The sequence below is a fragment of the Parus major genome, chromosome 1 (assembly GCF_001522545.3).
Source record: "Parus major isolate Abel chromosome 1, Parus_major1.1, whole genome shotgun sequence".
Lineage (NCBI taxonomy): Eukaryota > Metazoa > Chordata > Aves > Passeriformes > Paridae > Parus > Parus major.
In genome coordinates this window covers 91831724-91894006 of record NC_031768.1, presented here as the reverse complement: position 1 = coordinate 91894006, position 62283 = coordinate 91831724, and the positions used below count along the sequence as shown (strand labels likewise).

General features: G+C 45.1%; 1 protein-coding gene across 1 annotated transcript; it reads left to right on the top strand.

Moving 5' to 3' along the window:
* The first annotated feature begins 1622 nt into the window (after positions 1-1622).
* GAP43 (growth associated protein 43) lies at positions 1623-56417 on the top strand. Its single transcript, XM_015643789.1, has 3 exons — positions 1623-1837; positions 28775-29508; positions 50458-56417. Exons 1-3 carry the CDS (start codon positions 1623-1625, stop codon positions 50544-50546), a joined length of 1038 nt encoding a protein of 345 aa, XP_015499275.1. The 3' UTR covers positions 50547-56417.
* The last annotated feature ends 5866 nt before the right edge of the window (positions 56418-62283 follow it).

The following is a 62283-nucleotide window of genomic DNA, read 5'->3' as shown; positions in this document are numbered from 1 at the left end:
CTTGGAGATAAAGGAAGCAATTCTTCATCCTATGCCAAAAAAGAACGGATGCCCAGTGAGCCTTGATCCCTGGTCAGAACACTCTCAATTGCTCCTGTTTCTGATGAATGGGAGATGCTTTATGTGCCTGTGCTGTGAGGTGGCGCGGAGGACAGGTGTATTCATTTTTTTGTGTTACAACAATCTGAGCAAGAATTAACTCAAAGGAATTTTTATTTTTTTATAACCTATGCTATAATGAAAAATCCAATTAAATAATAACAAAAGCATTAGCCTACGGAGGGGGAGAGTCACCCTCTTTGCAATATCCTTCATAGTACAACCAGTTAGACAACTGTGCACCAGCTGGTAAAGAGACAGAGGACCACGCCTCTGTCAGCTCTGAACTCGGGTGGGATAAGAGAAGCTCGTGGTGTGAACCTGTTGGAAACCCTCTCATTTTCTTTCCTGGTGCTGCCTGGCTTTTGCTACAAGGGAATTGAGATGATGAGAAGGTTTGGGTGGGGGCTAGTTTTCAGTGTCAAAATTTTTGTGTTCAAAATGATAATGAAATTAGAAAAAAAAAAAAAAAAAAAGCGCTGCTTAGATCATTTCCCCCTCACCCTTCCCCCTTTTATTTTGTGTGAAAGCTCAAACCTGCTCTTGATTAAGAGAGCCTTTTTGGCTGAGCCTCTTGGATTTCCTTGAGAGGATGCTGGATTTATGCAGTTGGAACTTTGAGGCAGGAACTGACCCTAGATATCTTTGCAAGGCATTTTAGAAACTTACAAGAATTACGAATTTGTGAGTAGTGACAAAGAGCTTTGGTCCTCGTTCTGAGCACAAAACTCAACTCAGGCACAGCACCACACTGGTTACTTTCTTTATATATAAGAAGCGTAAAATTCAGTGTCTCTTACAGTGTAGCACTGCAGTATTCTGTTCACACGCTGATGTGAGTAACCACAGTTCCTGTGAACAGCACAGTGTTGAAAGAAGATTCAGGTTAAAGTGTGTTTCTGAATGGAGATGCGTGTGCTAGCAAACGAAGGAGAAATTTGTAGAATAATGGGGAGGGGCAAGTGATTGGGATAGAAAGAGACCCTGCGTCATCCTGTGTTTTTCCTCACGCAGGTTTCTCAAATGCTTTGCAATTAATGATATGCTCACTAAAATCTGGAAGGAGGGGGTGAAGGCTGATGGGTAGGGGGGAGCATGTTGCAGTCAGCCAGCAGAGCACGTTCTGATGGCAAATACGGGATGAAAAGAGCAGAGGAGGAGAAGGAAGGCAGACAGGGAGGCAAAGTGACAGAGCAGTGGGCGGAGGTGCACGGCAAATTTTAAAATAAAGTAGCAGGAAGGCAGGAAGGCAGACAGGGAGGCAAAGTGACAGAGCAGTGGGCGGAGGTGCACGGCAAATTTTAAAATAAAGTAGGAGCTCTGGGGCTCTTTGGAGTCAGAAAAGAGCTACAGGGGAATAGGGATCATTCTGCCCATACCATGGCAGCTCGGGCACTAAAGCTCCCGGAACGACACTGTCGCACCTGTTCCTTACACCTCCCCGGGCTCAGCCCTGCCTTTGGGTGTTTCCGTGGCATTTCTGGGCGCGCAGGTGCCGCGCTCGCCCCGCACGAAGGCGCCGCATGGCGCCCGCCCCTTTGCGCGTACCCGGGCAGCGCTCGGCCCCGCTCTGCCAGCGCTCGCCCCTCTACTACGGCACGGGCACACTCGCCACATGCTCCTCTGCTGAGCCTCACACAGCCACGCCGCACGGCTGTGGCCGCCTGAGCGTGCTGGTGGATGGCGGCGGGCTCCGAGCCCAGCTGCCGCTCCTCCACCTGAGTGCACACCGCGAAATGTGGCAGCTCGCTCGGGAAAGCTGATGGTAAAGCCAGGGAAAGCTCTGGCTGGGAGGAGAAAAAGACCTCGGTTTTCTCAGCGTGTGCTCTTCCTCTGTCCCCACCCAGACCTTTCACTGAGAGAAAAAGATGGAATGGGTTCCTCAGCACGGGCAGGAGTTTCCTTCCCAAAATAAAGATAGCTCTCCTCAAATTATTTTTCAGGGGAAGTCCCTGGTGTCCCGCCTTTTTGGCAGCTAAAGAGCAAAACGTTGAAATTACAGGCTTGGGCGTGGAAGAAATCTCTTCACATTTGTGTCTAGGTGTGCCTGTGTGTGTCTGTCCTCCCACCCCTCAGAGACAAATATGTTCACACGCTCATACCTTGCAGATTATTCTTTCTTGTGGGTGCGATGCCAGTGTGAAGAGTGAAGTATTTGACTGACTGACTGACTGACTGTGCCCGCCCATGAGAGATGTAGATAGCTAAGTGTTGTCATTTCTGCCTACAGTTGACTGCAGCTCTGAATCTGAGCCCACAAAATATTCAGCTGAGAGGTAGCATAGCTGAAAGGCTGGGTCGAGCTATAGCTGAAAACCTGAACTCAACCTTTCCTGCCAGCGAGAGATGCAGTCAGTAACACGCAGGGCTGGGCAGTGAGATAGCTGGCTAGAAATGCAAGTGTTGCATGCACTGCATGCTAGAACAGATGGACATTATGGGGGTATGTGCTCAGTATTGGATTGCATGAGTGATTAAACAATAACCCGCAAGCAGGTTTCCCACTTGTGGGTGAGATGAGTCTCATTCATCACCAGCCATAGACGACGGCTTCCCTCCCGTTCCATCCTCTCCTCCTCACCCCAGCGCCAGAGAGCCAGCGGCTGCAAAGGTTTAAACCTGCCACACCCATCAAATCAAAGGAGGGAGAGGGGAGAAGAGGCAGTCTGCGTTTCTTCCCCCCTCCACACGAGCAGCATGAATAAACAGGGCTGTACCTCTAAAGATGCAGTTTAATGCAATTGGAGAAGGCAAAAGCATTAGGGAACAGTTCCAGCAATTACAGCCAGCCGGTGAGGTGGCTTGTCATTCCAGGAACTGCAGAGGTGTACAAGAAGGAGGAAATGGAGAAAGAGAGCGAGGAAGATGCCCGCAGAGTTGAGGTTTCCTTGCCTCAGGATATGAAAATGTCTCAGGCTTCATTTAGGATAACTTAATTATACTGCACGATCCAGATGCTTAAAAACTTGCAAGGCGTGGTCTTACCTTTAAACACCACTGTGGACAGAGGAAAAGGGGTATTTTAAAGGAAAGATATCTATCCACACCCCTCCTCCCACCATTTGCCAGCATGGTGTAAATCACCACAGACTGCTGACTTCAGGGCAGAGGCACTTCATCTGCACCTTGGGAAGAGTCTAGCCACTGCCTCTGCCTTTCTGAGAGACACTGAGCAGCTTTTGTGCTTCTTCCAGTAAACAATTGTTCCATGGAAGTTTAATTATGCCAGGTCCTTGCCATTTCTCTTCCTGGGGCAATACCTCTGGGAATTCTTCTGAGAAAGGTGTCTCCAGAGAAACAGCCCTCCCATCACCCTCTCCTCCACTGCCTTTGCTGACTATTAAAGACATTGATTTCTCCTAGATCATGTAATGTAACTGTTCTTAATGGCACAGACAAGCCCCCTCCTAGGGAACTAATTGCAGGCAGAGATTCCAGTGGGAGAAGGACAGTGGTAGTGCTTAGTGGGAAAGAAACCAATCTGCAGATCCAAATTGTCTTTGGCCACTTGCTCCTGAATCGGAGTCCCAGCAAAAGCCAGTCAGGCAGTACCCACTGGTATGCAGAGGCATCCCTGCCTAGAGGGCTGCACTGAACCTTCTGTGTGACCGTGCCAGGCTGGGGACATGTCTTCAGCCCAAGGAACCATTGTGTATTATCTGAGGACTTGTCCTGGCCTAATGCTGGGGTTGCCTGAGTAATCTCAGAGCTGCTCCTGCCTCAGTATAAGAAAATGAGCTGTAGCTCCAGGCTCTGTCCATGCCATGCTGAGAGGGTGGGCAACACTTGGATGTGAGGATGAGAGGGACCCCTCCTTCAGTCATGTGGCTTTGACTGACTAGAAGGAGAAAGTGCAAAGAATGTTCACCTCAAATCCACTCTCACTTCAGGCCAGCTGTGCTGGACCCTGAGATTAGCTCAGTTGGTTAGAGCACGGCGCTGTTAACAAGGCTGTGGGATCAACCCCTGGGTGGGCCATTCACTTAATGCTGGACTTGACGATCCTTGTGGATCCCTTTGAACTCAGAATATGATCTGATTTGGATTCTGTGATGCCATCCCAGGATCATCCTGAATAGATATTATATTTCCCTCTCCCCATTTCCCAGAGAGCAGGAATTTCTCACTACTGGCAGCTGCCAAGTTGCAACACCTTCTTGTGCTAGTGGGAAGGTGAACGAGGCCCATTGGCCCTTGCAAGATGAAGGCAGGCTGATAGTCTTGAGTGATGCAAATAAAGGATGTGTATTCCTGCTTGGATTTGCAGTGCTTGTGCTGTGAGGCATGCGCTCCCCGTAGTGACTCTTGTGCTCCATGCGCTGTCCATGGTAGAGGACATGGGGCAGAATTAGGTTCTGCCTAGTCTCTACCAAGCAGGCAGGTATCTGCTGAGGGATTGGTGTATTGACAAGTAAAACAGCAGCTCTGGCATGAAGGTTGCTTCTGCTTTTGGCTGAGATAATTTGAAGCAAGAGCGCCAGAATCACAGAATATTCTGAATTGGATGGGACCCACAAAGATCACTGAGTTCAGCTTTTAAGGGGAGTCCATATGGGACGAAACCCACAGCCTTGGTGTTATTAGCACCATGCTGTAAAAGCTGAGGCCTCTGCATGCTTGTGGAAGGCTGGTGATGCCTTGCTGACTGTAATTTGCTCAGTGCATGCACTGCTGGCCCATGCATCCTTCCTTTTGTACAACCCTCCCGTTGTCCTCTTCCTGAACATAAATGACTTGTGATTGCTTAGCTTTGGGCTTCCTCCTTACACAAGGAGGGCCATTTCTTGATTTGAGAATGAACAATATCTCTGATGATAGTGCTCTAAAGACACCTGAGAATGAGAAACCTTTTGATGGCTGCTCTCTGTTTAGATGCCCTTTGGAAGACACTGCGTGAATCCCCTGTTTGCTGTGAGTCTGACAGGTACCAGGGGAAGGTTTGGCAGCTGTCCTTACCTGTCTGCATCTAAGTTTTGAAATCCCAGTGTTCAGTGTTGTAAAGAAACAACCGCAGCCCAGTAGCTCTACACAGAGGAATGCTGGGCTGATAAGAAGAGGTTGGTCATCCAGAAAGGCATGGTGGAAGGTGCAAATGCTTGCTGGTAGAGTATCTTGCTGTGGGAGTACCAGAGCAGGTACCCAGATGAAACACCTTTCAACATCTGAAGTCCAAAATCAAAGTCAGGAATCCATCCACGTTCATCAATTCCAAGATCCTCCTGAGCACACCAGGAGGTGACATGTAACCTCAAAGTTCTGATGGCCTCATGTGGAGAAGGTGTTTATATTTCCTTAGGGCTCTTTCTATCACCTGCTGAGTGTGTGTGTAAAACTCAATGGCTTTTCATGGTTGTGAGCACCACAGGCCAGTATAGAGGAATTGGTTTAGGGAGAGCTGGTTTCTCTTTCTGGCGGTGCTATTAACCTGCTTTCTTGATCTAAGCATACATTCTCTGACTGTTATGGCCATCTCTGCAAGATGCTTCTTTAATTTGGAAACTAAACAATTAGAGTGGGAAAAAAAAAAAAGGGATTCAGAAGCCCTCAAGTGAGAGATATTTTAGACAGGCAAAGCTATGCTTTATCCATCCTCAGTCACTCCTGCAGTGCTAGGATGCTTATTTAGTCCCTTGAGTTCCTTTAACACAAACTATTGATTTTCTTCTCAGACCCAGGCTTTATTACAATGGACCAGAGCCTGAGAGTAGGGCTAGAACTTAGTTTTCTCCTTGCTATTCACCAGAGTGGTAGCTTCTCCCTGACCACAAGTGATCCAGCCTACAATATGTGTATGGGGTGAAGGAATAGTGTAATGAAAATAGTGATTTGTTTTTAATACAGCAAAAGGAATTTGTGCTTTTGGAGTTACACTGCTCCTGCTGTCTCCGCCTGTTACTCATTCTGTCTCCTCTCTCCATCTGTTCTGCTCCTTGCCTTCTCCCTGCTCCCTTGACCATGCAGTCCTCCTGCTGCTCCTTCTCTCCCCTAGCTGGGTCCCAGCCCTGCATAAAGCTGTGCTTCTTGGGAGCTCCTGCTGGCAGCATCAGCCACTACTGCCAGGGTCTGGCTCCCTTCACCTTTCCTGGGACCGGCATCCAAAGGAAAACTGGGTTCCTTCTTCGTGCTCCAGCTGCTTTTGTATCTGCCCCGGTTCTCCACTTGGGCAGAGTTGCAGCTGACACAAATGAGCATCCCTAGACAGAGACAGAAAAGTGGTGCATGTTCAGTTCTCACCTTGCTGTTGGCTTAGATACAAGGTTGCCCAGCCACAGCAGTGGCTGGGAAAGGGATGGCTGCAAGAGGGGCAATGCATGCAGTACAAACTAATGCCAGCTTTCCTAATGGTTCCTGCTCCTTCCAGGCTTGTCCCTTGGCTTCTAATGCTGCTGTTGGGTGGCAGGCTGTGCTACAGCCCTCTTGTTGGCCCAAGACAGGATGTCCTGAACCTGCCAACCAGGGATGGTTGCCATTTATGTCCCAAAAGGGAAGCCAGGATGTACTTACAGTCTCTTAAATTATGACCAATAAGCGTCAGTCCCCTTCATTACTCATCTTGCATCTGAAATTTCTTGAATTAATTCCAGCCATAATCACAGTATGTCTCTATTTATAGAAAGCTGGGACATCTCACAGTATTTAGGCATTCTCTCTGGAGAATACACCTTTCTGTAAGAGCTGGTCATTAGTAAAGCTAAAAGGCTCCAAGAGAATCTCATTTACTTGGTTTGAATGCCCCTAAAATTCAGGGGGTCAGGGGAGTGTGGTTGGATCTGAACCCCACTCAGCAGGTAGTTTTATTCCACCCTTCCCATAATTGCCTGGAAGTCCTACTATGCTTTCAGGAACTTCAGGGTATTTTATGAATTGGGATGATTTATAATAATTGGTAATAAACAAAATAATTTACAGTTCTGATTATTCTTATAACTTAAGATATCAATTAGCATTCAGTTCATCAGTCTGTTGAGTGGAGTCTAATCCATTTATTTTATTAACAGCATCCAATGACCTTATAAATCTGCAATGTTAAGTACTCCAGGGCGTGCAGGTTGGGCACCATGGTACTATGCTATGCTCTTTTGCAGAAGAGGCCAGTCATTTATATTAATTCAGATTGAAACCAGCAGGATGTAAATCACAATGGTTTTGAGCTGACCATTGTTCTCCTTGTATCATTCCACCTTCTGTCTGCTTACAGCTGTAAGAGTAAAGCATTCAGTGGTGGATTTATAAATAATTTAACAAAAAATCATCTAGGTTTGAAAGGGTAGACATAAAGAAACAGGTGTCAGTTGCTGATTTGCTGACAGTAAAATTGCAGCCCTTTGGTTTCATGTAAGAGTGAAATCCACTGCTGGAAATCAGCCCCTGAGCAAATGCAAGGAGGGCATCACCTGCTCTGCTGTGCCTGAGAAGCTGGGAGACAGTACTGGAATGATGGGGAACTGAAGCAAAGGGGCTTTTAGAAGCTGAACCAAAAGTTTACCCCCAGCAGGGACACTTCATTGTGTTCCTTATAACTGTGAACTTTCACTTTACCTAGTGCTAACATTTTAATTCTTAGCTTGTTACGTTGGGGAAGTCAGACTGGCAGCTTGCAACAATCTGGATTGCACAGGCTGAGATGATTCTGTCAGAATGGAGACTTTGCCTGATCAAAGCTGAAACACTGTGGATTTAACCCTTCCTGCTGTTTTCATTTCCCATTTAAAACCCAAGAGAATTTGAAGTCCTACATAGAGTTCTGAGGACTGAAAACTCCAACAGAAAATTGATGTTTAATGTTGACTGTTAAAATTGCAGTCAGAACTGTGATAGGGATGTGACCAGTCCTGCCTAAAGCACAGCACTGGAAAATGGTCTTTCCCTTGTATCCTAAATTCCACTCAGAATACCAGCTAGAAGAGATAAAACCCTAAGGAAAGGACAAATGGAGCAAGGAAAAAAAGATCTTCCCCCAAAATAACTTAAGAACTGAAGCCAGCTGAAAGCTCCATGAAGTAAACAGAAGTTGGGTAACTTCCAGAGAACAGTTTGCAAAGTTAATACATGAAACAATACTTGAAGCTCACTCTTTTATGATAAAGCTGGATATGCAGCAAAAAAACCTATCCATTATGATGATGCCACTGTACAAAACTGTAGGAGATGAAAAAAAAAAAAAAAAAGGCAAATTAGTGAAAAATGACCCCAATGGCTCATAGGAGCTCTTATCAAATCTTCTTCTAAAGTTCAGTTAATTCTTACTTATGTTCATTGTTTTGTTACTTTGAGTGGTATGATTCCACGAATCAGGAAGAGATACCATAAGACAATGCCTTATGTTGTAGAATTTAATTACTTTTTAATCAGGGTGTGACTGTCAAGAGGAGTCTGAAGCATCTCTCAGTATTTTACCATTGTTCTGAACTGAGAAATAAGGGATTGCTCTAAACTGAAGTATGTTCTTAGAGGTATCTGTCATAGGCTGTAGAACTTGAGAGCTTCCTTCCTTTCTAAGTGTGGAGGTGCCTAAAGCCCTTAGACAATTACACTTAGAGATGTAAAGTTCCCATAACATTCATAGGCATGTTTACTGACATGTCTAGATGATCCTCAGTTCAATACACAAACAAAATAATAATTGAGCCAGAGCAAGACAGTGAAATAATATCATGCTGACTCTCTCTGTTTATGGTACTCATGGAGAGGAGGGGAGAGCTGTGGTTGAAGCTTTACATCAAGTATTGTCCATAAGGCCAAAGGATTTTATGCCCATTTTGCATGTCATCAGTAACGTGATCAGCTGCAAGTTGATGGCTAAAAGAAGTAAGAGGAGCCACAAAGGATCAAGATCAGGATCTAGGAAAAGAGCAGAACAAATCAGGATGTACTGATGTAAGATGGTTCTTTCAAGTCATCCTAGCTCATTTACTAGGTGAGGGAAGCAATCTCTGAACCATAAGCTTTGGATGCTTTGAAGACTCACGAGGGCTGGATGAGGTGTCAGAAGGCTGAAAACAAGCAGAAGATAAGAAATTGCAGACTACTCAGTTTAACTTCATTCCTGCAGAAAAAAAAAAAAATGGTGGAAATAATCAAATAAAGGAGATTATTAGGAGCCAGCACAGATCTGTCAAGAACAGATCACGTCAAGCTAATTTAGCTTTCTTCTGTAACAAGCCTTGTGGATACAGAGGAAGCAGTTGTCATACCTTGTCATTTGTAAGGATCTTGACATTATCTCACAGTCTTTTATCATAAATGAAGCAAAGAAACATGTTCCAAAGGAAGGCATTACAGCAGGGATGCAGAATTGGTGTAGATAATTTTACTCAATGAGCAATTCTCACTGATTTCCTGTTGAAACGGAAGACTATTGAGCTGGCTGCCACAAGCTTGTGGCCTGCTAGTGCTTCATATTTTCTTTAAACAGATTGTACTTTATATTATAATTTTAACCTGGATAACAGTCTAGAGGAAGTGTTTTATAAAATCTGCAGATGGTATAAACCAGCTGTGGTGAGCTGGGGGAAACCGCTGTAATTCAAGAAAAGCTTGTCAAACCAGGGACCTGGTTTGAACAGCCCCAGAGTGAGTATGAAGTGCTCTACATGGGAATGATTAATGAATTGCAGCCACTTCTGCATGGGAGACCACAGGCTGTCCTCCAGGAGGGGAGACAGGGTCTCTTGAGGACCACAAGTTCAGTGTTAGGCTAGAACATCATCCTGTTGCCAAGAAGGGGAACACCATTTTACCAGGCTGTGCAAGCGGGAGCACAGGCTGTCAGACACATCTCATAAACCTTCAGCTCAGATGTGTTCAGCTGAAATGTCCTGCCTTAGTTTTGTACTGCACTCTGAGGAGGTGTGGTCCAGCCAGAGGATGTAGACTGGGATATTGAGAAATGCTTGAGGTCAAAGGAGAAAAGACTGAAATAATTCGAGTTATTTAACCTAAAAGGAATAAGGCCAAGAGTAGTCCAGATGCTAGTTGGCAAATGAAAGAAAATAGGAGTAATCTGTTCCTGCTGCCCATGATGTATAAAACTAGGAGCAATGGTCTTTAGTGGGGTGTCCAAAAAGACTGTGATGCACTGTGATACATTGAGTAAACTATGGCAGCTTCAATCACTGGAGGGCTGCAGGAAGTATCTCTGGACCAGAGGATGGACTAAATAGTCTCTTGTGTTCCTTAAACACTATTTCATATGATTATTATCAAGTATTCACTGAAGCAGAAGCTGGACCCAGTCTGTCCTCTTGCAGGACTGTGCTTAACCAGTAGGATATAAAGTGATATTTACTTCTGTCTCTGGCCTGATGATTATTTAATTTTTCCATGGAAAAAGCTAAGGAGCTTAAGCAGGAAAAGATAGGAGCAACCTGCTTTTGTAAGTCTTTTGTAAGAGGGAGGTAAGACTTGAGGTCTTTTCACATACAGTAGAGATCGAATCAGCATCTTCCATAATTTAGGGAAGCTCGTGTGTCCACTGAGATACTGAATAAATACCTATTTACTACATGCTGTCAGAGAGGAACTAGAGTTGTTCCTTTCAGTGCAGGGGTTCAGGGCTTGGATCCAAACCAGAAGATGCCTCCCCAATAAGATCCCAGAGCAAGATGCCTAAACCCAGACTGTTTAGATGTCACTTTGTCTTCAGCATTTGTTACAGGCAGGTTCAAAAGGCATTCACTTGGTGTTTTATGGTACTGAGGTGCCCAGTTCTACCCACATTTTCTAGTGGACTTAAGGCTATGGTTTCAGCAAGACATCTCACCTTCTTCCTAGACTTAGCTCCAACATCTGTTTCCTGAACACAAACATCTGCTGGAACTACACACTGAGGTTCCCTGTTCATCATCTTCACAGGAGAATTATTACAAGAGATTTATCAATTGGTGGCTTCTTCTACCTGCCTGACATGAATTGTCTCAAAGCATTTGTATGGCAGTCACTCAGAAATTCCCAACCAGAGTGCTGTACTCCTACTAGAAGTCACCTTCAGTGCTTAATCCCCTCTGCTGCCACTATGATGTGTCCTAGTGGCTGCTGGGAATACAGAATAAAACATACTGAGATATAATTCACCTTCTCTGGATGTATTCTCATGCAGCAGAAGGTGTATTCTCATGCTGCATGGGAATATAGAAGAACTAAAGCTGATCTGTGATATCTTCCAGTATCTCATGCTAACTCCATATAACCCTTAGAAAGATATCCTTTGTTTATTCCTGAGTCTTTTCACAGCACGAGAGGGGGAACAAGACACCCTGCCTATAGTCAGGATTACCCAGCTTCTGGGAGATGAGATAAATTGCAGTAGTCAAAGACAATCTTTTCATCTACATCAAACTTTGCTGGGCTTTTCCTGTTTGGACAAGAATTTTCTTGGTAGGGGTCTTCTTCAAATAGACACTGTGGTTTTCTAAATGTGTTTGTCTGTTGAGATTAGAGGAATAAAGCTTTGGAAGTGCAAAGAATTTTTCAACCATTTAATTACAGTAACAGTTAACACCTTTAGTAACAGTTGCACCTTTATAATACAAAGGAGGAGAATGTTATGATTTCAAATGATGAAATTTCCTATTTTCTCCCTTTTTAGTTTACATTTAAAAGAAAAGATTAAACACCTTTATTAAGCACACATTTAGTTTTCAAAGTCAAACACTTAGAATACAGAAAGTTAATTAAAAGGGTTGCCTATCCATCTTTAATTTGTCTTCTCTCATGAATAGACTTAAAAATGTGGTTCTTAATTATACGATCAAACACTGGTACCTTTTTTTTTTCAATAGGATCCCTGTCTCATTCAGTGCACAGAATGGAATATACTTAGAGACTGAATGAGTTTTGCCATAAACGAAGCTGATTTCTATAGGTCTCCTGTTTCCTTTACTGCCAATGATGAAGGTTATGTATTGAACTGGGCAGGGAGCTGTTCAAAAACAGAAGAATGGTCTCATATTTTGACAATTGAATACTGCCCTGAAGAATTAGGCTTTTTCCTGCCTTTTGTCACAAGTTCCTATGTGACATGAAAAGGCCACGTAAATGAGGTTTTCCATGGGTGGCCACTAATTGGTGTGTTCTCATTTTCTGGGTTCTCAGCTTGAGACACCTGGGGTCTGACTTGCAGAAGGGCAGAGCTGGCATTGTATGGAGGTTTGCTGTCAACACACACAGAGCTGGGGAAATACTAATCTGAGCCATCACAAATTGGGGACCCTAAATTTGTCGTTGCTCTGGCCATTTTGACCTTAGCCTCTTTTTGTTTGATTTTAGTGTCTGTAAAATAGAGATAACAACCCCACCTTTCTCCCTGGGAGAATAGCCATTAAGGCTCATGAAGCAATGAGATATCATGGCAAAATAGCAACATGGAAAAATACCATGAAGAAATCAGTATTCTGAATTCAGTGTTGGGTTTGAATGGTGTGTGGTAAATAAGGCACTTTGCTGTGCTTGAAATTAGGATAACAGGAAAATACTGAATTGCTACCCACTCTGTGAGCTCTGTCCTTTGTAGCAGCTGAGGTGGGGGACACTTGCAAGGAAAAAAATGATACAATAAGAACTATTAAAAGGCATCTGCAGGAGGAAGTCAAAGTGAGGTTTTAGAGGTAGTCTCCATTTTAGATTTTCTGCTTCCACCTTTAACAGAAAGATGCCTGTAAGACAGGCTTTCTATGTAATACATGAGTCACATTACTTTTAACTTGTGCTTGTGAATGATAGGTTGCAAAATGGTTGGAGAAAAAATGGGCCAAAGCCGTTATCGCTGAAACTAACTACACTTTTCATTGATATTGGAGGGTTTCAGCTTGGATCCTTAACAAATCAATCCTGGAACACTCTTGTTATTACTCCATTTGTATGTGAGGAAACTGAGGCACAGAAAAAAGTGGAATAATCTGCTGCAGTAACTTTGTCTTTTTTCCCTGTATGCAACCAATAGCTTATTATACCAATAGCTTAAAATAGCTTTTAAACTAGCATTCACATTCCTTCTGAATGAATTAATCTAGAAAGGACAGAAAAAGGAAAGGTTTGTTTCTCTCTTTTTCCCTTCCCTTCTCCACCTGGAGAAACCTACTCAAACTGCGTAGTGAAAATAATTTGTTTTCTTTATTTGCCAGTAGTGGTTTTTTTTGTCTGTGGGGTGGAACGTGTATCTGCCATGGAGAGTCCATGGGAGGATCTCATAAGGAAGAACTGACCCTGAAGTACTGGGAACAAGCAGGTCCATGCCGTCATAGATCCTGTATTCTGAGCTTGTGGTGTGCTCGTGAAGCTCTGGGTTGTTCTCCAGGTGGATCTCCAGAGGATTTCCAGGTGGGGAAGCTCTGGATCATAAGCTCCACACCAGGGTACACTTAAGAATGAGATCAGAGCCTTCAAACTGCACTTAGCAGGGAGCCTGAGAAGAGACAAGAACCTTGGTGGCACACTGTCATACACTTTTATTGATGAGAGCCTTCTCCAAATCTGAATATGCTGTTGCTGAGACCAGGAATATTTGTATTGCCTTTCTCAAATCTCTGGTGTATAAGACGGGACACAATTTTCTGGTCAGACAGCGGTGGGGAATTTTTCCTACTGTGGCTACATATGCTAGCTGTTGCTGAACTGTTGTGTTGCCTCCTAAGCCTCTGTGTCCATAAATTATCTCCAGAGGAAAGTTACTTCTCCAAGGGGTGCACAAAGACCTGGTGCAGAGCTGACAGCCCAGCCAGAGATCAGAAGAGATATTTCATGGAGGTAATGTAACTGGCCAAAAGAGGTGTCGTTCTCAGGTCTGGAGGAAGGACACTGTCCCTCTGCCACTTAAGAATGGAAGTGGAGAGGCTGTCAGTGTAGGGAAGAAACAGACCTTGTTTCTAAATGAAAGTGTGGCTGTCTCTCTGGGCCAAACCTGATGCATGTGTGCCAGGAAGGCAGTGGAAATGTAGGGCTTGTGTTAGCTTCCGTGAGATGGTGGGGATTTTATAGTCCCTACTATTCCCAAAGCAGATGGGATTTTAAGCTAACCTTGATTTAGCTCTTGTGGAAAAGCACACTGCTACAGCACAGAAATGGAGGGGTGGCAGAAAAGGCAGCAGACTACATCAGGAGATAATTATATTGGAAGTATCTGTGACTGTGGGACTTCACTGGCTTCTTATCCCTCTAGAAGGAGAAGCACTGGCTACAGCAGATATTACTGTAACTTGTAAGCATCTGCCTAGGGCTGAAGGGGCCTTCCCAAGCTGAGGTCAGCCTTCCCATCTCACAAAGTGCAGTAAGTGGTCCCACTGGCAGGGCTTGCTTGCTTCTCTTCCATGGTTCTGAATTGTCCCTGCAGAGAGCAAAATGTGCTTCTTGTTGCTCTGCCTCATTATATCCACCCAGTTCCATCTTTCACATATGATTCATTTTCTCTCAGCTTCATGCACTATGGTTTCATCCATGCTGATATCCCCAACCTGTAATTTTTCAACTTCTCTTGGGCACTTTCTTCTAAACTCTTCTTGCTGTCAGGTGCAGCAGACAGCAGAGGATGCTGAGTTCCTCTGAGGGGTACCATACAAAGCAGTTCTGCTCTTTGGAAATCCATTTGTGAAAGCTGAGCAGCACAGAAATGACTGGAGAAGTTGATCAGAATTGGAGATAGGCAAAGTTTTTTAACAAACCACAAATTCAAGTACTGTGGTATAAACAGGAGGCCCTTTTACAGCCAGTGGCAGTGAAATAGTGCTCAGTTATACAGAGCATGGAAAGTGCTAAACAGGAATTCTGCCATTCCTTTGCTCCAGTTTTATCAATGCCCTGTGCTTCTGCCCTGCAGCAGCCCTGCTATTCCAGCTCTGATATTCCAGGGTAGCTACAGAGCTGACAAAAACTAGGCAAGGGTATAGCTGATCCTTTGAACAAAGTAATTCTCTGTTCAGTAGCTTTTTTGCACATATTAAAAGATTAAATCTTTAGGGGGCTTTTCCCTGATGCAGTAATTGTGCATTCATTAAATTGCCAGATAAGATGTACTTTCTATTAATTTTATTATTTTTTTTTTTTTTGCTAAGAAACACACTTCATTTTCCACTGATAATTCTGCCTCACCTAATTCAAAGATGGAAAACTTGTGGCTTTGGAGCCAGAGGCAGATACTGGGTGATTGACGTATAACTCCCACAATGGAATCACAGAATCATTTAGGTTGGAAAAGACCTTTAAGATCATTGAGTTCAACCTTTGTCCGATCAGCACCTTGTCAACTACACCATGGCACTGAGTGCCACATTCAGTCACTTCTTGAATGTATCCAGGGGTGGTGACTCCACCACCTCTCTGGACAGCCCAGTCCAATGCATGGCATTCTTTTCTGTGAAGAAACAACTCCTCCTGTCAAACCTGGACCTTCCCTGGTTGAAGGGTGGTGCAGCTTGGGGTTATGGAGAGATGTTGTATTACGGCCAGCACATTGCTGATGTTATGAGCGCTTTTTTATCTGTATCTCCATGTGGGAGGAAGCTCCCAGGGGCTCCTGAGGCCACCTGGGAAGTGAGTCCTACAAGCTCTGGGACTCAGCTGGGCACCCAGCCTCGTCTCCCATCCCACACTGGATGCTGGCACCCTAGCAATCCATTGCTTGTTTCTGCCTGGGAGCTGCTTGTTGAAAAATCCCACACCTTGCCCAAGCATACTGGATAGGGGCTTGACACCTCTTGGACATTGAAAGTTGCTTTGGGTTTTTGTAAGATGCTGATGAAACCAAGAGGTTTGAGCTCCCATGATGTAGTTAATTGCATTTTAGAAATCTGGGTAGAAGTTGAATTATACCACATTATTTGGAGTGGAAATGGATTTAGACTTCAGGTGCAATATGAGCTAATATATGTGTGATGAAGACCACAGAGAAAATATGTTAGAAGAAAGTTATTAAAGATGCTAAGGCAAATATAAAAAAAATAAGACAACACTGGGAATGTAGTTGTCTGTGCAACCTCCATATGGTCTCCTCCTGTGAATGCATTTCAGTACACGTCTGATAACAGGAACACATTTTTCTTTTCAGGGATTCTGACCTCATTCAGGTCACAGAATGGACAGTGGTCACTTAATGAGCAGTTACTCAGTATTTTGAATTACCATAAGTCAGTCTGTGATCTCCCACAACTTTGCTTAATAGTATTCAAACCTTGCTCTGAAATCAGAAATACTCATTTTCTCCTGAGTTGTCTTGTGATTCTGAGCACATCCCTAATATCACTTAGTAAATCTTTGCAACACCCGTGTGAGATAACTGAGTATTTTTACTCCCTTTTTGCAGGTGGACAGCTGAGGCACAAAGAGTTTGGTCAGCAGGATGCCCTAGTTTTATGTCCTGAATTTCAGAAACAGAGGGCCTGACCTTTATTCATAGTTTTTGTTTTCAGTTGCTCATATCTGAAAACATCTCCCATTACTGTCAGCTGCAGCTCTGAGTGCTCGGCACTGCTCCAAGTGAGACTCAAGGTGTCTGAAGTCAGCTACTCAGAGATGCAGAACTTGTCACTTGGAATGACCCCATGAAAAGCACAGGCCAGGATAACAGAGGAATCAGCAGCCAAGGTGGGGCAGGGGTGTAGGACAGCCATCTGTCAGCTGCCTTAACACTGGAATCCTCTGTTCTCCTATGCCAAACTTTTCCCTTCTGCATTTTAACTTTTAACATCCAACTGCAAAAACTAGGACCAAGATTTTAGTGTAATCCCTTTATACCCCTGAGTTTCCTAAGCTCCAAATATCCAGATTTCCTACTAGCGCTTTAAGTCTTCTTTAAGCTACTTTGTTTTACTTTGCAATCTTGCAGCAGATATTTACAAGCCTTTTTCCAAACACTGGCAGGGTGGTATTAGGTAATTTACAGAACTGCCCTAACAAATAAGATTTATAGAGGCAGGAGCCTAGCAGGATTTTCAGAGCCTTGGTACCTAATTCACACTGGTTTCAATAGGATTAAGGCAATGAGACATTTGTTAAGATCCTGCCATTCATTCCTTAAAACCTGGCCCTTTAATTCTTCTTTGAGTCAAGTTTATAGGGAACCACTAGAGCTAAAACATAGGAATGTACACTAAAATGTTAATAATTCATGGTAAAGTCCTGTGAGAGCACAATCTGTAACACAGGTGTCTTGGGGGAATGTGTTATATTTTCTTCAGGCTTCAAAAGAATTGCTTCTGCAACCAAAAGAAATTACATGCCAAAACTTTTTTTCTCTGCTTTGCACTGAAATCGAAATGTTAGTCACCTGAAAGCCCCAGCAGGTGCAATTCTACATGAGTATCCTCAGATGTTCTAAGGATCAGGCAGATTCTGAAAATTTAGTGGATGGTTTGAGAGAGTAGAGGAAGTGTTTGTACATTCATAACTCATTCTTTCTTGAAAGGATCAAATGAGTCTTGCTGAATTTAATCTGTTGAAAAGTATTCTCTGTCTAGGGTTAATTTCTGATTTAATTTCAATAGTGAATTTTAGTGAATTCGTTATGCAAACTGACTTCAGGCAGTGTATTCCTTGCAATTTGTTCACTTGCTCCACTATGTTTATACATATGTGTGTGTTTGTGACATGCAGTTGGTGAGAGTTGTACAATATGATTTCCTCTCCCTGACTGGGAAGGATGGAAAAGAGTTACAAAAAAAAGAGAAAAAAAAAAAAGGAAAGGAAAAAAAGAAACCACCACACTCCTGAGCTAAAATTTTAGATAGATAATAATTCACTATGATGGAGATTGCATGATTCATGTATTGTTTCTATTTTCCTGACAGAAGGACCAGTTAATATGAAAAGTATAGTACAATAAGTGACATGACCTGACCACATAATGTAGACATTTGCATACCATAATCTGGGTTGTTTGAGGAGACCTATGGTATGCTTGACTCCAAAGATGTGTCTTATGAACAGTTTGATATTTTTATTGTTAATGGGTCAATAAATTGATCTGGCACGAACCAACCTTGTCCTGTGACTTCCTGAAGAAGCAGAATCATGACTTTCTACCAAAAAATAACACTGTATTTAGATGGTGCTAGGGGAAAACAAGCTGGCTGCTGCAGTATCTGAATTGCTTTTCCTTTGTAAACCAGTGTGCTCCCTATGCCCTTTCAACACACTCCCATTGTCTTGTCTCCCATTGCTTGTTTCTTTGCTTCCTTTCTGACACCACAAAGGAGACCTGGCCAAAGGATGTAGAAATAATAATGGTTGTCAGTGTTATAAATCCTTATACATTTGGTTTTTTCTTAGAGTGAGCACCTCTTCCTTCATCTGGAAGGAAGGACAATAGGAGCCCTGATGGAAACTCTTGGAATACTGCTGATGAGGGTTTGACTTTCTTCTATTTTTTCTTACTTTTCTTGGCTGCTCCAGCTGCTTGACATCCTCAGAAAACTCCTAAATGTGATGAATAGTGTTTGAGGGGAACTGACAGGAAATGGAGCAGTCAGACTCAGGACAGTGTTAGCAATCTAACCTGTGTGGATTGCTAATTATCCATAGGACATGGTCATTCATAAGTTCCTTTAAGCATTTTTCCCCTTTCTTTATCCCCAAGTGCTTAGCTATTTTCGGCTCCACCTATTTTAATGGCTGCAGCTTTTCCTCCTGCCTTTGGGAGTCTGATCCACACATTGATTTATTTCGAGCTATATTGCTAATTACTATTTTTGTAAGTATAGTGTTTCATTATTCATTGAAGCTGGGGAGACATTTTAGTAATTTCTCAGTAGAACAAATGTAAATTCAGTAATCAAGTAAGATCTCTGGTTAGTGTTTAAGAGGACTAGGAGGAGCGATCTGACAAAGAAGCTGGTATGACAGCTGAGATCTATTGATATATGAAGGAGTGTTACTAAGCAAGCAGAGATAAACTAATGTCAGCATGGACAAGATGCAGGGGCCAGCTGAAATGCTGGAAGGAATTCTTTAGTTCACCAAGGGAATAAATTGCCATAGGAACTCAGAGAGTCAGTTTTTGGGGCAAATGTCCAGAGACTGGTACAAACCACTCCTGCAGAATGGATGAAAAAAAGCAGCCACACTTCACTGTACAAGGAAGGTCTAGCAGACCCTGGAGATTTTCCACTGTGTCCTCTTTAGTGTGTGACAAAGCTGCTCAGTGTGAACTGGCCCTTACTAAGAGAAGTGGAAACACTGTCCATTTTCTGTTGTCAGATCAACTGTGCAAGCTTCACAATGCTTTCTGTTTGGCTTTGCATGAGTTCCTGAGAGAGGAAGGTTCCTATTCCAGAAACCCATAAGTCCTTCTCAGGATGAAATCCCTATTTCCATATCATCAGAGTAGAAAGAAGTGGAAGTAGCTTTGTGCACTCTGCCTGCCCAGCCACCCTAGGAGTCCTTACCAGGGTCCCTTTTCCCTCAGCTTCTCTGCCATGGGGCCTCTGAGTAAAGCTCCCCACACAGGGGTTTTTGGATGTAGAGTACAGTTTGCTACAGGTGCACCAGTTGCAGTGTCATCTAAACTGTGTGCCTGGGAAAAAGACATTGAAATATGCAGTGCTTTGAGGCTACTGATATGCTTCCTGGCTGAAGGATGGAAAAAAACCTAGAAGACTTTATGATACTAAATACGTATTGAAGCCCTTTTTTAGTAACAGCTTTAAAATGGGAGGACTGGGTGGTGAAAAATTGAAATAAATAACAGTTTTTCTGCAGCAGGAAGACTGGGAGAAGATCTGGATGGCTATTCAAATGTGGCTGTGATACACTAGCTATTAGAAGTGGAGGATCCAAAGACCTGTGGCTTTTTCCCTATCTCATCCATTCAACATGTTCCTTTTGGCCAGGGGTCTTTATAGCACTAAAATAGCAGGGTCCACAAAGGGGTTTTTGCAGCAGGCACTGCAGGATTGCCTCCCCCTCCCCCCTTTTCAATAGGGTTGAATAGAGTAAAGGAGCTAAGGAGGAAACCAAATGATGTGGCTCAAAGCCACATGTGCATTTCCCATAGCTCAGTGCCAGGCTCTAGGAAAAGGGATTAATCCCTGGGGTTACTGAGTCTGGTATTCAGGATCTTCCCCATCAAAACCATGTCCTTACTCTGGTGATGGCCCACCTGAAGAAGGAAGAGGGGAGAGGGGAATGGCACGACATTATGCCCTTGGGACTGTGCTACTCAGGAGTGACAGCTGCAATCACAGGCCTGAATGGTCAGTTCTACAGACCTTGCGAAGCTGGAGTTACACAAACCAGGCATGGTCTCAGGCAGTCAAGCACAGCTTCTTGGGTGAAAGAAGCTGTGTCATACACGTCCCCTCTGGAGACCTTTTCAGGTTCTGTCAGACACTTAAGCCCCCTTTTGGGATGTCCTTGTCCTGCAGTGACAGGAGGAAGAAGATAAGAGCACGGCATAAATATTGCACAATGCTTTACTGAGCTACACCCCCTGCATTTGAGGTTCTTGCAGCACTACAAATACTAATTTAATTATGCTCAGAGTCCTTCTGGAGCTTAACAGTGTCTCCATTTGTAAGTTTGGAGCAGTGGACAACACAAGTCTTGTTAAAATTATCCCTAACAAAATGTCACTGGAATCAATGAAGTGAAGCTCCACTTTCTTCATATGACATTGCTTTTGGCACTGGACTTCTGTGGTGGTTTCAGGTTTGTTTAGACCTACAACTCTGGTTTTTTTGGGTTTTGCTAAGAGCAGCTCTGATGACTTGAAAGACTGCATGGTGCTCCTCAGGGAATGGGGAAGCTGTTGGCTAAAGGTGATGCTTGGGGCTAGGCTCTCTTTCAAGACTGGAGAAACAAAAGACAGAGGTCTGACCAGTAGGTTAATGGAACAGTAAGAAAGGCAGTGCTTACTTTACTGGCCTTCCCAGATCCCAATCAAAAATCCTGGTTTCTGCTTTCTTCAGCTCACCCTGTAATTTCAGCTGGGATACACACCTTCGTCCCTCCTGAAGTTTAATTGCTGTGTATGACTGAAGGCACAGGTGGCAGCCACAGGGTTTCACCCCAGCTACAGCTGTAGTTCAGGAGAAGAAACACCTTTTCTCCTTTGTGCAGGTGCTAGGTATAAAGCAGTGGTGGTATCACAAAGGGCAAGTCCCACCTGACTAACCTAGTGGTTTTCTGTGATGGAGTGACTACTCCAGTGAACAGGGGAAGGGCTACAGATGTCACCATTTGGACTTCTGTAAGGCTTTTGACATGGTCCCCAGTGGCATCCTTCTCTAAACTGGAGAGATAGATTTGATGGGAGGATTCTTTGGAGGGTGAGGAATTTGTTGGACAGTTACTTCCAGAGGGTAGCAGTAAACAACTTGGAGCCCCTGTAGACACTGATGACAAGTGGTGGCCTTTAGGGATCCATATGGGGACCAGTGCTATTTAATGCCTTCCTCAGTCACAGTGACATCAGCATTTTTGCAGAGAACACCAAGCTGAGTGCTGTTGACAGGCTGAAGGATGGGATGCCCTGTGTTTCCATGGAGGGAATGGGGTAGGAGAGGGACATAAGCTTCTGCTTCCTGTGGAATTCATTCTGGAGACCCTGCATAAGCCTGGACTCTGGGGAATCTCAGCAGCTGTCCGCTCAAGATCCCAGGAGAGCAAGTCTGAGCAGGAAATTAGCCTCTGTGCCCTGGGTGCAGCTAGATCAGAAGCAAATATGTCCAGCTCTCAGGAGGGCAGGCACTCTGAGCCACCAGAGGTTAATAAAAATTCCCTAAAAAATTTTGTGGAGTCCAAACCTAAGAAAATAACAATTCCCTGAAAAATTCTGTGGAGTCCAAAACTAAACAAGCAAGGAAAAAAAAAAAAAAAAAAAAAAAAGACTGGTAAAGAAATGGTAGGAAGAGAGAGACATTGATAATTCTGGGTTTCATTACCTGCTCATGGTCAGTAGACTGTGGATTCAGAGTCTGAAGGTACTACTTCAAAAAAGTCCACATAGCAGCAACCATCCTTTCCCAAACTGCTCCAAACACAGCCAAGCAAATCACATAGTTTGAGCTTAAAAAGACAAAATTTCTCTTTAGTCCAGTGACTTCCAAGCTTGCATTTCTATCTAAGCACATCTGAGTAAAAAATCACCTATTCTTTAAATGGACTTTTCTAATCAAGGCATAGTTCAAGTGAAATTTTTCTCCTGGTCCTTTTTCTGAATTTCTTCAATATGGGCTATTTTGAGAGTAGATTTACACTGTCAGTTTGGATACCTTCCTGCTTCCTTTCTAGGCTTTGATCCCTTGATTTGAATGCCTGCCGACTGGTTCCTCCTGGAGTGACACAAGTATTTCCCTCCCAAAAGGAGACTAGACACAACTGACAGTACAGTACGCACCAGGATCCAGCCTCAAGCAAGAGCATAGATGTTGATTTGTGCCAAACACTCAAGAACTTTGGCACAGTCCCCACAGTCCTTGTTCCCTGGAGTACCCTCATACACTTAGGCCACAGCTCAGGGTATACACACACCCTTGGCATGAGCTATAAAAGCACCACCTTCTCAAGTTCCAACCCAGTCCTGTCTCTGAGACTCTGGGAGCTTTGTATTGAAATATGAGTGAGTCCAGCCTGTGTCCCAGAACCACCAAAGTGCTCCACAGAGCCCAGACCAGACCCAAGGCAAGTGTTTTCCCCTGTGAGCTTCTGTGCTCCAAAAACATGAACATCATCCTGAACATCATCCACTTTGTGTCCCCTTCAGGGGACTCACTTCAGGCTCTACTTTCTGTCACCCGGCCTGCAAAGGCAACATAAGCAGTAGTGAGTGGCTTTTTACATTTAACTGCTGGAGCTGCTGGAGCTTCAGGGTGGTAGAGGACATTGAAGTTGACCACCAGATTAAGAGAAACAGGGTGACAAACAGAAGGGAGAATCACAAAACAGGTGAGGAGAGTATGGATTTATTAAGAAGGCTCACTAGAAGTATCTAAATAGGCCTAGCTTAGATTGTCTTCTACCTCTCTTTGCAGCCGCTGTACACGAGTGAATAACATTCATCCATCTGCCTGCCTGTCATCTTCTTTTAATCTAGGCACCATAAAATAGAGGGAAATTTTCCTACATATGAGAGGCTCTTGTAGAAGAAAGGGTGGAAGCTCTGTTGTTAGAGGATTTGAAACTGGAGAGCTGAAACCCTGCTAGTTATACCCTGGGGAACAATCCTGCACAGGCCTTCAGAGGGATGAATTAACCTTTTCTTTCTCGAGGGTGTTTTACCCACCATCACCATAGTCATCCTGGGAAAATAAAGGAACTCTGTTTCCTCGCCTTGAAGACAGGTTGTGCTGACAGGTGCCATCCTCTAGCCAGGTGTCTTCACACCATTTAACTGGGTTAAAAAAAGCTGTTCTGTGTGCTAAATTGCTTCCTCACTTCCCAAAGCGTGAAAGCCTTTTCTCTCTTTTCACGTGTCCGTGCTTCACTCCTTCTGGGGAGGCAGCTGGTCTTTTTTTTTTTAATACATTCTGCTCCTTAAATGCTGCCTCTGAGACAAATCAGGTCGTGTGGAGCCAGGCCCATGAAAAACACTGAGGGAACTCAATCCTGGGAAATCACTGGGAGTTCGATGCCTAAATTTCCTTGTGAGTCTAGACCCAGGTAGCCTTGAGTAACATCAGTAAGAACATACATTGTGTTCTAGTCAAGAACAGAGCATGGGCTGAGAGGCATCTTAACCCCACAAATAGCACAGGTGTTTGGGTGATTCAATACTAGTTCACCTAAATATCTGAAGGAAAGGTTTCCACACATACTTTTGCACAGGTGTTTTGAGAAAGGAATGACTTTGGGCCATATTTCTTTGCATGAAGAACACAGTTGTTTGTTTTGTGGTTTTTTTCCACAATAATAATAATGTATCATATTTCCCTTGGGTGAAATGGGTGGGCTTTTGATAAGTGTCAATGGTTCTATGGATGTCCAGGCTCTGGGCAGTATTGATGCCTTTTCTGGAGAAAGGTTGTAAGTCCTAAATCTGGGCTCCCAGCACGCAGTTTTCAGAATACTGGGAGATGGCCATGTGCATCAAAGGGCTCTGGGATTTGGTTACATGTTTAAGAAGAGCTCATAACTAAAGATAGAAAAGAGCAGGATAGCAGCTCAGTGATGGCTGAGCATATAGCATGGCTATAGCATACAGAAGCCTGTTCCTAGGATGAACATTGAGGAATTTGATCCATGCTATATATTGGAGGGCAGAGAAACACCAGGAAAAGAGAGCTAGAGAGAGAAGCAGAGGGAGCTGTGTAATATTCAAACACCTTTCAGTGAAACAGTAAGTTCTTTCTTGGTCTCTCCACCCCAACATTCAGAACACAGAACAATGTGATTATTTCTCCAAGGAAAGGTGATGAGATACACCATGAGAGACAAGTGGACTAATAGCAAGCAAAGACCAAAGCACTCAGCCCTCTCCTTTCTTTGCCTGGATGTGGCTGCAAACACATGGAACATCTAGAAAACACCTAGGTTCTCCATTTCTCCTTTCCTGAAATACCAGCACAGGAGACATTTAAAGGTTATAGTAATACTTCCTTAATGCTTTGACATAATTTAACCCCCTCCCTCCCCCACCCCATAAGCTATGAGTTTGGAGATGGAAGGTGTAAAAGCGGCCCAGGATTAGAAATCTTCTTGTCATGGCTCCAGGAAATTTCTACATTCCTGGTACCTAAGAACTAACCTCTGCCCTATCTGTGATTTAACATTAATTTCTTATCTCCTACTCTCTCAGCTACGTGATAGCAAGGAGATTCTCACTTACAGGAACAGTCTGCCTGGGAAGGGATGTCCTAGAAACCTGGAGGTGTGGCAGACAAGCAGATGGGGATGATGAGAGGATCAGCCCTCTAGGACTGGAAAGATGCTGTGGGCTGTGTAGGTAGGGACACAAATGTGTGTTTTAAAGAGGCAAAGCTTTGCATACTGGCTTCATTGGGTATGTGAGGATGGTCTGAATAAAAAAATGGACATTTTTGACTATGTCCTTTTATAGATGTTTGGTTCTTCACCCACCTGCCTCAGTGATACCTTTTTGACATTACGGGATCCACAATTTGTTTTAAACTAAATGAATCAGAGGACATTTTCTCTGTGTAAATGGAATACATTGCATGTACCCTAACAGTATCATGAGTAAGTCAGTATTAAATATTAGTGTGAGTTTACTTTACACATAAATATGTAAATGAAGGGGAGGAGGGTGATGGAATACTAATATCTGAAACCTATCCCTACCAGAGCTGATTTCTGGCTGGGAACTCTAGATTCCATGCAAACACCAGTAATAATAGTGACTTTATTCTAGCCACGATACTACAGCCAAGATGTCATGAACACTTGGGAGATAAAGACAGACAGATTTCTTGTTTTCCACTGAGGTGGTCTTGAATGCATCCTGGCAGGGCTGACTCACCCTTTTAGTTTTCCAGGGAAGACAAATTGCTTTCCAGGAGCTTCTGCTGTATACAGGTTATTTTTGAGCACTTCTTTAATTAAGGTTTATCTGCTGTTCACATAATCCACAGATGAAAAGCCCTTGGGGCTTTTTTTTGTGTGAACAGAAGTTTTCCCATGAACAGCCTGTTTCTCACCCAACCCATTGTTATACAACATGGCACAAATACTTTACGGATACCGTGTCCTACCCCAGAAGTAGCAGCAGGCCAGTAGCCTGAAAATAAAGTAATTTCAAATGCCTGGGATGCTTTACGGGGAAGAAACTGAATAGAAGCAGGATTCCTGAGGGCCACAGTTGGCACAGACATACTATTAGCACATTTCTTTCATCCATAATCTTGAATTCCACCTCTGACCCTAGTCACATGTTTCTTATCTTTTGTATCTGAAATTATGCTGGAAGCACCCTACTGGAAATACATTTTGCAGTTGCACAACTTGGGATCTGGCAAGGACTCAAATGGATGTCATCCCAGCTGGGAGAAGAGAACAATGATGTCACTGGAATAGCAAAAGAGCCTTTTAGCTCTGCCGTGCTGTAGGTGCAGGTGAGAGGTATTGTTCTGACCTCCCTGGGGAGAAGCGCTCTCCCATGCCCTGCCAGGTCAGGGGCTGACAGGGACACAGGGCCAACCCTGTGGCTCACTGTGCCTGGGGCTCTGGCTAGCAGGGGAAGGAGATAAACCTTTACAGGGCTGCATAGCCTAGGTATCAGGTCAGCTCTGGAGTCAGAATCAGGCATGCAGCAGTCCACAACCTGTAATAGCTGTCTTGGCTGGTGTAGGAAGTATGTGGGATGTGAGAGCAGCAAGGCCAGTGGCAAGAGGGTGTTGCAAGTTGCTGGCTGCAACAAGAGGGATCTCCCTTCAGTCATTGTTTTTCTTGTTTGTCCAGGGATTAACAATTTTGTCACATTCACTAATGGTTTTGCAGGAATCAGGCATGGTGACTGGACCCTTAAAGGCTTGTAGTTATGTATAAATTCTCTGTCCTGTCTCCCAGTCTTGCAGCTGTTTGAGACTAGCCTCAGTCCTTGGGGAGAAGGAGTCAAAGCTACAGCATCTAAGTGTTATACAGTTCTCTGAAGGAGTACCAGTCTATTTTCATGTTGCTGTGGCTACGGTGTAATGCTGGCATATCCAAGCTCTCCTTAAACCAGCTAGTTCAGGTATTAGCAGTCAGGTTGCCACAGCAACACAGGACTTACTGCATGCTGCAAAACTTGTCTAAGGAACAGGATGGATGAGCCTGTGGGGAGCTCTGCACTATCTGGCTAGTTTAAACGTACTTACAATTTGTTTCCACCTCCTTGTGCTGAAGTAGGCTGAAAAGCTTACCCAGAATCTGAATAACAGTGTTGAGCTAGCTATGCAAGGCACATGAGTGGTTGCAGGCTGCTGGTGCCTGTATCATCTTTGCACACAACCATCACCTGCTCTCTGACAAGCTGAGACAAACACGAAAAGCCCACTTTCCATACTGTGTCATTTGATGCACTTGGTGAAGTGTAGACATAATGCTCACCCTGTGATTAGTGCAACAACCATTTTGTCCCTGGGCATGGTCAGGAGTGCAAAAACTTCTTGTGCAGAATTCTGTCTATTAATTCCATTTCTATATTAATTCACAGCCTTTTTCTCCCCCCTGCATAAGCATCCTGTGCCTTTCCTATTGCACTTCCTGCTGTATCCGGACCCATCCACATCCCTGCACATCTGTGGGTGAGGTGGCTCTTTTCCTTGGTGATTTGGGGCTGCTCACTCCTTGGCCACCATACCCACTTAAGGAGAGATGGGCACCAATGCAAGGGTGAGGGATCTGTTCTCACTGGGGACCCAGTGGGACATAGTGGGTACCGCCTCTGGCATGGCAGTGGACACCAGATTTGTTCCCTGGCTGAGCATCACTCCCACATGTGCTTCACCTTGTCCTGTGCTGTGGAAATGATCATTTCCAGTCTTTTCCCAGGAATTGCTGCTGCTGTGGCCACTCTTCTCTCCCCCTCTCCACAGGCATGATGTTTCCATCTGCACATTGCAGTGGCTTTTCTCCCTTCTTCCTGTCTCACTTTTATTGAATGTGTTTATAGGTTGTCCCCTCTCTCTGCTCTTCTGGTCCAGAGCCTTTCCCCAGATGGCACATCCCAGTTCCAGTGGCCAAAGTTCCCTCTTCCCATGCAGGAGTAAATGCTCCTATCTTTCCCAGTCAGCTTGTTTTCTTTGTTTAGTGACCTGAGCCAGTGATGGAAACCAGGTGCAGACAGCAAAGAGACCAGTGGCTCTGCTATTAATTCCACTGGGGAATTAATAGTTCCCCAATGGGACTATTAAAAGAACAGTGTCCTTTCATCAGTATGCAGCTGAGCTGCTGCTTGCCCAAGGGCTGCTAAATTATTGGGGTGAAGCGTGGTCTGTCCTGTAGATTCAGTGAAGGTTTATAAGCTGAGCATTATCTCTCTGCAGCAGACCAGCGTGAGGCACAGGCTCTGTCCTGGTCCCATTTAAGGCTTTAATGCTCAATTTAAGTCTAAAAAAACGCGGGGAATGCCTGTTCTTTGTTGTAAGGCTGAATTCCCCCCAATAGTCAGGGAAATAATAATAGTCAGCTGAAATTGGAAAGAGTGATATTAATCTGCCTATTAATCCTTCAGTGAAACCATAGTGGAGAGCTAAGGCAAAGCGCTTGGAGCGCTCTCAGGCAGGGTGATTGTGAGGAGCACACCCTCCTCACAATATCTGTGTGTGTCTGACAGCACGGAACTGCGGCGGGAAGGGCAGCAATCCTATCCTCTGCTGGCAATCCAGAGCCAAAAAGCTATAAAAGACAAAGCACTTGCTGTCATTAGAGTCACACACCTGTGAAACAAGGTGTCATTAAAAAGAAACACCGACTTGAAAGCAGAGGTGGATTTGGAAGGAGTGTGAAAATCTCCCTCAGGAGGGTGTTTTGAGAATGAGTAGGGGAAAAAAAATTGGTATGTTTCAAAATGAATGGAAAAGTAAATCATGGGAATAGAGACAACCCAGCTGCTGAAAGCCTTTCCACACAGCCAAGATGCTCTCAGCATTGCTGACAGAGATGATGAGGTGTTTTAAATTCCTTTTACAAATCTCTGGCTGGAGGTTTGGCTGGAGATGTAAGTCTGTCCAGACTCAGGATGAAATTAGGGCCACCTGGCTCCAAACCCATACCAAGTAGAAAGGCTGTTTTGAAACTTTTCACTCGTTAGCAGGAGGGGAAAGTGGGATATTCTCAATAAAATTAGAACATCTGCTACACCTGAAGAAGTCTTAACTTATCTCCCTCTTTTCTCCTCTGCCCTTCTCCCTTGTTCTTCTTCAAAGGTTGAAAAAAATGAGGACGGAGACCAAAAGATCGAGCAAGATGGCATCAAACCAGAAGATAAAGCTCATAAGGCAGCCACCAAAATCCAGGCCAGCTTCCGCGGACACATAACAAGGAAAAAGCTCAAGGGGGAGAAGAAGGGAGATGCCCCAGCATCTGAGACTGATGCCGCCGACAAGAAGGAGGAAGGCCCTGCCGGCGGAGCGGCCGAGAACAAAGAAAGCGAGGCTCCTGCTGCCACAGAAGCGGCTGACAGTGCCCAGCAGGAGGAGGGCAGCAAAGACAGCAGCGCTCCAGCGGAGGAGAAAAAGGGAGACGGAGCCGCCGACACGGGCTCAGAGCAGCCAGCCCCACAGGCTGCCACTCCTGCCGCCTCCTCGGAGGAAAAGCCCGCTGCTGCCGCTGCCCCCGAAAGGGAAAGTGCCACTAAAGCTTCCACTGATAACTCGCCGTCCTTGAAGGCTGACGAAGCCCAAGACAAAGAGGAGCCTAAACAAGCCGACGTGCCTGCTGCTGACACCACTGCCACCACCACCCCTGCCGCAGAGGATGCTACTGCCAAGGCAACAGCGCAACCCCAAATGGAGACAGTGGAGAGCAGCCAAACCGAAGAGAAGACAGGTGAGTGAGTGAGTGCCTCCCGAGGGAACTGGCCTCTCCAGAAATGGATACCACCCTCGGTCTCCTGGGAGCGACAGCTGGTGTGGGGATCAGCTCCAGTTAACAAGGGAATCCCCTTGCCGGTTTTTATTGCTGGGGGAGATTAATTTCTTGCTGCTTCCAATCAGCTTTTGGAAATACTGCAGCTCCTGCTGAGGTTCCTGTTCCTCTAGATGGAGGATTTTCTAGATTTTCCATGGTGGCAGGAGAGTGTCTGCCAGCTGGGAGGCTTGGAGGGAGAGCTCCCCAAGCTCTGCATGAGCTAAAGAGAGTGATGAACCTTCTCAATCATACTAGCACAGGCAGCTCCAGTGGGGCAACCTGGCCAGGTCACTGGAAATGTTCAGCTTTAGCTGAGAATCTCACAAAACAAAAGCTCTCTCATACTTCAGGAGACCTTGCTGGTGGGATGGTCCTGGAGACAAAAGGGTCCTTCTTCCATCTGCTTGCATATGGATGAGATTCTTAGTACAACCACATCCTAGTCAGGAACATTTTACTATCAGCAGTGCTTATAGTTTCATCCATACCCACAGCTGTATGGTCTCTACTTGGAGTACCCCATGCCAGGCAAGCTTGCATGAAGGTTTTAGGTGTGTCAGCTAATTCAGACTGAGAATCAGATAGGGGAAGGAATGATTAAGGGCCCTGGGAGCTCTGACTGAGGACAGAAGAGAGGGTTGAATACCAAAAGTCACTCTAGGAGGTGGTTTCGATTCCTCACTGTTGACCGGGTGCAAGTCTGCTTAACCAGTTCCCCTGGGAAGGGGTGAAGAGTTTTGAGAGGCAAAAACATATAATGTTTACAAACCATAAAGAAGAGTTGATTATAAATTCTGATACTGAGCTGACTAGAAGATGCATCAAAGATCTGAGGATATTTTTCTCCCTTGTTCTTGACCTTTCTTACTTTATCAAAGAAATAGAACATAAACAAAAAAGGAAAAGGTAACATAAGGAGGTAGGCTCCACATGAAACTCAATTAAGAGGCAGCAAAACAGGTACTCCACATTCATGAAATACTCTCTTGTACAGGGCAGGCTGCATTCATTAGCTTGTTGGGGGAAAATGTTGCATATCACCTTGATGTTCATAAACAGCCTGATGTAAATTTTAGAGAGCCTCAGCACTCAGTCTTGTACTTAGAGATATTTCTCCATGATTTCATTTTGCCCACTACTACTCCTCCACAAATTGCAGCTCCCACTCTCCAATTAGGCTTCCAAGCTTCCCAGCTAACTTGGGCCTTCAGGCAGCTAACTCTATTCCTGCTCAACAGAAGGGGACAGACAGGGAAGAGCAGATATCCAAAAGGACAGATTAAATACTGGGAGAGGAACTCATGCAGGAAATTTGTGATTGAAGGGATGAGCAAGGGGAGCAGCCTTCAAGAGTGTGAGTCTAAACTGATTGTAGACAACTATTTCTGCTTATTTAGAAGTGTCTAGAAATAAGCCTTGAAATTGAATTGTTCATGTTTGCTTTTTGTTGTCCAGGTCTCCAGCCATTTGTTCTTACTTTATATGATGAGTTAAACTTAAATGTTTTGTGGCTAGTGAAATATTATTTACTATGTTGCATACTGTACTTGTGTTGGTTTTATACTTGGGCAAAGGTAAAAGCATCAATGGCAAGAATAGGGCAGGGTGAATCTGTGTTTTGGGGTCCTCTGTACACAGGATTATGAATGCTAATTCCCTATTATTTAAGACCTGGGATGCCTTATTCCTGAGCAAGAATGATTCTGCTTTGACTTGACATTCCATTTTTATTCAGATTAATATGCTCTAATGGATAGAGGTAAGACATTTATAGTTGCAAGCTATTTGATTTTAATTTTAATTTATTTTTCCTGTTTTGAGTTGTAACTGATGAAAAAATGGTTTATTTCTACACAACATTCTGAATAATTTTCAGATATCCTCTCCATGCTCTTGTTGGTTTTAACATCATTTGAAGTGGCCAACCATACATGGACACATCATTTGAAGTGGCCATTTAAAATGCACAATTTAATATGCATTTGCACATGATACTATTACTTACGTAAACATCTAGCCAACAGAGGAAGCTGGAAAATCTACAATCAAATACATATTTAGAAATGAGTTCTCAGTGATCGAGTGTTCAAGACCAATATGTGCATCCATTTATACTTACTCAGTATGCATGCAGTGACACTCAAGCTTAGCAATGTTTGCAGAAAGCAAACATGGAAGGTGCCTGGCCAGAGTCAAGCTGATAGCCTCTTTAAAATGTTAATGAATATAGATTTTTCTTTAATTCCTATTCCAGTATGATATCAGCCTTCCAGTCACAAACCTGAACAGCTGGCTAAGTGACCCCAGTGTCAACCAAGAAAGAAATGCAAAAAAGATGAAATAGGTCTCCTTGTACATCTCTCTGAGGATTCCAGGCTGTGCTCTGCAATACACTCTGTAGCACAGTGTCCACAACAGTAGGAAGCTGCTTCCTTCTTAAAGAACATTGTTCTGAAGAGCATCATCACACTACAAAAGTATCCACAGACAGGAAATATTTCCTGACAAAAAGCCCGTGTTTTCTTTTAACCATCTTCATCCTATTACTCTCTCATATCTTTAAACCTCTCTGTCTCTCTTGTTACTTACTCTTTCCATAGACTCAAACACATTTGCCAGGTCTCAACCTTTCTCCCAGTCTTCCCCCAGCAAACACAGCACTGGTGGTTGCTGGTTTGACTGTGGTGGTCATTCATGTAAATGGGGACATCTGCCACTTCAGTGCTCCTCCAGCCCACGGACAGATCCTCTTTCAGCTTCATCTGTCCCCTTGGCCTCCAAAGGTCACCTCTTATCGTTTCTGTGATCGAAGACTGGCACAGTAGTGTGCAGTGTCAGGCTGCCCAAAATAAATCAAACTGGCTCCTGGCCAGTGTCATCGGTTGGCTGGTTGCCATGGCATGCTTGGCTGCTACTACCCTGAGGCGTGCCGACCGTGCTGCTTCGGGGTGGTGGTGTTCATCTGCCTTGAATTTTACTACAATGGCTCTATCATGCTATCTGCAGATACCTTCCCTGGTGCAGGCACAAGCAAAAGGCATTTAATTCATACCCAGGAAAGATTTTTGCCTTTATCTATGGGCAGGACAGAAAAAAGGTAGGGTGTGGGGAAAGGAATAACTAACCAGATAAAGAAAAGTGCAGAATTTTTAATGTTCAGTATTTCTGGAGTGGGGAACAGAGTGGGTTTTTTTGTACCAGTCAGTAGTTCCCCTGACAGCCCTCACCTCTCTCCTTGTTACTCAGTTCTACATGCTCTGTCTTTTGGTAGTGGCCTAGGAAACAGCTTCAAACAACTGCCCTGTACCCAATAGCAGTTGGTCTGGAACACCAGGCATTCCCAGCTGTACAGCAGGACAGCTCCTAAGCAATCCTCAGAGTATCTAAAAGTAAAAAGGAGATGGATTCCAACTGCATAAGGCATGAAATGAGTCAGTGGGCTTTGTTCAGTGGCAATGAAGGATTGATGTAGGAAGGACAGTCTCTCAAATCTCTTCATGTCTTTTGGTGGATGACAGGAATGCCAAGAAGTTGTCTTGCCATCTGAGCATCCTTGTCAAGACTTAGGTTTATAGGTCTTCTTCTTATGATCCAGCTTTTGGCTCTTCGGTGTTAGTATTATGCTTCGAGAGGCTCCCTTAGATGCCAACCTACTCAACAGAACAAAATCCAAAAGTGGTGGAGGGAATTTATACATTACATATGGATGAGGAAGTGAGACTTGTTCTAATCATGGTTGCATTGGCTTAAATCCAAGGAATCTCCATGAAGGTTACTGAAAAGAGTCTGGTAGCACAACTTTGAAATGAGATCAGCATCCAGCACAGCAGACTATGGAAGAAGATGGGCTATGATATCCTTCTTGGGAGGCGAGGAGGTGAATGTCACACAGTGTTAGATTAGATTTCTGCTTTCACAAGTTTTCAAGTCTCACCTCCAAATTTGGTTGGCTCTCACATCAAAGCACTCTCAGATTGTCAGGTAAGAATACAAAGCCCAGAAATGTGAAAGAGTAAACTGTGCCTAAGGAAACAAATGGATCTTCTTTTGTTGGGAAACGAAGAATGCTTTTCCTGCTTCATGAAATAGCTTTGACAATGGAGCAGCTTCACAGCTGAAATGAAAAAATCAGCCAGGTGACAAGTGCTTTGGATGTAAGTGGGCTAGCAGTTCCCCCAGGACCCTGTATCCTGCAAGCAAGGAGCACTGGGAGGCACCAGCTTCACTTCCTCAGAGGGAACAAGTCCCTGTGGATCCTTTTTCATGGTTTACAGTTGAATCAATTCTTTGTTTTCAGTTCAGTCCCCCTAGTGATGGAAGGACAATGCTTGCTGCACTTTGGGAGAACTGGCTGTATAAAGATTTGGAAAGGGAGACTTGTCTATTGTCTTGTGCCAGCCAGAACGTGCAGCCTGCACTATGCAAGAGGATTGCAGCTGTGTGACTTGGAATTTCAGTCTTGGCCCACGAGTAGCTGGCATGAGGCAGAACAACCTCACTGTCATTCCTGTTTCAAGGGAGCTTATCTCTGCTGCTACACCTGGCAGCCACGGAAAGCAAGGCAAACAGAGTAGTCTTCCCATGGCTGCCCCAGAGGGAACAACTCTAAGCAAGCATGGCATCATTTTCTTGTCTGTAGAACTACTCCAGCAACAAAGTAAGACTATATTAATGCAGTTTAGGTTGCCTGACACATCCTGATGTACGAAGTCTAGTTCTCAGTTACTCTGAAATTTTAATCTTTGCATTGTGTCTACATGGGTATATATCACCTATTTCAGAGCTGGGCTCACATTGGTGCAAATAACCTTATGAGGAGCAGGGTGAGAAAAGTGGAATGTCACACTTTTCCTACACACAACCTGGAACAGCTGCAGGATTTCCTCCTCCATTGCAGTACAATACTGTCTCTTGTCCCACAGTGTGCCTCAGGTCTGCTGTTTCCTAATGAGATGCAGCTTGACTCTAGGAGTGGGAACTGCACTAGGGGTTGATGGAGAAGCAGTACTTGACCTCTTTTAATAAAATCATAGGTGACATTAAACATATTTACTGATGAAAAGGTGTGGGCCAGCTCTGGAAAAGGCCTCTTGAGGAGAGCAGGGTAACCACTCCTTCATACCTAAGAGGTACCAATTCTTCTGGAACCTCAGTAAGAACTGCATGGACACTCCAGGCTGGTTGCCTGGCTTATTTTGTGAAGGCTGCAAATTATAGGAAAGGTGACAGCAATCTTTCACCCCTTCTGGTGTTGGCAACTACAGCTGTTGCTCTTCCAAACCGCGTGTATGGGTGACATTGTTTAGGGCAGTGCCTGCCAGTGTCACAGCGTGTGTCACGTTGTACAGTAGCTGCTCACGCTAACACACAGCTCTCTACAGCCAACACCTGTGCTTGAACTCCTCCTAGATTTTGCTCTAAATCACTCTCATGACAGTGTTTTCCACAGTGGCCCGCTGCATCTGCATTCAGATCATATTCAGAAAATACTCCCTGGGAGGAAGACTTTTTGTCATACACGATAAACAAAATTTCTGCTGAGAAGGGCTCAAATAACAGATGTATGGACAGTCTGGACAGACAGACAAATTTAAGTGATGGCTGTTTGCTGTAGCTGCCAGAAGTGCTCTGCACCACTACCAGTGTCATCTCTTTACACTAGGATCAAGTAGACTGGACTTTTCAGATAGATATGAACTTGCAGAGTATCAGTGGGGATTTACAGTTCCAGGAAGCTGAAATTTAAAAGTAGAAATACTGACTCTGTGGTACAGATGACTGCCACATGCAGAGGAAAAGGATTTGGAAAGTTCACTAGGTCAGCACAGTCAGATTAGTTAGACATTCCTCAAGAGCTATTTAATAGGTGCATTAATACTGGATTATCAATGTCAGTGCAGTATCACTTCCAATCTCTGTGGAAATTTCATGGACTCTGGCAAGGTGAAGTTGCACACAGAAGGATCCATGCAAATAACTAGTAGAGGAACACAGAAATTGCCAAGCTAGATCAGAACTAATATCCATTTATTGTACTTCTCACTGTGGCTAGCACAAAGCATTGCTATGGGCAGATCAAGGGTAAACTGCTTCTCTGCTGCTGGGACTTATCCCTCTCTTTTACTGTCTAAGATTTGGTTTAACAGGTAAAGCATGATGTATTCTCTCTTGATGCTAATATAACTGTGGTGTTATATGGCACATGCATATATATGTGTGTATGTATATGCACACAAAATATCTGACTAAGTATCAACAGCTTTCCCAACTTCAACCAACTGCACAATGGCCATAAAATTTGGTGATAAATTTGCCACCATTGCTTTCAATATCTTTCTGTACTTGTGCTATGTCACAGAAACAGCAAAAGCTTGTGATAGCCCTACTTCATGCCTTTGATTATTGTATATAGCATCATACAGTATGCATTTATGCACAGAGGGCATAGTATCATAGCCCTTGTTGTTCATCTCTTTCCTGAAGAAAACACAAGCAATGCTTTCAACTGCTTTTTATATGAAATTATTCCCATGCTTCTTAGGAACTCTCATGCTTTTCTCTGCACTCCCTTCAAATCTGCAAATCTATTTTATGAGATGGAATGACAGATACTCTTCACATTAGTCCAAAAAAAGCTGTAACTTCTTACACGTTTCCAGAAAGGCATTATTTCTTCTGTTTTGCTCCTCATCCCAGTCCTTATGCACACCAACCTCTTTCCTTTCTGCAGACAGCTACTGAATGAGCACTGATGACTGCAATGACTCCTTTTCTAAAGACACTACTGAAATATTTTATTTAGCCTTATGATGATCTGTGAGACTGGGCAGTGGCCAAGAGAACCCAGGGAAATGTAAGCAGTGACAGAAGGCTTACAAGTCAAGCCATTGGCATCAGCTCTGTGGGAGAGTTTCCACCTCCAGTTCTGGACCTCCAGTAGACCTGTGAAAAACCATATTACACAAGCTCAATTTGAACATGTTTCTAGGCACAATATTTCTCAATAAGTTAATTCTGCAAGCTTGATTTAAAGGAGGTCTTCCTCATTTCCTAGCTTTCATATCTGGGTATCTTTCAGGCAGATAATAGAGAACGTATCAGAAATAATGTGTGTAGGAAACCCAAATAATGGGTTTCCTAAGTATTTCCCAAATACTGCTATTGTGTGCTTTGCTGCTCTTTGAAGAAGAGTCTGGTCTGGTTTTGCAGGTTACTAGAACTGTGACTTCTTTCCTACATCTGTATTCCCTGCCAAAGGTTCCCTTTATATATCCTTCAGTTCTAATGGCCTGTATCATGTAAAGAGCCTGGGTTATATCATCACCAAATGTGAATTTGATCTGTGCAAATGTTTCTTTTTTATTTTCTGCATCCTTAGCTACATCAGTGTCAGCATGGGACACTGGAACAGAGTGGAAAATCTCAGCTGAAGTCCTGGCAGTCACCAGGTCCACCTTGGACACCTGCCCTTTTCTAGGCTGTAGTGTAGTCAGGAAAAGAACTATGGAAAGCTGGACAGGGTCCAGGGATGTAAAGGAAAATGCTGTTCCCCTAATGACCAGAAAAGTGAGACTCAAAGCTTCATGCAAATAAGTCTTAGATAAAGGTCATAAGGTCCCAATTATCCAGTGTTCAAAGAACGACAGACTTCCCAGCTGTACCTTGAGGCAATAGCAAATGAGTCCTCTTTTCATTATGAAAGAAAGCAGAAGCTGGAAGACACTATTCAACCTTTCCATCTTCCTTCAGCAAAACACAGTAATTGGTAATGGTAGTAATGATAACCGGACATTACCTGTAACCTACAGGGCTTAATGAAGAAGAAAATCTCTCTGACATTTGGAAGAGCATCTAAATCCCAGTGCTGAAGTGGGTGCAGTGGTACAGAACCATAGCTGATAATGCATTGCAGGTACAGGGAAAGGGATAGGAGAGCAGGAACAACAGCTGTGACCATTATGCAGGAGCATTCTCCAGTGCAGTTGACTTTGAAAAGACTGTCTTAGCAGCTGAAAAATGTTTCAAAGACTTTACTTGATAACCACTTGAAGAGGTGGAAGTAAAAATAATTTAAAGTTGGGGTAGTGACAAGTACTTTTAAAAACATCTTTGATGTTCGTAAAAGCTTGGGGCACACATTGATTTGGAAATGACACAAGCCTATAACAGAGAGGTGTGAATGCAAGCTTGTGTGGACTAAGTCCATAACTGTCTAGTTTTCAAATGAATATGATTCCCTTACTGGGTGTGGGCTTAGGGGGGAAACCCAAAAAATAGCGTATGTTTTCTGGTTTAGACATCCCATGCTACCTATCATGCTTATATACAGCTAGGATTTCACCCATGATTTCAGCCTCAGTGTCACAAGCAGTTCAGAATAGCCTCCAGTCATTGGTGCTGAAACAAGGGATATGTCACAGAGGACCAAACCCTGGGACTGGGTTTGCCCTCCTTCAGAAATATCTGTGAGTTGAAATAGTCTATCTTAATCTTACACCCGCCCACAAATGGTCTCTATGTTTCTTCCTCTGGGAGGCACTCAGTGAAATCTTTTAACAACGGTCCTCTGCTTTCCCTTGTTGTCAGAAGGGATGAAAATCCCCCACATTCATGGGATCTGATCAGAGGGTTGCTGTGAGTTTAACTTTGGTAGGGCTGCTACAGTTCATAGGAACAGCAATTCTGTCTGGGCCTTTGTCTGCCTTCACAGTCCCTTATTCAACTGGTACACCAGGGATCCAGGTGGTGAAAGGAGGTAACCTCTTTATTGCCAAACAATGAGGAGGCATGAGTGTCCCCTTGATCTTGCAACTCTGTTCAAGCACTGCAAACAGATTTGGCACATGCTGAACTTAAAGACAAGGGTTAAGCTTATCTTTGGGGTTGAAGATACATTTCCACAAAGCTATCCCAGTCCTATTGCCAAGTCTTTGTTGGGAGACTTACCAGCGTGGCCAAGCATGGTGCCTGTTTCCCTGACAGGCAAACTAAACCTGAGTTTGTCCATGACACAACCTGTCCCAAACACAGCTGAGGCCCACCAGGAAGGCACAGGGAAGAAATGCACAGCACTGCTGCTGAGCAGAAGATTTTGGTCTCCAGAGACACTAAGCCAGTACTGTTCACTGCACACAATAAAGGACATGAGAAAGAAAATGGTTTTTTGTGCCTCAAGATAGAAAACTTTCTCATTGCTGAAGGCACACGACTATGAGAAAGATGGATAGAGTCACTGATTTTTACATCAGGCAAGAAGAAGAAAATTCCAGATGCTCCTAACTGATGTAGCATGCAACTACTTCTTGGTCTCATTTATAGCAAAACACATAGACATGGTTCTACCAAACAGAGGAGTTAAGCCTGATGGCAGCTCAAACCATGAAGGGCATCTGAGTCCTGCTGGGCTGGAAATCCTCTGTGATAACCTTTTTTTAATTTTTTTTTTTTTTTTTTTTTTTTTTTACAAACCCAAACATAATATATACCATTGCCAGGAATGATGGGGTTTGTAGAATAAAATAGTAAGAAAATCTTTGCCTGCTTTTAGAGTAGCTGGCATGTGAGGGTCAGGTCCTCCCTGAATGGGACAGAAGACAGGGTGGGCCTCATGCTAGGAAGCTGAAATGCAGTGAGCTTTGCAAGCATTGGGCTGCTGGACACATTTTCCCCTGATCCCTCCTGCTGGAGCTATTCCACTTTGTATAAATTATTTATTGTTTGCTGGAGCCAGGATGTGGCATTTGGTCTCCCCTATTCCAGATGAGTGCCCTCACCACTGGTCTACAGAGTCAATGTTTTCCTCTGGCCCAATAAATATTTAATGGTTTATGGAATTGGAACAGCTCCAGCAGGAGAGGAAGAGTAAGAGAGACGTGTTCATTCACATGGATACCTCACAACATCGCTCTGTGACCAGCAGCCAAGACCAGAGCCAAGGACCTTTACAGCAAACAAAATCAGCAGGAGGAGACCATAAGAGCACAAAATGGTGGGGTGCCACTTCCTATGCCTCAGTGCAATTTCAGAGCAGTGTTAGAGCAACTCAGGCCTGATGAGCCCGTGCCTCATATCAGGCCCTCTTCTTGTGACCATGGATGTCAAAAAGACAGTGCTCAAACCAAAACTTGGCCAAAAGCGTACAAACTATGCACGGGAAGCTGTGGTGACTGGCAGCATTGCTGGACCTGTGCAGAGCTGGGTTTCGGGGCAGACTTTGGCTGCACAGGAGGTGGTGGAGGAGCAGCTACTGCTTGGTCCCACAGCTGAGTCAGGGCCAAAGGTCCTTTGATGAGGAGGAGAAGCTTTGTTGTTGCAGACCAGCTCAGCAAAGGGCTGTGCTAGCTCCCTGTAAGGGTGCTTTTTTCCACCATAGTGGACGGTACTGAGGAGCTGTTGACCACCCAAAAATTCCTGCTGCTCCAGAGAGATGGTGCAACCTGGCTATGGCACAGCTGGCTGTGCACAGGGCATGGGGCTGCCTGGCTGTGCCCCTAGGTGGTCTCCCCAGCATTTGCAGCTGTCCCACCGAGTGCCCTCATGTCACGGCCGAATTCATTATCTGCCTGATGGAATTGTTGTTGTGAAAAGCCAATTAAACCGAGATGGCTACTGTGGGACAGCTGCATCGGTTCGCTTGGCACAGCACTCAGTTCAGAGACTCGATAGTCCCTCTCCAACTGGGAGAAATGGCTCTCAGAACTGGTCAAAAAATAAAATAAAACAGAGCTTGCCAAATTTGAATTAAAATCAGAATTACTGATGCAAGCTGCTGCCACCTTCACAGAGAAGACTGGTGCTGGCAATAAAAGCACTGATGAGAGGTTTTCCAGGCAGCTCCTTCCTTCCTTCCTTCCTTCCTGCTGTACAGCTTGGCTCTTTGAAAATGGCCAGTGCCAGGCTCAGGGCTGCCCTACACCTCCTTTGCTCTGGAGCTGGCCACTTACTGGGTAAGCATCACACACCTCTGGTCACAGAGACTCCTTGGGGCAGAAGGGATGACTACACAGCCCAACCTCTTACCTTAAGTCAAACCAGGAGGGTCTGGCCTTTATATGCTCTGGGGAAAGTGTCCAGCTGCCCACCCAGTTTTGCAGGACAGATGCTGTGACTCCTGATCTCTCCATCCTTGGGAAAGCAGTTGTTAAGCAGTCCCAGACAAGGGATTTTAAGAAGTGGGGAGAATTGCTCTGCACCAGCAATGCCACTGTGATGTCTAGAAATGGGGTTTTTCCCACAAGTGTTTGTAATTCAAAATGCCTCTCCCTATTTCTGGGCTCTCAAGCCTCCTCCTGATGAAATGAGAAGCAAAGACTCCCAGGAGTTTCCCTGGGTAGAGCAGAAAGCCTAAACTGCCTTCTGGAGAGCAGTGCCTGTGTTTCATCCTGCACAAAACATGTTGGGATTCTATGGGTGTGCATCAGCCGTGCTTTTGGGAAATATTAGCAATTTCTTTGATGCAAAGAGCTGGTGATGTTGATGTTGCAGCTACTGGAGACAGTTATCAAGAAGATGTCTGTGAAAAGCCTGACAACAGGCATTTAATTAATTTTAGCATCCAATTTGCAGAGCCTTGGTGTACGATGATGGACGGAAACAAACTAATGATCTCTAAATGAAATTTCTCCTTCATTTAAACTCGAAATGGGAGGATGGCAAAGGGAAGAAAAAGAGACATTTTATATCCTCCCCTTGATTGTAATTCTCTGCCTTCAGCTAGATCAATATCATTTCTGCTGGAGATGGAGGCTGCCTCTGGTTTCCATGGCAATGTGGTTGTTGGAGGCTTGCAGGCTCCATGAATCCCCAATTTATCAGTCTTCTAGGCTTTAATAATGGAGACCAGCAGCCAGGCAGCTTATGAATGGCACATGTCTTTTGGGCTGGGGGAAGGGAGGCGGGAGCATGGTTTGTAGTAAGGGCTGCAGCAATTTGTTTTCCTGCCACCGACAGCTGAAGGGGGAGGAGTACGAGGGGAGGAGCAGCACATTAATTCTGGATGCACTGAAGGAATTTCTAGACCGTTTTGCTGCAATTACAGAAGATTTCCTCCCTTAGTTTCTTTTCCCTAGCCAGTTTCACCAGAGAAGGGGAGGAGAAGAGCTTCACAGTCAGTCCTGTGTGGGGAGGTGGGAGCTGTAGATGGAGAACTCAAAGGTTCTACCACTCTGCACGTTTCCTTCCTTTTCTTAACCCTCTTTATTTCAGGATCAGCAGTGTGTGAATGCCAGCAGTCTGCCACAGTTTCAGGTTAATTTTTTCCCCCCTACTGATCCTACCACCATTGCCAGGCTGCTCAGCAGAGCTGTGAGATGGGCAGACCTCTGAGGACCTGATCTGTCTGTCAAACTTCTGTCACTTGCTGTGCTATTCTCTGTGCATCTGCTTGGCCTCTCCAAATTCAAACCTCCATCCCCAAAGTGCTGTAAGCTTCATTCCCTGAATTAATTACTTTGCTGGAATGTCCTGGCTGTAGAACAATCACACTCTGTCACTTCAATAAGGTTCAATTGGCCTTTATCTATTTAGGGTGTTTCCATTTCTTCTTATCTTTCCTCTGATTTCTCCCCCATAATCTCATAGGGCAGCTGCTCTAAAGAAGCTGAAGAATAAATGGAAATGTCTTAGAAAGACCTTGTTCTTCTGTCCCCTCACTTGCCCTCTCTTTCTAAACCATCCTCCAGAACTTAAACCAGCAAGGGAGGAAAGATGGGTCAGATCCTGTTTTCCAAGAGGAACATGTGCCAAGAGCAGCTGTCAACTGCTATATTCAAACTCTTTGAATCATAAGGTATTTAAGGAATTAAAGAGTACCCTTTCTGGTCTGCAGGACCTGTGTGAAATCAACAGGGGCAGGGGAAAAGAGGAGTAAAGAACAACTTATGGGTAATTTTTTCTAGAGTTTTCCTCAGGTGAAGTAATGAACACAGGAGGTAGTGGGGCTGGTAGTTTGGAACCACTCCTGGAGGGAGCCCTTCTGGTTCATCAGGACAGCTGAGCACCTGATTGTTCATCAGATCAACTCTGATCCTAGCTGGTGGCTGGGGACACCCTGCACAAATCACTTCCTATTTCTCCCCATCAAGCTCCCTGGCTGTGAAGACCATGGAGCCTTGGTAGAAGTCTGTTGAGGTGACAGCACCTTTGATGCTGTTTGGTAGGAGGCCACTCGATGCCAGTGTAAAAAACCTGCCTCCAGGGCACTCTCATCCTGAAAGAGCTCTTTTACCTTGCCTTTGGCCACTGTACTACACAGCCTCCCACCCACCCACCACTTTCTGGTGTGACAGAACATCCCCCCAGAAGCACTGTGACATGACACTGCTGCCAGGAGGGAGCACCCTGTCCTCCCTGGAGCTGCCTTTGCTTGTAGTGTGACAGTGGCCAAGGGACTGGCCTTGCTAAAGGAGTTCTCGCTGTCTGAAAACCTAACTGCTCTGGCAGGGCTTCTTCCAGTTGTAGCTGGATTGAAATTGCCCAGGTATGGATACAGTGGGCAGGAAGTTTGGGACAAAAGTGCTGGTAATAGGCAGCAATAAATGAACAGTCAGCAGCAGGCATGTCGTTTATCTCAGCTTCCATGTCTGGCTGCATCCATGGATGTGGGAAAGAAACAGCAGTGGAAGAAAGAAAGAGAGCTGCTTCTTTCCTGTTCTCCGGGATGGAAGAATATTTGCAAACGTAGCTGTAACAGGGTTAACACCTCACATTCACAAGGAACATCCTCCCTTTTCTCTCCCCACCCTCTTCCTCCATCACTCCCATTTCTCTGGAGACCTCAATGCTCCCTCTCTCAGCCAAAGTTGGGGAGTTTCCGTGGCAACCTGGCAGCTGGTGTCTAGACACTGTGAAAGATGCTTTGCAGTGGAGCTGTGAGCCTGACTCCGCTCAGCACCCCCTCCCCACTGCCGCACACCCTGAGCATCTCTCCCACCATTCCCTCCCTTTCCATCTACTGCACACATGGATGCCAGTGCAGGCTTGCATTTCCATGGTGGTGCTGGAGGAAGAAAGGCATGGGGTGGCATGAGAAGGAGTGGAAAGCCACTGGCTCTTCAGCCTGACAAAGGCAGCTGGGGTGACAGAACTGTGTTTGGCTATCCTCTGAGGATTTAGCAGAATCAGAAAAGGAGGCAGCTGTCCAATCTTGGACCGAAGTTTCCAGCCATAAGACTTGCAGAAGTTGTGGCTTTTGGGGTTTTTTTTCTCACTGCTGGGGCAACTGAAACATTCTTACCTGTTTTTGGAAAAAATATGAGGTGGTACAGGAATAGGAGGCCCAAGCTACCACGTATTGGGGCCATATTAACATTTTTGTTTCACCCTTAACAGGCTGACTTGCTTGCTTCTTTCCAGTAATTACTGGGCGACTTCCCTGGACCTCCTGCCTGCTACTTGCACTGGGGACATTCCTCCCCAGCACCTTGTTGCACCAAGGGCTTGCAGATCTCCCAGGTGTCATGTGCTCACCAGGACCCCCAGGGCTCACAGGAATCAGTGCCATGGGTCTGTGTCTACTGGGTGAGGGATTCACCAGGGATTTGGGAGATATCATACAAGTCAATACCCTGAACCAGACACTTACCTGAAGTACCCAATTCCTTCATTTCTCAGTGTTTAGCTGGCACAGCATAAGTCTACCTGTTTTCAGAAGCAGCAAGTCGGGAGAGTGGAGGATTTTAGCTCTGCATATGATGCATCAAAGGGCTGACTGCAATGGGCTAACATGGATCAGAAAGAGAGCTATATAAGCAACAGCTCTGAACCTGAAGTGTGTCTTGTTTCAGCAGTCTCAGACCTACCATTGTCTGCCTGGAATAGACTTCTGGCTGGCTAGAAGGACAGATGGATTGGGACAGATGAATCAAGCTGTGAAGCCTGGATCCAAATCTGGATCCAAATGTCATTAAAACTAGGAGATGCTCAGGGCAGGGATTTTAAATGAGGCTTTCCAGTACTCCTTAGCCTAAAAAAAAAAAAAAGTAGAGTTATTCCTGGGTCATATGAGATCTGCTTATAAAAGGATAGGAAAGCCCAGATTAATATTTGGGAGCAGAGTGACAACCGGATGAGGAGCAGGTTTTCAGTTCCATCTCTGCCCAAGCTGTAGCTGGCAAAGGACAGAGAAAAGAGGAAGCACAACAAATGCTAGAGAGAGCAGTGTCTGAGTAGATTTGGGCAGTACTTCAGCATGGATGCACAGGAGAGTTCTAGCTGCACAATCAATATCAGCAATAATTATGCAAACACCAAGAAAGCAGCAAAAGCAAAATCTCTGCATCTGTGTTAGAATCCCAGAGTGTTGTACAATTTCTCATCTCTTGGCATTGGCTGTGGTAATTTAAAGATCTGCAGTGGAACAGAGACAAAAAGGAAAACAAAACCCAAGCCACCAGTCACAAAAGAAATGATCATCAGAGAGGTTGCTGCTACTGTGGTCATAAGCTGATGTCTGCTCTGATTTAATTAATCTTGGCAAGTCAGACGGGAGCTGGGCAGGTCCCAAGAGACAGTGTTTTACCCGGAAATCCACTCAACCTAATTTCACTAATGTAGGGCAGTGGAGAGACTTGGAGAGGAGCCTGCATGCTCAGCCATTAGAGCACAGCATCAGCAAAGGCAGCTGGAAGCACCACCATCCAGCAGAACTGCTGCTTGCGTGCCTGCCTCAGCTTCACAGCAACCAGAGCTGCATATGTTCCAGGCGTTTGCTCCCCAGCAGGGCTCGCAGACATGACTCTCACCCTTTCCAGGAAATAAGTGGAGTGCTGAGGAGCAGCAGCTCTTTAAGACCCCATTGCAGCAAGGCTCTGTATCTCACTCCCATGTTGTTACTCTCCCACATGTAATGCTGTTCCCCAGCAGGTGCTGGTTGGAGCTGCAGGTATGAAGCCTCTCTTTGACACAGGCCCTTCAGCTTGTGGGAAGCAAACACACATCAGCCTCTCCCACCGTGCAGCTCTACCTTTAAACAACTCTGCAGTAACGGCTTAAGCTTTGTCCAAGGCTGCCCAAAAGGTTTCTCAACTTGACTTCACTATCCAGAGTGCTAAATGGAAGTGAGAACAGTGGCAGCTCAGCTCACAGATGAGCAAAATTTCTCTTTGGCAAAATTATCCTGTGCTATAAGATGATCTGGACTGCAGCATAGATTTTCAAAAATTTAAATAAAAATCAAAAGTCTCAAAGCTAGAAGAGTGGGACCACAGGACTAGAGTAACCACGAACAGTGCAAGTGATGACTGACGTGCATTAAGAGAACTGGAAGGGTGGTGATTGCAAGCACAAACTAGGTTGGTTTTGTTGTTAGTTTGAAGTGACTTTTTTTTGGTTTTCTGACCAAGCTATTCTTGCTTTTGTCTTCAGGACTGAATTTGCTTTTGGCCACCCCTCAAGTTCATTTGTTATTTTTTTTCCTTTATATTACAGTTCTACCTCCCCTCCTGCTCTCTCTCCTCCGCTCTCATTTTGTGGGTCTTTCTTTTTGCTTTGTAGCTGGGGTGCTCTAGAACAAATGTGAATATCTCCACCTTGGCTTGCTGTAGGTGTAGATATTCCCAGGCTTCAACTTGTCCTAAAGTAGGCCTCCAAATAAGACAGGTTAATAGAGTCTTAGAAATGTCCTATTTATTTCCACTATTTAGGAAGAAAGGAGGGGATGAGAAGATTATCTGCAGACGTCTTTCTGTAGATGTCTGGAGTTAGGTGAGATGTCCATCCACTCCAGCTTCAGCTTTCTCATTTCATGATGTCACCATGAGCACATTGATGCTTCCCCAGTCCAGGCCCACCTGAAGAAAGGGCTCATTGCTTCCTGCTTGTTCTGTCCCTTGCAAAGTGGACACAGAGGACTCTGATTGTGCAGGCAGGAGATCTCACAGTGCTGGCATGTTCAGAAGGGAGACAACTTTAGACAGGTGGAAGTTTGGCTACCCAGGCTTTTGTTCCTCAAATGGGAGATGGCCTGAATTCTCAACCACCTTTTTGTCACCTTTGCAACAAAGGGCAAAGTGAATGAAAAATGCCCAAACTGTGCAGTTCTGGCTGCATAATGGTATTTATCCACTGCAAACCCACAGGTATGATATCCCAGAGTTCAAAAAAGTGGAAAATCAAGACTAGTATTGGGTAAAAAGCAGTGTAAGAGCTATCCACTCTGATGTATGGAATTCCCAGGACAGCTATCTACTAATCTCCCAGGGGATACCTTGTCCCCCTTTGCTGGGACACTGAAAACAAGGCTGGAGAAAGCCCAGAAAACATACTGCAGAAATAGCCTGCATCAAACAAACTGGTGAGTCAGATAAACTGTCTCACCTCTCCTTGTGAATCAGAAACTGCTGTTAACTGGCCCTGATGTCACTGGGGTTGTGATGCATTGCTCCCATTGTGCGGAGCGAATCCTTTTCTTTTTACTGCTGTGCCTTAGCAGTGCCACAGCTTGAAATGTTTTTTTTTATATATTTTTTGTACTGAATTCTTTTTTCCTTCATGATATTTCTCCTTGCTAAAAGTTCATTACTACATAATAACACCAGGTTGCTTCTTTTCCCTCATCCCAAAGATCGATGAAGCGCTGGTAAGGCAGGTAGGAAATAAGACACAGCTTAGCAGGGTGTAGCAGTACACAGAGTGTTTCCCCTTACTGCTTCAATATCATGCAAGAGAAAAGAGAGTGATTCACTGAATTTTGTGTGATAATTCTTATTGCAAAAGCCAGAGTTCTTGTTAATCCTTGGGATATGCACAGTCCGATATTTGAATTGTATGACCCCTCTCTGTTGACCTGAATGTGTGATGAAGTGACCTTAAATTGTTCCTGCTGCTCCATGATCCTAGTGAGTCCAGTCTATTTCATCCATGGCAGAAATCAGTACAGTCTCTGGCCTTCTTCAGCAGAGAGTCATCAGCCTGCCACTATCTGCTCCCCAGAGAACATTAATGGGGACAGTGAGGCACCTCTGTGTGGTTCCTCTGCCAGCCAGGGATCTCTAGGCGCCATGGGCACTCTCTGGAAATTAGATTTGCCACTGTGGTGAGCTAACAAGGAATAGAACATGGCAGAAAATTGTGTTTCAACTTGCCTGCTCATCCTAAGAGCAAGCACAGCATGGGAGCACTGTGTGCTAACCAACATCACTGCCAGCTCCTCCACCTTGAGTGTGAGCAGATTTCCTGTCCATCCCTCCTGTCAAGAGCCCACCACTGTAGGAACTGAACTCCACTTTCAGATGCTGATAAACAGGGCATCTGCGTGACTTGGTAGCACAGCAGCTGTATATGACCCTCCCCAGTGTCTGTCTGTCCCTGTGCTTGCTGTTGTGCTGTCCTGAAGGGGCTGTGGGACTGCTGGCTAAAACCTGTGCATATTTTTGGTAGGAAGACGCAAAATGTTTTAAGCACAATGAAAAGCAGTGTCAGCACTTGTGCTCCTGAAGCCACGTTACGTCTCTTTGTTGCTCTTTCACTCATCTTCCATTTATGTGAGGAGAAAACTCCAGAAGTTCTGCCTTACTAGGATTTCTCAGATCCTTATAAGAAATCAGACTTTGCTGCTGGCTAACAATAGTCTTTTTGCTCAGATTTAGGGGTAGATGGTTGCACACTGGGATTCTACTCTCAGCTTCATAATTCAATGTGTCTCCTGCTATGAATGCCTTGAAGAGGAGCTTTAAAGAGACTGTCCTCCCTCCCAGTGATCAACTCATTCAGGAAAATTAAAAAAGTAGGCCAGGCTTTGCCTCCCAATGATATTTGTTATGATCCTATTTTAATCAGCAGCCTATTTTGTCTCTGGTCTGTGGTGGTAGCTGTACCAGATATAGATGGAGTCCTTGAATAGCATCCTGCTTATCTGTTCTGTATCAAGGGAAGAAAAGTCCACAGTTGTTTTTGCTGACAGGGGGTTTGCAGATGCAGTGGCTGAGGCCATGGGGATGTTCCCACAGAAATTTTTCTTTCTGGAAAATCAGCAGTCAGAATTTACCAAGGTAAAAAGTATTTGAAGGTCCAGAAGCAGAGCCTTTAATGAAGATGATTCAGAATGGAAAGTTGCACACAACTTAAAGGTGATTCATAAGAAAGTGGTGCTTAGTAATATGTTTAAAACCTAGGCTAAAAGAGCTGAAGGGAAGAGGGAAGCAGGAATGTAGCACCTACTGACAGTATTGGAAGCAAATACAAGTCTGCCATCTGATGGCATCAAATGGACCAGACCAAAATGCGTGAATGGTGTCAGTAAGGAAAGTTTTACATCCCAGTTAGCATTCTCATGAAACATGGGTATGAGTATGCTAATCCTCACAAACTAAACACTGGCAGCTGAACATCCTCATTGTTAGGCTGACAGCACAGGTCCTGGTGTGATTTTTGTGTACACCAAGTAGCTTTGCATCAGACAGGTCCCAGACACAGCTACCCTGTTCTGCAGAACAGGAGAGTTTAGCCATATGGACATAAGCAGTGTGGTGCCAGTTGGCCTCAGGGCCAGGGAGCAGCCCCTGGCCCATTTTATTTACTGGTACAATTTAGTTGGATAGCACATCAGAGAAGCCAGAACTGTGCAGGGAACCCACAGTGCTCTCTGAATGAGATGGGTACAGGTATGTGTCATAGCAATGACATGTGGTCTGTCCCACACCACCCAGTCCTTCAGTGCTTGTTTCTTTTCCCAGTTCTTTGTATCCCAAGTATTTATTTTCCCTATTCTTTATCCCAGTTCTGGACTTCTTCTTGCTTGACCTTTCCATTGACTGCGTATGTGTGGGACTGGTACCCAGTGAGGGAAAGGGACAGATGGCAATAGAGATGACCAGTCACTACAGTGCTCTAAGACCCTTGTGCATTATTCTCTCTGACAGCCCTGCAGCCCTGGGTCCACCACCACTTTGTCCTGTAAAAAGCAATCCACACAGTACATGCACTGTTTCTGAACAAGGCTGGGAATGTGTTAGTGTACCCTGATGAGAGCTGGGCAGTAGAAACTCTGAGACAATTAAATTTATACTACTGCAAGGAAGGAGGCTTGGATTAGATAAACCCAGGAGTGAGATTACTCCAGCTTGAGGGGCATTCCTTTAATTTATCTTGTTCCTCCTGGCTGCCTCTGCCTTCCCCTGGGTTCTGATCCTCTGTCTAGCTCATTGTGGGATAGCTCCTAGCACTAGTTTTAACTTCTCATGTGAATGGTGTGCCAGAATAAGGTGTCTGACTGACAGGCAGACCCAGCTTCCAGTTATACTCACTGCTTCCCCCCAGGGCAGCTTTGCTTTTGAAAGGAGAGACCAGAAAACTGGAGAGATGTGGCAACCTCTGGATGAAGGCTCAAATTCTTGAAGGCTAGAGACATTTCTCTAGATCTCTGCTCAGTGTGATAGAAGTCTCAGTTACAGGGCATAAAATTCTCCCCTCTAGGTCTCTCAGGCTTCAGGTGTGTATAGAATTTTTTCTTTGTGACTCTCTTTAAGGCCTGGCTGGGAGTATCCGTATTGTAACTGGGAGACAATGGTTCAACAGCGGTTGGCACAGACAGTGGGTTCTGTGAAAGGGTGTGTGATCTAGCTGATAAGCCAGGAGTCCAATCAGTGCCCCTAATGAAATGAGCAGTGGCTGTCTGACACATCAGCAGCAAACAAGGCAGCTCCTTCCAGTGGCACATGCTTTCTGGCTGAAGGTGGTTTGTTAGAGTTACATATTTGCCTGCTGGGCTGAACCTTGGCATGTTCTGTCCATGCTGCAGAAATTCCAGGGACTTTGAGACCTGGGTGATTTTGGAGACAGAGAAGCCTGGAGCCATGCAGTCCATCAGGCTGTCATATGCAGGATGCTCTAGATCATGGCTGACTAACACTGGACCATCTCTTTCTCCACTAGATGCTGTAGAAGAAACCAAACCTACTGAAAGTGCCCAGCAGGAAGAGGTGAAAGAAGAAGAGAGCAAGGCGGACCAAGAAAATGCCTGAACATTAAGAAATGACTCCCCATTGCCCCTCCCTCCCTCCCCCTATCCTCTATCCTTCCTTCCCACCCCAATCTCGATTTCCCCCCTTCCTGCTCGCATCTGTGAGCCTGTCTGTCCCTCTCCCATTACCACTTAAACCCTTTTTCTCTCTGTGTGGCAAACATTTAAAGAAAAAAAAAAAAAAGCAGGAAAAATCCCAGTCAAACAGTGTGGCTTAAACATTTCTTTGTTTCTTGGTGTTGTTATGGCAAGTTTTTGGTAATGATGATCCAATCATTTTGGGAAAATTCTTGCACTGTATCAGAGTTCTTTGACCTGGCGCGTGCGTGTGTCTGTCTGCCCACTGCGAGCGCGCTCTCTCTCTCTCTCTCTCCTCTCTCTCTTCTCCAAGTGTGTGTGTGTGCAATGTTACGTTCATCTGAGGAGTCCAGACTTACCGAGTGAGTTAAAAACAAAAGAGGGGGGAAAAAAAAAGGTTCTTTTCTTCCTTTTTCAATGTGATGGAATGAACGAAAGAAAAAACAAACAAAAGACCAAACGCAACAAACAAATGAACAAAAAAAAATACTAAACCCCAGTTTGTTTTCAGAACTAAAACAACAACTAGAAAATGTGCCAATTAGCATAATGCTTGGCTCCAGGCTCCTTTTTCAAACTGAACAATAATTATAATAAATGAGAATAATTATCATTAACACCACCGTGTCGCATTTCTATGCTGCCGTACATCCTGCTGGCCCGTGATCTTTGGTGGGCCACTTGTTGCATGGCCCAGCTGTGCTCCTTGGCCACCAGTCAGTGACTGACTGCTCTCCCTGGCACTACTGAGGGGATTTTTAAGGGGAGCAAGCTCGGATTTTGAGCAAGGTGTTAGCACTGCTCAAAAAGTAGCAAAATCAGTTTTAGGAAAGATCATTGAAAGCATCCCTCTAGGAGACCTCTAGGCCCTGATTTGGAGAACTGTGGTGGCCTTGGAGGTATGAGCCTGCAGAGGGACCAGCTTTGAGCCACACCCAAGGTCTAACCCCTGCCAAGGGCTGTGAGGTGACAGGGCCCTAGGACCTGAGCTTCTCGCCACAGCAGGATGATGCTCATCCCACTGGGCTGGAGTTGAAGTCCCTGAGTAGCATAGCATGCCCCCCAAATATGTTCAGTTTGGCAAAATAAATTGGGCCAATTACTATTCAGTATTTATTGAATAAATAGGCACACGGGCAGGACGAGGCCTGGTGGCCTAGGAGCCAGTTGGTGGCACTTGGAGAAGTACCTCATTCCTGCTCCTGCCAAACCCAGGGTGCTTCACCCAGATCTAATGAGGGCCAAGGTTTGCAGCTGTCATTTATGGCTGTGGGCAGAGCCCCACCTCCTAAATCTCCATCACTGCTTCCCACAGGTTGCAGGCTGTTCCTGGTGCCACCCAGCCTGTCCTAGCAGAGGACAGACAGACACCAAACTCTGAGCCTGTACAGCCATCTGGGTCTGCTGCTGTCTTTATGAGCTATGAGAGCAAACAGTTAAAATGCATTTAGTAGTATCTGGGCTTTCATAAAAGCTAATTACTGCTCTTTCACTGCCCTGATTAATTTCATGTGCTTTCCCAGCAGCTCCTGCATGGTTTCCTGGCCTTGCTGGCAATGACAGACAGAGTACCCTGCAGCATAACTGTGTGATGCTGCAGGACCAGGATAAAATTGTCCTCACAGCAGGAAGACCAAAGGATGGGAATGTTGACAGCTCCAGCATCCTTTGATGGCCGATGCTTCTCGGAGTGGCAGCCCCATGGCCTTTGGAGGGATGGCTGGCACTCCTTGCCCTACTCCTTTGTTCTCTTCCATCTCTTTGTTGGAAATAGGGAGAAAAGATGAACGGTGTCTCCTCAGAAATTATCGCTTTGAACGTAGACTGCTCACTGGAAGTGCCATCAAAACATGTCGGGATTCATTTCCATGTGCTTCCTAGCATTCTGTAGAAATAAGAGAGAGAGAGACAGGGAGGGTTTTTTTTCTAAAGAGAGGGAAAGAGAGAGTGGGAGATAGATTGGACAAAGATTTTTAAAAACAGGGATTAGAGAGATGAGGGGGGGAAAGATTTTTGAGTGGATAGATGGATGATAGGGAGAGAGAGGGGAGTATAGCTAGAGAAAGAAAGATTAGAGTGCAAAAGATGAGAGAGAGACAGGAAGAAATTAGATAATATGGAGCAATAGATGATTGATAGAGATAGTGAAACGTAGATAGCTAAAGTAGATTAGACAGACTAAATAGGTAGAAAGATGGGCTGACTGACAGATAGGTATTGTGTCATACTTCATAAATGATATATATGCTAATATTCCCATGTCATGATGGGTGGTAAACCCTGAGACACCTTCCAGCCTGACCTCAATTCAGCAAATGTAGCGCAGACATCAGGCATTGCTTGGACCGTATGTCAGGTCTCAGCACCCCACCCGTGTCTGCCATGGGAGCAGCGGGGTGTGGGTGGTGTTTGGGAGGGAGAGCGCTCTGAGGGACACGGGGGCTGAGGCGTAGGGAGGAGAGGTGTACAGTATGTTTGCTGTTCGTAGCACACAAGGGGCCCAGCCCAGCGCAGACACCCCGTGTCTCTAGCACCAAGTTGAGAGAACTGAGGTTCAGCTCTCCGGATTTGTGGGAGAGGTGTTCGGGAGGGGCAGGAAGGAGAGACCATGGTTTTTGTTTGGCCTTATCTCCTGTCATGACCATTTTAAAAGGTTTTCTGTCTTGCCTGTTTCTGCAAAGACCATATGGTTTCCCTGCTCTTCTGATTTCAGACCCCAAAGTTTTCATCTTGCCTCCACTTTGCTATTACTATTTTTAACTTTATAAGGAAAAGAAAACCACTTCTCATGTCTTCCTGGACATAGGCCTTCCTCCCTCCTCAAAAAATGAAACAACTTTCCTTCCCCAGGGACCTTTGTATTTCGCATGTTGCCTCCCCCTTGGCTGGTGGTTGGGGCATCGCGCGTGTTTTGTCACCGTTTGTGAGAACATACTTTGCCATGTTGCTTAGAGAACAAAGGGTTGGGTTTTGTGTTTTGGTTTTTTTCCCCCCACAAAGAGAATGGGATATGTGGTTACCAACTGCAAACCTAAATAATTTAAATACTAATTCCTCTCCCTTGGTTCCAGTTTAAAATTACTGGCTGTAACCAAGCACCCCCTATCTTTATTATTGTACCGTGTCCTGATCCTGCCAGAGAGTCAGGGCAAAGAGAGCGTGAGAGAGAGCACAGAGACAAACCCTGCCTTGAGCAGGCAGTGGTTTAATGTGTAATACACAAGATTTGTATAGGAAGCTGGGCTGTCTTCAGGGTACAGGAAGAGAGCAGAGAAAAGCATTTGGATTTCCTTGAGTTGCCTCTTCAGCCAGATTTTCAAAGGCTAAAAGGAAACACTATAAAGGATGTAGCATGGGACGGAAACTGGAAAGAGAACAAGGGTATTTGAGGAATGATTTTTCTAGCAAGACATCAAGTGAGCTGAAAGCAGCAGAAGAGGCAGGAGGTCCCAGAAGTAAAGAGTGGGGTAAAGAGTCATCAGCAGAGTAGTTGAAGCTTTTCTCCTACTCCCACTGTAACAACCAACAGGAATTCCCTAGGGAGTATGTATCTAATTTTCTCTCCCTCAAGAGGGTAGAGGTTTTCCTGAGGGTGCTCTGTGGTTGTTATTTTATGTAAAAAAAGGGCAGGGCATGCCAGAGTGACTCACACTGGGAATATGATGCCTGACCTCACCATGCAGTGCTGTGGAAATTCAGGGTCCTAGAGGGGCTTTTTCCATGTCCCTGTCGTTAAGATATGCTAGTGACCCACAGCTATCCTGAATGCTCATACCAGCTGTAGGCCAGCTCTTGACATTTCACTACTACATTTCACTAGACTAAGCCTTGAAAAAGTGAAAAAAAAAGAAAAATCCAACATAAACTGTCCATCAATGCAGTAGATTGTAAGCATGAATTTGGTCTGACTTGCAATGCTTGTGGCATTCTGACTGTCTGCACTGATAGCAGATGAAACCCCACAACCCTTGCAATAGTTGCATCAGCCAAGGAGCTTTTCCGTGAGCCACATTCCAAAGGGAGGGGAAGGGCATCCTGCTGAGATCCCTTCAGACACAGTGTTTTCCAATCCTAAACCCTAATGCAGCCCAATGAGAGGCTTTAGCCAGAAGGAACTCACCTGTGGTGACCACATAAACACCATTGCTTGGGAAACATGTTACTCCAGATGAAAGAAAGAGCCATGACTGATGGAGAGGAGTTTAGAAAAAATGGAAAGGAGAAAGAAAGGAAGGGGGAGTTCACACCAAACTCCCCACAGGAGTTATTTCTTTTTTTCCTGTGGTCTCCAAACAGCAAACTAGCACTTGTTACTCTTCATACTGAGGATTTGCTGTTTGTCATAGGTGTCTTAGGAAGGAAGTGGAGTGGCTGTGGTTTGCAGAGGTGGAGGGAAGGGTTTGAATGAATGTTTTTGTGGTTCCTCTTGGCTAAAAAGTCTGCTTGGTGGTCACCTGCAGCTCAGCGGCACCAGAGGTGACGTTGGGGGTCCTCTTCCAGGCCTGTGCTCAGATTCCCTGCTTTTCTGCATTGCCACATTAGCACTTTCACTGGATATTTAGAGCACCTCAGGACTGGTTCTCCTCTCGCTCACACTGGGATAACTCAGGAGTCGCTCCACTGGAACCAGTGGTGTTAATCTGGTGTGAAAATAATGCGAGAGGAGGATTCAACTCCTCGGGGAGGGGGTGGGGATTTTCCAGGTCCCCGAGGGGGAAAAAAAAATCAATGGGAGTTACATGTCTAACTGCCTCTTGTGCCTGTGAAAGTCTGCCCCTTATCTACCTATATGTATATAGGGTACAGTTTTCAGAATAACCTAAGTGACGTGGGCACTTGAGAGCACACATTTCACTGGCTTTCAAAGAGACGCAAGTTCCTAAGGCCCAGATGCTGAAGGATGTCCAAACTCCTCTCTGCAGTGCATTTGGGAGGTCTCAGGCCTGAAATTCTCCAGTCATTTTCCAAAATGGAACTGAAGATCATGAGTCATTTAGGTGGTCCTGAAAGCGCTACCCTCTATCCATTTTTCAGGGTGTTGATCTCAGGTCATGTGCGAGCCTGCATTCTTACCTACAATGCTTTATTACTACATTCTTCTGTTGAGCAATACTTGGAAGAAGAGGTGAAGGTCGAGATTTGCAGAACAGGCTAGAGACCCCAGTGGCTCACATCTGGAGTGCCCAACTTGAGAGACACCTCACTGGGGTCCAAGCCACAGGTCCCCTGTATGCTCTGAACATCAAGATTCATGTATTACACACCCAGAACCACTGGTCACTTCTAAAAAATGAAATCCCAGCCTGAGACCTAGACTACTCTCACAAAAGAAAATCCCAGGTGAACTGTTCACCCAATAGCTTGGTTTTTCTGCTCATGCCTGTTCCCAATGAATAAAACAAATCCCTGTGCATCACCTAAGCCCTATTTTGAGGAGTTCCACTGGCATACAGCTGAAGTAACACAGTAATAAATCGGGGCCTGAAGAAGGTGGCTACAGCCTAGAGAGTATCAAGAACTGTGACGTGTCTGGAAGCTAAAAAGAGCAGAACTTGACAATTAGAGCGGCCCCTTTCCGATGCTCTTGTGTGAGGATCTGGAAAGAGTCTCTCACTCATTGTACTTGTGCATTATGAATGTGTCCATCTGCAGAGATCTAATGTACACATATGTCCTGAATATTGTCCTAAGGTTGCAAGCTTCAAAAATGAGCAGAAAACATTCCCGAGAAGTGAGAATAATACAGATGTCTGTATTTGAAAAATTGGTTCAAATAAAGTCTCTCACTTATAGATACGTGTAGTTGTGTGCAATTATTTGCTCCTGGCATAGAAATTTCTCCCTTGTGTAGGACTTTGATTCTGTTACAAAAAAGATCTCATTTCATTCTCCCTTGACCTTCTCAGTCAAGTCCTTCTACTGTGGAAAAAAATGCTTTCTACTGATTCTGTATGGGTAAAAAGCTATGTTAAATTGAAATGATGAACTAAAAGGCCATAGAGGCCAGCATGTTTTTATTGTGCTTAATATCCATTGAGGTAGAATATCTAACTGCCCTGATGGAAGTTGTGGCCTCCTGTGCAAAAGTCCTGGGTTTTTATATAACATGACACAGCCATCCCCACGGATGCTCTGACCCAGGAAAGGCCTGTGGCTGTCTGGGCACTGCCTGGAAACTGCCTGGACAAGGCTGAACTGGGAAACAATGTGCTTGGGCACCACAAAGGTGCAAAATGTCCATTGCCATATCTGGGCTTGGGATGTTCTGAGTCAGGGAATCTGCTTGGATGTAGAAATAAGAATGGGGGTCACCAGCAAGTAATGTTTGGACCTCTGGAGATCATTCAGTCCCTTCTACCCTTCTACCAAGCCAGGGTCACCTAGGGAAGGTGACACCGATGCCAGAATGTCTCCAGAGAGGGAGAGTTCAGGGAGAGACCTCCCTGGGCAACTGTTCCAGTGCTCTGCCACCCTCAATGGAAAGAAGTTAGGCAACCCTGTGCAAGCTTATCTAAATATATCAAATTCCTCATTGGATTTAAATCTTCAGTAGCTCACTAGGAAACCCCAGAAGTTGTTGAGATAGAAATATATATTTCAGTACCTTAGAAGCCCCACCAATTATTTCCCTCAGTATCAAGTTTGTGCCAAGTGCAATGATATATGAACAGAGCAGGAATTGCTGCCTGTGCTGTGCTAGGCTTCTGACTTAATCCTGAGCTGTATCTGACAGCAGCTCAAGAGCAGAGCTGAAATCAAGCATTTTTGTCACATCTATTCATCCCAGGAAGCTTTGCAACCACTGTTTAGAAATCACTTGCAACTCATCTATGAAATACAGCAGCTGGCTTAGCAAGGGCCCAGAAAATTCCTGATGAGGCTCCAAGGAGCTGCCTGGGAAACAGAGCAGACCTCAGCACCTCACATGGGATCCGGACAAAGTGCCAATTTACAAATGACACAATTAGATGTCTGTATTCTTGTATGTAATCATCAGTTGCCTCGTGGCTTCTCCAAAAAAGGCGTGGACTACATCTTGTGTGCAAACAAATATTAAGCATTCAAAATCAAGTGGTTTCAATTAGCCACATCACTGGATTGCAGGGATCAGCCCTGGCAGATTGGCTTTGCTTCTGTGGGGCAAAACACCTCTAAAAAGACACTCAAGGACCTCTCTCCAAGTCAATGGCTGTCTTGAGGTAGCAAGACTGCTTTGCACTCTTTTATCTGCAGCACAGCAGAGGAGGAAGGCAGGAGTTGGCCCAGGGCATGTGTGTGAGCTGAAGCTCAGTCTAATGTAAATCTCCACCTGAGACTTCATGCATGACAAACTTTTTGTGCCTTCTTATAATTTCCAGAGTTGCATTCTAGCCACTGCAAGAAGAAATAAACTTTCTGCCTGAATTGTAGAAAATGGCCCATGGCTCAACTTAGGTTTTCAACCTCCCCCAGTTGCCCAGGTGAACTCCCTTTTGATGTCTTGCCACATTTATGGACTACACCAGTAAACTTTCCCACCCTGGTTGGCTTAGCCCACCCTGGGCTGGGGGAGATGTCCTTTCCTTAGGGAAACTGCAACAGGAACTTCAGGTTTCCTGGTTTTTGACAATTCCAACAGCTTCACAGCACACTTGCCACCCTCATTGCTCTACTGAGGTCACAGGCAAAAGACTCTTGTTTCTCATAGAATCACTCAAATTTCTAAGTCTGCTTTCCTTTATCCAGCAGGGAATATGAAGCACATATGAAGCATTCTGTAATAGACATTTACAGTCTCCCAGTCTGCAACACTTTGTCCTTTTTTACCAGTATACAGAGCTGGCATCAAGTCTGAACAGGGCTACTCCCTTGCTAAAGATAAGTGAAAAAGTGAGAGGAAATTATGCACTTCTGTACCTAACCTCACTTTTGTTTATTAAAAATGAAATTATTTTTCTCCATGTAGAGCCACTTTTATATATTAAAGAGGAAATAATTATTCCTCTAGCTTGGCATGAAACTCTGAACATTAATAATAAGAGAAGCAAGGAAGTGAAAGCCCATTTCTCTCAGAGGAACACCACTGTGGCTGAGAGGCAGGGTTTGCAGAGAGGTGATAGCTTGTACAAGACAGACTGGGGTACTGGTATCCCATGTCTGTATCAGCCTACAACCCAAACTACAAGCTGTATATAGGTAGAAAGGCATTGCTTAATGTAATTATGGCAGCTGATTAAGCAAATTATGACTAAAATGTAATTAGCACTTCAGGAGCAATGGGTGGATGCTTAGCCAAGAGAGAGAGAGAAGAGTCATTATCTGTGGTGAGAGAGAGGAAGGGTGGTACAGGTCATTGGTGGCTGGATAACAAGGAAGAGTTAATTGGGGTGAACTGAAAAATGCTGGTGAGGCCTCTCCCTGCTGAGCCCATAATTATGCTTTTCTTACCTTGATACAGTCATCTTCTGAAGGGTTTTGTGGCCCTCCTTAGGACCCTGAGCCACAGAAGCAAAAAACAGTTTCTCTCATTGGAGGTGAGATGTAATGAAGAGGGTTCCATTTTCCCTCTCCACTCTGGGTGTCCCCATCCTCGGCCATTTATCTGTGTGCAGTCTGTGGCTTAAATGTCAATTTAAAGCCTCATTCAATACCTGTCTGTGCAGCAGCTCACTGTTTAAGTGTGGAGATGATTTCACTGTGGAAATGAAAAGCAGCGGCTCCTTCCTTGTGCTTGATCAGCTCCTGAGTCTTTCCTTCTTGGGTCTCTTTCCTTCTGATGCAGACCTGAATGATTTAGGACAAACAGTGAAAGCTAAGAAACTGCCACACTTCCTGGTGGCCTAAGGGGGTGCTGGTGTCTAAAGGCAGAGACACCTTGAGCTTTTGGATGTGGAAGACCAATGTTCCTGGAAACCATGGAGAAGTTGTCTCTGAGGGGCAGTTCTGTGAGTGAAGACAGGTCACCTTCTTTAGAAGTCACTTAAAGACCAGAAGACAAATCCTGTTTGAATGCCAGCATCCAGCAAAAGGGTGAGCAGTTCCTGCACGCTGGCACTTTGGCTTCCTTGACCCCACTGCTTCTCAGTAACAAAAAGAGAGAAGACCTACAGCTGGGGGCTGTCTCCCCCACTCTTCTTCCCCGTGCATAACAGCCAAGCCTGGTGCCAGACACTCCACAGGGCGTGTTTGGCAGTCAGGGCTGGAAGAACAGGGTACAAGGCAGGGTGCATGGTCTGGAAAGACCTCATACACTGACTGGTCTCTAGGAAAAAGCCAAAGGCCAATCACCATCCTGTCTCTCATGTCAGGGAAGGGTTCTGCTTGGCCCAGGGCATGGGCTGGGGCAGGATGCTGGTGGCTGGGGAGGGCTGGCTCTGCCTGGCCGTGGGCTGTTGGCACGCGCTGCTTGCGGCCCCTCGCCGGCGCACAGACCATTAATAAGACTTTCCAGCCTGTCACTTCCACGCTGAATCCTTTGAAAGCCGCGCTCCTCTGGGCCCATTAGAGGGAGGAACTGTCTCTGTTGAAACATATGGGGCTGTCAGGCTCTGTCTGTTGCTCTGAAAGCTGCCGCCGCTCTGGCTGTTTGCTGATGGGGGGGCAGCAGCTGTCTGGAGGAGGCTGTGATCGGCATGGGGACTTGGAAGGGGCTGGGGGAAGATAGAAGGTGAGCTGGGAAGATGCTGACAAACAGTGTGCTGGTAGCTGGTGGGCTGCTGCAGGACATTGGGATGCTGGGTCCCAAGGGGAAATCCCTCATGCTATGAGTGTGACAGGGGGAAGAGGTACATCTGAGGACAACTGGGTGGTGAATATGGGTACATAGGGACGGGCTGAGGCAGCAGGAGACATGGCTGACAGCAGAGATGTTGGACTTGTCTGGGAAAGGAGAGGATGGCAGCAGTCTTGGGTGACTGGGGAGATGTTGCAAAAGGGGGACTTTGGAAGGCATCATGCGGGCACATGGCGCTAGGGTTTCTCATTAAGCGGCACACCCGCCCCCCAGCTCCATTTGCAGAGACAGAACAGGATTTAATGGAGTCCCTTGACTTTTTCTTCTGAAATATTCATAGGTTTTAGCAGTCCATTTCATGCTCACCTCCTTCTCCATTAACGAGCATCGAAGAGGGACTGGTGGAAAGTGGGCTGCTGTGGAGCCAGGGAGACAGAAAAAGGGACCTGTGCCTCTGCCCAGGGACTGCTAGGAAGCAATCCATTCCTGGGCTGCTCCATGGCCCTCTCACTAGGCCTGAAAAATGACTGGAAATGAGCCCTGGGCAGCATGCAGAGGGAGGTGATTAATACAGTGGGAAAGGAAGGAAACCAATTAAAGCAGAGCGCTGTCTGGAGCTGCTTCCCCCACCCCTGTCACACAGATACACCCACGTCTGTCTCCCTGCCTGTCTTCTTAATGTGCAAGGCCAAGAGCTCTGTAAGAATTGTACAGGCTGACAAAAATGCCTGGAGGCAATTAGTTCCCTCCTTGCCTTAGCACTAACGCTGTGCCAGAATACAGGGAAAGTCCAGAGCTTGCATGAGACAGCACAGAAGCACAGAAGTTGGATTATTGATGCCCCATGTAGTCAGCAGTACTTGGCACAGCAAGGATCCCACTGGGAAGTTTGGAGAAAGGGTGTAATAAATAAAGCAATTGCACTCTGGTGTATGAAATGTCCCAGAAGATCGGGGCAGGTGGGATCTCAGAGCATTTTCCAGATTTGTTAGGTACTAAACCCAGGCTCTAATAGTCTAACTGATATATCCCCACCAAAGCCTACAACAAAGTATCTCTAGAATTCTAGAGAAAGGTGTCCCTGCTCATGGCAGGAGAGTTGGAACTAGATGATCTTTAAAGACCCTTCCAACCCAAAACCTTCTATGATTCTATGATTTTAGGGGTGGGGAGAGGTGCAACTCTCACAACTTTGCTCCAGAGTCAAACCTTTTTTGCAGTAGTCACACTCCTAAACCAGGCAGTTTAAAGTCCTGAGAAAAAAATTTTATCAAGGACTCCATGGACAGCAGTAGAGCCTGGATAGTGCTCTAGGAAAACAGTGGTCCTCCACCTGTGCTATCCCTGCAGAAAGTACAAGAGGTGCTCAACAATGGGCTTCCAAGTTCACTTGGCTTCTCTCTGCATTATCGCTTTGATGAACAAAAAGAGCAAAATCTGCATGCTAATGAGTTGTTCACTCTGGCTGACTGAGACAGAAAGCAGGATTATAAATGTACCATTTCCTGTGGTTCCTCCCTGCTGGATTAAAAACTAAAACAATGTCACAGATGCAACAGCACCTATTTATTCTTGCTCTCAAAACACTCAGGCTGCTTCCCCTTCCCTCCCATACACCCTAGTGCTTGCGTGTGTCCTGGGAATCAGATGTTTATGCAAGTATTTGCAGGATGTTCCACATCTCCCTGAAATGATAATCAGCATGCCCAGAATCAGCTTAATTACTAAACATTCAGCAAACGCCCACAGGCTCTTCCAGGGCAGCATCTCCGTGAATGAGTCTGCATCTTTTTCCTCCATTGCCACGCACTGCTCCTGATCAAGAGCTCGGGCCCTCGCATCTGAGCTGCTTGGTTGTCTGGTTGTCTATTTCCAGGAAAGAAGACAGACATTTGTAAAGCAGCAGCAGGCCATGAGCACACACTGAGAGTGTCTCAGGGTGAGACTT

Coding starts and splice junctions, on each gene's coding strand:
- GAP43 (XM_015643789.1), top strand. CDS start 1,623: ATGGCGCCCGCCCCTTTGCGCGTACCCGGGCAGCGCTCGGCCCCGCTC. Junction 1,838..28,774: donor CTGAGTGCACACCGCGAAAT/GTGGCAGCTCGC, acceptor ACTCGTTAGCAG/GAGGGGAAAGTGGGATATTC. Junction 29,509..50,457: donor CCAAACCGAAGAGAAGACAG/GTGAGTGAGTGA, acceptor TTTCTCCACTAG/ATGCTGTAGAAGAAACCAAA.